This window comes from Sminthopsis crassicaudata, chromosome 3, assembly GCF_048593235.1.
Source record: "Sminthopsis crassicaudata isolate SCR6 chromosome 3, ASM4859323v1, whole genome shotgun sequence".
In the NCBI taxonomy this organism is placed as follows: domain Eukaryota; kingdom Metazoa; phylum Chordata; class Mammalia; order Dasyuromorphia; family Dasyuridae; genus Sminthopsis; species Sminthopsis crassicaudata.
Window position 1 is genome coordinate 648,501,524 of NC_133619.1, and position 55,789 is coordinate 648,557,312.

General features: G+C 41.8%; 2 protein-coding genes across 3 annotated transcripts in view; both read left to right on the plus strand.

Moving 5' to 3' along the window:
- Positions 1-242, plus strand: part of LOC141565029 (uncharacterized) — a 10,469-nt gene extending 10,227 nt beyond the window's left edge. Inside the window, exon 4 of the mRNA XM_074308012.1 lies at positions 1-242. This exon is cut by the window's left edge and continues 2,970 nt beyond it. The gene's annotated coding sequence lies outside the window, so the exon portion shown is untranslated.
- Positions 243-18,065: 17,823 nt separating this feature from the next.
- On the plus strand, positions 18,066-39,702 carry LOC141565015 (zinc finger protein 713-like). Of its 2 annotated transcripts, none has more exons than XM_074307975.1 (5): positions 18,066-18,171; positions 19,024-19,149; positions 22,172-22,312; positions 22,775-22,901; positions 33,141-39,702. In XM_074307975.1, exons 2-5 carry the CDS (start codon positions 19,117-19,119, stop codon positions 35,963-35,965), a joined length of 3,126 nt encoding a protein of 1,041 aa, XP_074164076.1. In that variant the 5' UTR covers positions 18,066-18,171; positions 19,024-19,116; the 3' UTR covers positions 35,966-39,702. The 2 variants fall into 2 exon arrangements, with proteins under 2 accessions (XP_074164076.1, XP_074164077.1); XM_074307976.1 differs by lacking the exon at positions 33,141-39,702 and adding an exon at positions 26,834-33,105.
- The last annotated feature ends 16,087 nt before the right edge of the window (positions 39,703-55,789 follow it).

Consider the following 55,789-nt stretch of genomic DNA (forward strand, 5'->3'; position numbering starts at 1 on the left):
CAGGGAAACCTTATGCACATGACCAAGATGGTAATACCTTCCAGCACCAATCATCTCTTATTTCCCACCTCAGAGTACATGTAAGAGAAAAATCTGATCATTGTCATAAGGAAAGACACTCAAATGGAATTTTTCTCTATTGGAGAGATCACATTGAGCAGCAGATCTCTGGGCACTCAGTGGGGGAAGTCTTTCACCCAGAGATTATCTCTTACTTTATCTCTGAGGATTCATTGAAAAGTCTTAAAATAGGTCCATGTGACTGTGCTTTTCCCTGGAAGAGGAGGACCAGAAGACAACCTTATTCTAGTGGATGGAAGATGGATAAAGGCCTTCTCTTAGAGCTGATACTTGATTGGCCTCTGGAGAAATCCTGCTGGAGATGAAACTTGGGGTTCTCATTCACAAGAGAACGCCTCCTTCTGCAGCACAGCCTTCATTAGACTTTCAACAAAATGAAACATTCATGAAATAGCCCAAATTTCCATCCTGTTGAGAGGGAGGGAATCAATAAAGCAGTGTACAGGAGAAACTGAGGCAGAGTTCTGAGCCCAAACCTTATTAGAGGAGTCTGGTTCTCTCCTAACCAAGTACACCCCAGACCTGGCTCTCCCATCTGAGGTACTCCTTCTTTCAAGGCTCTGTTACAGGAATACAAGTATCTATCAATAGAACATCATATCATTGGTTACTGTAAAATGTCTTGGCTAAAATATGGATACCAGGGCCTAGAGTTTCAGGATGGCCAGTGCAGGAAATCTATCCACTGACTAGATGGTCATAAGCTGGATGATGTCCTTGGCTTGGGCCAGGGATGATGGGGCTTTCAGTGATCAGGAGATGGATGAGCCATTCCTGGGGTTGGGCAAGTGCAAGAACATTTCAGGGAGGACTTGGGGGCTTTCCACCGTGCCAGGTTGGCATGTGGGGAAACAGGATGGAGAGAGTTCTTGTCGTCATTCTCAGATACTGAAGTTATGGAAGTCGGCCTCGTGCTGTTATGGAAATTATACAAGCATGAAGTCTGCCCAAAGCCTCTAGCAGAAGGTACATTCCTATGTAGTTCCTACAATGGTAAATTATTTGTTCTTGCCCTTACTAGTAAATGACTATTAAATATTACCAAATGAAAAATCAGGAACGATCCTTGTCTACCATAAAATCATAATGGACTGGTTAATACTGATTCAAGGTTGAGGGGGAGTCCCCTGTAAGCTTTCTTATTGAGCATAAAAGTCCCTACATGTAATGGTTTTTGTCTCAAATCCCAATGTTGGTCAGTGCTCCTCAATCGTTCTTGAGGGTCACAGAGTATGATTCCTTCAGCCATTCCCCAATTACTTGGTGTTCTGTTTGTTTTCTGTGATTTCTGCCACAAAATATCCTTGTAATAATGCTTTGCTAAGCAGACATGAGTTTCTGTAATCTTTATGCTGCTTGGTGGCGCCCTGGATTAAATGTTGTGTTTGGAACCACAAGGCCTGAGTTCTAGTTCCTTCTCTGGCCCTTCCTGGCCTGTCATGTAACCTGATCCTGCCTGAGTTTCCCCATCTGTGGAATGGGGATAACAAGGGCATCTGCTTCCCAGGGTGGAGATGAGGATTATATTGAACAATAATTATGAAGCACTTTGCAAACATGAAATCACTGTGGAAATCCTGGCTTTTTTATTGTTATCTTTCCTTGGGTCCCTGGTCTCAGAGTAAAGTCAGTTGCTGGAACAAGAGGACATCTGTGTCTTAAATGATATTCTGAAGAGAGCCTTTACTTGAATGAACAGGGGACTAGATCAGGCAATACTTGAGGCCCCATCCTGGCTCCGGGGGTTCATACTCTGTAACACAGGGCAAGGAACAAGTCTGTCTCCATCACCTCCTCTCTGAAACGGGAAGGGAGGCTTCAGGGGCTTCCCTGTGCCCTTCCCCCTCTAAGTATATGTTCCCATCCAAAGCAGAGTCCTGTGGCCTTTACCCCCACACTCTTCCTGTATTCTGGGACTGAAATCCCAGGACCAGATCTCCAGTTGTAGCAGAACACTGAGGAAGAAAGGTCTTGGGAAGCTGAAGAAATTCAGTATGGGAAGGACCGAGGAGGATGGGTAGAGTAAGCTCAGATCACTTACTCCAAAGCCCTCCCTTAGGAGGCCAGTACATACTGAGAACTGCTCCATGTCAGAAACAGCAAAAAGCACCTGGCGGAGAACAGAAGCCGCTCCTGTGTGGATGGAGCGCTCTGGGGGCCCAGCTTAACTCCTGAGGAACAGGTGACCTTGGAAATAGATGAGGAATGAGAGGGAAGTCGACAAAACACATGGATGGATAGAAGAAGGGCTCATCTGGCAAGAAGGGTCACAGCAAAGTTTGTTCAAAGGGCACCGTTTATCCATACCAAGCAGTGTGTCTTAGAGGAAAACGGAAGCATTTAACTGGGAAACACATGATTGTGCATCCCTGTGACACAGCAGGGCTGCTGGAGTCCTGTTTGGGGGAGCCTGACTGGTCCCCCAGGCACTGAGCTCCCAGTTTTCCAGGAATTCAGCAGTCTCCTGTGATCCTCTATGCACTTGGAGGGAGGGGCTAGGATTCTGTGGCTTGACCCCCATTTGCCTCAGTTTCCTCCTGTGTAAAAAAAGTCCTGAGAGAAGCCCCTCCCCCTCTCCCTCCCAATGTGATCATTTCTTAAAAGTATTAAGTACAGGACCTGGTATACAGCAAGCACTCTCTACATGCAGCTCTTACTGTGATTTTGAACCCCATGTGGCTCATGACTCCAGAGCTTCCCCATCCCCCAGTGTGCAAGAAACCTTAGTATCCAGTGCTGGGGACCCATAGTTGAGATCTCTTTCCCTCTTTCTCTGAGCTGAGATCTCTCTTCCCCCTTCTTTCTGAGATGTCTCTATCTCTCTCAGCTTATATCACTTGGCCTCCTTCTCTTTGAGATCCCTCAGCCTCCTCTCTGAGGTCTCTCTGTCTCTATCTCTCTGAGCTGAGATCTCTCCATCTCCTTCTCTCTGAGATCTCTTGCCCTCCTCCTGGGGCGCAGACTCTCCCCACAATCCCTGCCCTGAGAGCTCTCTCATTGTGGGTAGGTCCATATTCAGCCTGAGCAGAAGAGCCTCAGACCCTGTCCCCTTCTTTGGGGTCCCTCTCCCTCTCCAGCCCGATGGGCAGAGGACCCAAGCCAGGAACCAGAGACATGGCCCCTGGCAGCCGGACGACCAGGTCCCAGGTGAGTGCAGGCCACCTCTTTAGAGGGCCGCCAAAACGGAAACGTTACAAGGGAGCATCAGACTTCCATTCAAGGTCTCCAGAATGAGAGGTCCACCATGACACTCCCAAAGCACATTGTGCATTGCAGGCCAGTGTCCAAAAGAATTTGTTGGCCCAAACTTGCTCATCTAGGAGTCCAGAGGCCATTCTGCTGCTGAAGGCAGGTCTGCCCAGAGCTGGCTAGTGAATGCCCAGTGGCCTTTCTCTTTGGCCAAAGGCCAGATGGCCACAATTATCAACGTGAAATCGTCTCAGCCAGCGCCAGTTAGCAAGGTAGGGGCTTGGACCAAATACTGCTGGAAAGTGCGGGGCTCCTCGAAGAGTCCCAAGGAAGCAGCAAAGAGAGAGGATGATGGGCCCTGGACTGGCCCAGAAGGCTCAACGGGATGTTGTCCCCAACCAAGAGTCACTTGGGACCAGGATAAAGACACCAGGAACTTGAGGTGGGGACGCGACCAGGATGGCCTGGGCCCGGGCAGATTTATAAGGTACACGTGACCTCCAGGTTTGACAGAACTGGGATTGCTGTGCTCAGGGCTGGCCCCCCAGGATCTGCATGGGGGCTAGCACTGAGCTGGAACTGATCCCCCTTAGGGCCCTTCCCTGAGTGCCTCAGGGAGAATTCCAGCTCTCAGGGTTCCTGCTCTCTCTGCTTCTGTCAGTCTGTGTGCCTTGGGGTGTCTCTGTGGAGCTGGGGCACTGAGCCCCCCAAAGTGTGCAGGTCTTGGAGGACGGGCCCTCCCCCCAAGGTGGGGAAGAGGGAACTTGGGAGAAGCAGAAGAAAAGGCTCTTAAGGACCAGGGAGGGACACGCTCGGGGACGCTATCTCGGCCACAGGCCAGCTCTCTCCCTGCGGTTTCTGTATCGCACAGGTCCCCACGGGAAAGTGGATGGGCATTTGGGGGCGGGGGTTTGTGGAGACCATTCAGGACGGCCAGTACAAGGCAGGGAGCTTATGGCCAGATCCTTGAGCTCTGTTTTACAGGAATGGGCAGTATTTGTCCAGAGAAAAGGAGCAATCTCCGACTTCTCTGGTGGGAAAGGGGGGCCACAAATGAGAGAGAGAGCAGGAGAGCTGCTGTTCTTACTTCTGGGTTGTGGGAGGAACCAGAAAAGACAGGCCTTCCTAGAGGTAAGGTTTGTAGTGTAAATAAACGCAGCGCAGTGAAGAACACTGATGAAAGGAATCTGGGGAAAATGGAAAATTTTGATTCTTGGGAATCAAAATGAAAAGAAAATAGTCACAAATTATTTAATTGCTCAAAAAGTCAATAATACCAATAAAGGAAACCAAAAAATGAAATGTCGATGAAAATAAAGCATAAATCAGATGTTTTAACAAGAAATCATAACATGATTTTTTAAAAAGAGAACAGAGATTTTGATCTGTAAGAATGAGAATTGCTCTAAAATAATGGAACTCCTGAAAAAGTGCATTTGTTCTCTCCTCAGTGATCACTGTTAAGGTTCCTCCTCCCTACTCCCACCCCAAATGCACAGGAATTACCGAACTCTTCCTAGAATCTTCTCAATAGGTCAATAGGAGCAATTTCACATGATCTGTTCTCTTTTTTTCCCCCACCTTTTATAGACACAAATGTTCTCCCTAATTCCACTGGGAGCAGCAGTCTAGTAAGACATTTTCCCAGCTTTTTTTATTTCAACATAATAATCACTTGCAATAGAAAATGCTTTTCTCTATATTCCCCTGAGCTCTTCCTGACTTTTTTCAGCTCTTGGCTCTGACCCTCCTAAAGGTTCTCTGAGTTTTAGGCAAATCCCATCCCTTCCTAAGTTTCCTCCTCTATGGTGATGAGGGTTGGACAAGAGGAATTGTCCTTTTTGCCTCTAAATCAAGTGACCTTTTTTAATTTTTAAAGTTTTTATTTTTAAAACATATGCATGGATAATTAGACAATATTGACTGTTGTACAGCCTTGTGTTTCAGATTTTCTTCTCCAGAGAAAATCATCCCTAGATGGCAAGCAATCCAATATGTTATACATGTTAAAATATATGTTAAGTCCAATATGTTTAAACATAGTTATACAGTTCTCTGGCTGCAGAAGGAAAATAAGATTTTAAAAAATGTAAATGAGTAAGAAAACAAAATGCAAATGAACAAGACAAAGAGTGAGAATGTTATGTTGTGATCCACACTCAGTTCCCACAGTCCTCTTTCTGGGTGTAGTGGGTTCTCTTTGTCACAAGACCATTGGAACTGGTCTGAATCATCTCATTGTGGAAGGGAGCCATGTCCATCAGAATTCATATAATCTTGGTGTCTTGTTCAGTCATTCTCCAATTGATGAGCATCCATTCAGTTTCCAGTTTCTTGCCAGTATAATAAGGGCTGCCACAAACATTCTTGCACATGGGGGTCACTTTCCTTCCTTTAAGGTCACTTTGGGATATAAGCCCAGTTGAACCACTGTTAGATGAAAAAGTATGCACAGTTAAATCAAGTGACTTTTGATGGTTTAGGAATTGGTGATGTTCAGGGGAATTATCGTGGACTTCACTGAGGAGGAGTGGGGGCTCCTGGACTCGTCTCAGAAAGAGCTCTACAAGGAGTTCATGTTGGAGAGTGTCCAGAACCTACTGTCCCTGGGAAAGGACTGTTTCCTTTCTTTTCAAGTTAAATCAGTGGCCATCAGTCAGGGGGCTGACCTTGTTATCTTGTTCATCCTCAGGCCAAGTGTCTGACAACTCCACTGAAAACTTTATTCTAAAAATCTTGGAAGGGGATTCTGGTAAGATGGGAGAATAGGACAGGAAGTGCTTGGCTCTCCCAAAGTGCCAAAAAAAAATCTGAACATGACCTGAGAGCAGAGCTGGTTAAAAGTGGAGAATTTATGCTGCTGAAACACCTGGACAGGAACTTGGGGAGGCCCTGACCTCCCTTGGGTGGAGGTTCATCCCAAATGAAGGGCCAGCACCTGCAGGGAGATTCTACTCAGTCCAAGAAGAGCAGACACTGGGGGCAGCTACCCTGTCCTGTGGTCTCAGTTTCCATAGCTTTCACCTCTGGGACTGTGGGGGTGGGGAGGTGAGTGATGTGCTTGGACCTTGAAAGAGAAGGAAGGAAGGAAGGAAGGAAGGATTAATTAATTTATTTTTTAAATTTTTATTTAGAATTTTTTTCCACAATATATATGCATGAATAATTTTTTTATAATATTATCCCTTGTATTCATTTTTCCAAATTATCCTCCACACCCTCCCCCTGATGACAGGCAATCCCATACATTTTACGTGTGTTACAATATATCCTAGATACAATATATGTGTGTGCACATTAAGTATTAGATTCCGAAGTTATAAGTAACCTGGGTAGATAGACAGTAGTGCTAACAATTTACATTCACTTCCCAGTGTTCCTTCTCTGGGTGTAATTATTTCTGTCCATCATTGATCAGCTGGAAGTGGGTTTGATCTTCTTTATGTTGAAGATTTCCACTTCCATCAGAATCCATCCTCATACAGTATTGTTGTTGAACTGTACAGCGATCTCCTGGTTCTATTAATTTCACTCAGCATCAGTTGATGTAAGTCTCTCCAAGCCTCTGGACATTTCTTACAGAGCAATAATATTCCATAACCTTCATATACCATAATTTACCCAACCATTCTCCAACTGATGGACATCCATTCATCTTCCAGTTTCTAGCTACTACAAAAAGAGCTGCCACAAACATTTTGGCACATAAAGGTCCCTTTCCCCTCTTTAGTATTTCTTTGGGATATAAGCCCAATAACAGCAATGCTGGGTCAAAGGGTATGCACAGTTTGATAACTTTTTGGGCATAATTCCAGATTGTTCTCCAGAATGGCTGGATTCTTTCACAGCTCCACCAACAATGTATCAGTGTCCCAGTTTTCCCACAGCCCCTCCAACATTCATCGTTATTTGTTCCTGTCATTTTAGCCAATCTGACAGGTGTGTAGTGGTATCTCAGAGTTGTCTTAATTTGCATTTCTCTGATCAGTAGTGATTTGGAACACTCTTTCATGTGAGTGGATATAGTTTCAATTTCTTCCTCTGAGAATTGTCTGTTCATATCCTTTGACCATGTATCAATTGGAGAATGGTTTGATTTTTCTTATAAATTAGGGTCAGTTCTCTATATAATTTGGAAATGAGACCTTTGTCAGAACCTTTAACTTTAAAAAATTTCCCCAATTTGTTACTTCCCTTCTAATTTTGTTTGCATTAGTATTGTTTGTACAGAAACTTTTTAGTTTGATGTAATCAAAATCTTCTATTTTGTGGTCAATAATGATCTCTAGTTCTCCTCTGGTCATAAATTCCTTCCTCCTCCACAGGTCTGAGAGGTAGACTATTCTCTGTTCCTCTAATCTATTTATTATCTCATTCTTTATGCCTAAATCATGGACCCATTTTGATCTTATCTTGGTATATGGTGTTAAGTGTGGATCCATATCTAATTTCTGCCATACTAATTTCCAGTTTCCCCAACAGTTTTTTCCAAATAATGAATTTTATCCCTAATGTTGGTATCTTTGGGTTTGTCAAAGATCAGATTTCTATAGATGTACCCTTTTTTGTCCTTTGTATCTAATCTGTTCCACTGATCTACCTGTCTATTTCTTAGCCAATACCAAATGGTTTTGGTGACTGCTGCTATATAACATAGCTTTAGATCAGGTACACTTAGACCACCTTCCTCTGACTTTTTTTTCATTAGTTCCCTTGCAATTCTCAACCTTTTATTCTTCCATATGAATTTTGTTGTTATTTTTTTCTAGGTCATTGAAATAGTTTCTTGGGAGTCTGATTGGTATAGCACTAAATAAATAGATTAGTTTGGGGAGTATTGTCATCTTTATTATATTCGCTCGGCCTATCCAAGAGCACTGAATGTCTTTCCAATTATTTAAATCTGACTTTATTTTTGTGGCAAGTGTTTTGTAATTTTTCTCATATAATTCCTGACTATTCTTTGGTAGATGGATTCCCAAATACTTTATACTCTCAACATTTGTTTGGAATGGAATTTCTCTTTGTATCTCTTGCTGTTGCATTTTGTTGGTGATATATAAAAATGCTGAGGATTTATGTGGATTTATTTTGTATCCTGCCACTTTGCTAAAATTCTGAATTATTTCTAATAGCTTTTTAGCAGAGTCTTTGGGGTTCTCTAAGTATACCATCATGTCATCTGCAAAGAGTGATAGTTTGATTTCCTCATTTCCTACTCTAATTCCTTGAATCTCTTTCTCGGCTCTTATTGCCGAGGCTAGCGTTTCTAGTACTATAGTGAATAGTAATGGTGATAGTGGGCAACCTTGTTTCACTCCTGATCTTACTTGGAAAGGTTGCAGTTTAATCCCCATTACATATGATGCTTACTGACGGTCATAAATATATGCTCCTGATTATTCTAAGGAATAGTCCATTTATTCCTATACTCTCAAGAGTTTTTAGTAGGAATGGATGTTGGATTTTGTCAAATGCTTTTTCTGCATCTATTGAGATGATCATATGGTTTTTATTAATTTGATTATTAATATGGTCAATTATACTAATAGTTTTCCTAATATTAAACCAGCCCTGCATTCCTGGTATAAATCCTACTTGATCATAGTGTATTATCCTGGGGATGATTTTCTGAAGTCTTTTTGCTAATATCTTATTTAAGATTTTGGCATCAATATTCATTAAGGAAATTGGTTTATAATTTTCTTTATCAGTTTTCGATTGACCTGGTTTAGTATCAGTACCATGTCTGTGTCACAAAAGGAGTTTGGTAGGACTCCTTCATCCCCTATTTTTTCAAATAGTTTATATAGCATTGGGGCTAATTGTTCTTTAAATGTTTGGTAGAATTCACATGTAAATCCATCTGGTCCTGGGGATTTTTTCCTGGGGAGTTGATTAATAGCTTGTTCTATTTCTTTTTCTGAAATGGGACTATTTAAGCAATTTATTCCTCCTCTGTTAATCTAGGAAGCCTATATTTTTGGAGGAAGTCATCCATTTCACTTAAGTTATCAAATTTATTGGCATAAAGTTGGGCAAAGTAACTCATTATTTCTCTAATTTCCTCTTCATTGGTGGAAAGATCCCCCTTTTCATTTGTAAGACTAACAATTTGATTTTCCTCTTTCTTTTTTCTGATCAGATTTACCAAAGGCTTATCTATTTTATTGGCTTTTTCATAAAACCAACTCTTGGTTTTATTTATTAATTCAATAGTTTTTTTACTTTCAATATTATTGATTTCTCCTTTTAATTTTTGTATTTCAAGTTTAATTTTTGGTTGGGGGTTTTTAATTTGGTCTTTTTCTAGCTTTTTAAGTTGCAGGCCCAATTCGTAATCTCCTCTTTCTCTATTTTTTTCAAATAAGCCTCTAAAGATATAAAATTTCCCCTTATTACCGCTTTAGCTGCATCCCACAGATTTTGGTATGATGTCTCATCATTGTCATTATCTTGGGTGAAATTATTAATTGTTTCTATAATTTGCTATTTCACCCAGTCATTCTTTAAGATGAGATTATTCAGTTTCCAATTACTTTTTGGTCTATTTATCCCTAACTTCTTACTGAATGTAGCTTTTATTGCATTGTGATCTGAGAAGAAGGCATTTATTATTTCTGCCTTCCTATATTTAATTTTGAGATCTTTATGTCCTAATATATGGTCAATTTTTGTATAGGATCCATGAACTGCTGAGAAGAAAGCATATTCCTTTCTATTGACATTCAGTTTTTTCCAAAGGTCTATCATATTTAGTTTTTCTAATGTTCTATTTACTTTTTAAATTTCTTTCTTATTTGTTTTGTGGTTTGATTTGTCTAAATCTGAGCATGCAAGGTTGAGATCTCCCACTATTATTGTTTTACTGTCTATTTCTTCTTGCAGTTCTCTTAACTTTTCCTTTAGAAAGTTAGATGCTATACCACTTGGTGCATATATGTTTAGTATTGATATGGCTTCATTATTTATGCTACCTTTCAGCAGGATATAGTTTCCTTCCTTATCTCTTTTAATTAGATCAACTTCTGCTTTTGCTTGATCTGAGATAAGGATGGCTACCTCTGCTTTTTTGGCTTTACCTGAAGCATATTAGATTCTACTCCAACCTTTTACCTTTACTTTGTATGTATCTCCCTGCTTTAAGTGTGTTTCCTGTAAACAACATATTGTAGGGTTCTGACTTTTGATCCAGTCTGCTATCCCTCTCCATTTGATGGGAGTATTCATCCCATTCACATTTACAGTTAAAATTACTAATTCTGTATTTCCTGCCATCATATTATCCCCAGATTATGTTTTTTCCCTTGACCCCCCTGAACCCCTTCCCCAATATTTAATTTATAGACCCCACTTGTGACGCGCAGCCCTCCCTTTTTTTAGTATCCCTCTCTCCTCCCTCCAAGTCCCTTCCCTTATTCTCCTTTTCCTTTTCCCTTTTCCTCTCCCCCCTTTTAATGAGGTGAGAGAAAATTCTCTGAATAACAAATATGTTAATTATTTACTCTTTGAGCCTCTTCTGATGAGAGTAAGATTCACACAATGTTTCTCCCCCTCTCTAAATTCCCTCAGATATGGTATATTTTCTATGCCTCTTCCTGGGATGTAGTTTCCCTCTTTTTATCACTCCTTCCCCTTTTTCTGATACTACCCCCTTCCCTTTACTACACCCCCATTTTTTTATATCAGTAAAATCAAATTATCCATGCGTACTTTCTATATATCCACAACAGAAATACAGTTCTCAAGGGTTCTGTGTACCTTTTTCTGTTTCTCTTCAGTCTTGTGGATGTAGATCAAATTTTTTGTTTAAGTCTAGTTTTTTTCTTAGAAACATATGGAATTCCTCTATTTCATTGAATGACCATCTTCTTTCATGGAAAAAAAATGCTAAACTTAGCTGGGTGGTTTATTCTTGGTTGCAATCCTTGATCTTTTGCCTTTCGGAATATCAGGTTCCAGGCCGGAAGGATTAATTTATGACTAGATCAAAATTGATACATGATCAAAATGTAAAATTAGGCATAAGAAATTAAAGTAAATAGAATATATTTTCTTTGCCACTTATGTATAAGTAAAGAATCTATGAATAAACAAGTGATACACAGCATGGTGAGATATCAAATGGATAATTTCAATCTAAGATTAAAAATACTCAAGGGCAGCTAAATAGTGCTGAACTCCGAAGGACCTGAGATCAAATCTAGTCTCAGACACTTAACACTTCCTAGCTATGTGACCCTGGCCAAGTCATTTAACACTAACTGCCTCATAAAAAAAAAAAAAAAAAAAAAAAAAAAAAAAAAAAAAAAAAAAAAACTCAAGTTCAAAAGGAAGAAAGTAGAAAATTGAGAAACCATTTTTGAAGAGTTTTTCAGATAAAGATCTCATCTCGAATATATAAAGAACTTTGTTAAATATATCAGAATACAAGTCATTCTTCAATTGATAAATGATTAAAGGATAGGAATAGGGTGTTTTCCAATGAAAAAAATCCAACTAATTTATCATCATCTGAAAACAATGCTCTAAGTTTTTGGAACATTAGAATAGAGAATTACAAATTAAAACAAACTTAAGAGATCATTCTTGGAATACTAACTCACTATTGTTAGAATTGTAACGTGATTTTAGTCATTTTAGAGAACAAGCTGAAATTGTGCTAAGTTGTGGAACTGCAGGTATCACTTGATCCATCCCTGAAAAATTTAGGTCCTGTTCTCAAGATGAAGAAGGAAAAGGAAAAGAACTTTTATGTTGTCTAAATATTTATAGTAACTTTTTTTTTTGTAACAAAGGATTGTAAAGTGCAGGGATACCTATCAGTTGGGGAATGGCTAGAGAGGGATTGAGGACAACCAATGGCAAATGGCTACTGGCTTCTGTAGTGGTTGATGATAGTCTATTAACACTGCAAAAGTGTCCTTATTACTAATGAATGGTGCTCTTTCAGCCCTGAATAGTTGAGATGACCTTTGACCCCTAAATATCTTTCAGAGAGAATCATAAAAGTGCTCTGGATTAAATCACTATTAATTGGGGGCAGCTAGGTGGCGAAGTGGATAGAGTACCAGCCTTGAATTCAGAAGGACCGGAGTTCAAATCTGGACTCAGAACTTAACTCTCCCTAGCTGTGTGACCCTGGGCAAGTCACTTAACCCCAGCTTGGGGGGGGAATGAGGAGGGGATCACTATTAATCAGAGAAATGCAAATTTAGACAACTCTGAGATATCACTACACACCTGTCAGATTGGCTAAAATGACAATAAAAAATAATGATGAATGTTGGAGGGATGTGGGAAAACTGGGACACTGATGCCTTGTTGGTAGAGTTGTGAAAGAATCCAACCATTCTGGAGAGCAATCTGGAATTATGCCCAAATCTGTGCATCCCCTTTGATACAGCATTGCTGTTATTGGGCTTATATCCCAAAGAAATACTAAAGAAGGGAAAGGGACCTGTATGTGCCAAAATGTTTGTGGCAGCCCTTTTTGTAGTGGCTAGAAACTGGAAGATGAATGGATGTCCATCAATTGGAGAATGGTTGGGTAAATTATGGTATATGAAGGTTATGGAAGATTTCAGAGAGGCTTGGAGAGACTTACATGAACTAATGCTGAGTGAAATGAGCAGAACTAGGGGATTATTATACACTTCAACAACAATACTGTATGAAGATGTATTCTGATGGAAGTGGATATCTTCAACATAGAGAAGAGCTAATCCAATTCCAGTTGATCAATGATGGACAGAAACAGCTACACCCAGAGAAGGAACACTGGGAAATGAGTGTAAACAGTTTGCACTATTGTCTTTCTACCCAGGTTATTTTTATCTTCTGAATCCAATTCTTATGGTGCAAGAAGAAATTTGGTTTTACGCACACATATTGTATCTAGGATATACTGTTACACATTTAACATATATGGGATTGCCTGTCATCTAGGGAAGGGGGTAGAGGGAGTAGTAGCACTGCTGGATCAAAGGGGAAATGAAGTGAGTAAAAGGGATAATGTAAAAAAATTACCCATGCATATGTACTGTCAAAAATTATAATTATAAAATTAATTTAAAAAATAAAATAAAATTGGCCAGTCTGATGTAAATCAAAAAAGTGCTCTGGATTTATACTATCAGCAAAAACCAAACATCCAACCCCCAAAAGAACTAATTTCATGTGTGTGGTTAGTCCAGCATCCTGGCCCAGCAGGGCTCTGGGTTTTGCTTTACCTAACTTTTGGTGGGGGGGTGCACAGCCTTCTTAGAGATGGGTGCAGTAATTTACTCGTAGGCTCTAGAGAGGCCTCAAATTTTGTTTAGCATCTTTGATTCATGATCCAGGGGAAGATATGAAGCATGAGGCATGGGAGGAGGGGGAAGGAGGGGGTGGTGGAGAGGACAGCTCCAGATTCACATATGGTCCAGGGGAAGAAATTGAGGCACAATAGGGGAGGGGACTGCTCAAGGGTCATTTGTGGTCCAGGGGAGGATATTGAAGCATGGGACCATCCCTCACTGCAAATCTACTTTTTATTGGAACTCAGATTGTTGTAAACTAAATCATGTGGGTCTCATTGAAAATCCAACCTGTTCTCCTCTTAGGCTACTGTGATATGTGACTTCTATAGATGAATCATCCCTTTATGAAAAATATTCTAAAATTAGGTATTAATTTAGACAATTGATTAAGACAATTAAGTTTGACAACATGAAGATAATGGCTGGATCCCTTCACAATTCCACGAACAATGCACTAGTTTCCCAGTTTTCCCACGTCCCGCCCAACATTCATCATTATCTTTTTTTTTTTAATTTTATAATTATAAATTTTTTTGACAGCATATATGCATGAGTAATTTTTTAATAACATTATCCCTTGTATTCATTTTTCCAAATTTTCCTCTCCCTCCCTCTAACTCCCTCCCCTAGATGACAGGAAATTCCATACATTTTACATGTGTTACAACCTAGATACAATATATGTGTGTAAATCCAATTTTCTTGTTGCACGTTAAATATTGGATTCAGAAGATATAAATAACCTGGGTAGATAGACAGTAGTGCTAACAATTTACATTCACTTCCCAGTGTTCCTTCTCTGGTTGTAGTTGTTTCTGTCCATCATTGATCAACTGGAAGTGAGTTGGATCTTCTTTATGTTGAAGATATTCACTTCCATCAGAATATATCTTCATACAGCATTGAAGTGTACAGCGGTCTTCTGGTTCTGCACATTTCACTCAGCATCAGTTGATGTAAGTCTCTCCAAGCCTCTCTGTATTCCTCCTGTTGGTCATTTCTTACAGAGCAATAATATTCCATAACCTTCATATACCATAATTTACCCAACCATTCTCCAATTGAGGGACATCCATTCACCTTCCAGTTTCTAGCTACTACAAAAAGAGCTGCCACAAACATTGGCACATACAGGACCCTTTCCCCTCCTCAGTATTTCTTTGGGATATAAGCCCAGCAGTAGCACTGCTGGATCAAAGGGTATGCACAGTTTGATAACTTTTTGGGCATAATTCCAGATTGCTCTCCAGAATGGTTGGATTCTTTCACAACTCCATCAACAATGTATTAGTGTCCCAGTTTCCCCACATCCCCTCCAACATTCATCATTATTTGTTCCTGTTATCTTAGCCAATCTGACAGGTGTGTAGTGGTATCTCAAGAGTTGTCTTAATTTGCATTTCTCTGATCAGTAGTGATTTGGAACACTCTTTCATATGAGTGGATATAATTTCAATTTCATCATCATCATCTTTTATTTTTTTTTATAATTATAACTTTTTTTTTGACAGTACATATGCATGGGTAATTTTTTACAACATTATCCCTTGCACTTACTTCTATTCAGATTTTTTCCCTTCCTCCCCCAACCCCCTCCCCTAGATGGCAGGCAGTCTTACACATGTTAAATATATTACAGTATATTCTAGATACAATATATGTGTGTAGAACCGAATTTCTTGTTGCACAGGAAGAATTGGATTCAGAAGGTAAAAATAAGTTTACACTCATTTCCCACATCATTATCTTTTAAAGGTGAAATACCTTGTTAGAAAAATACATCCAAAGAGATGAATTACAAAGTATTGGTCTCTTATATCGAACTACTTGCTCTCTAGGGGAGAGGGAAGGGAGGAAGGGAAGGAGGGGGAAAATATGTAACAAGGTTTGCAAAGATAGATGTTGAAAACTATCTTTGCATATATTTTGAAAAATAAAAAGTTAGATAAAAATTTAAAAATAAAAATGACTGATAAAAATTATTGGTCGAAGTGAAAGAATCATGATTTAAAAAAGAGCCTGGACATCTTCTTTCAAGTTATCAAGGAAAACTGTCCTGATATTCTTGAACCAGAAGGTAAAATAGAAATTGAAAAAAATTCACGGGGCAGCTAGGTGGCGCAGTGGATAGAGCACCAGCCTTGAATTCAGGAGGACCCAGTTCAAATCTGATCTCAGACATTTAACATTTCTTAGCTGTGTGACCCTGGGCAAGTCACTTAACCCCAGCGGGGGAGGGGGGGGGAGTAGAATTCACTGATCACCTGAAAGAGCTCAAAAAGTGAAAACTCCTAGGAATGTTATTGACAAATTCTGGAATTCTCAGGGCAAAGAGAAAATACTGCAAGTATTCAGAAAGAAGCAATTCAAGTAGAGTGGGGTCATGGTCAGAATAACAGATGATTTAGCGCTTCTACATTAAAGGACCAAAGGGCTTGAAATATGATATTTGGGAGAGCAGTGGAGCTAGAATCACAACCAAGAATCACCTTCCCATCACATATATAATCCCTAAAATATAATATACTATATCTTATATATAATCCTTAATAGGAAAAGGTGTACATTCAGTGAAATAGAGGATTTTCAAACATTCCTGATGAAAAGATAAGAGCTGAATGGAAAAGCTGATTTTCAAATATAGGACTTAAGAGAAGCCTAAGGAGGTAATCAGGAAAGTGACAACAGAAGGTATTTAATAAGATTTATCTGTTTAAATCCCTAAAGAGAATGATTCTTGTAGGTTATTAGAACTTTCTCATTATGGCAGTTTGAAGAAAATAGAGAGTGCCCGCCCAGATGAATATGAAGGAATGCTATTTAACAAAAAGATCAAATGAAGGGAGGAGAAAGGAAGGTACTGGGAAAGGGAAAGGGAGAAGAGGAGCAGTGCAAATTATCTGCCATCAAAAAAGGGGGAAGAAAAATTTTTCATTAGAAGGAAAGAGGGGAACACGAGTGAGTGGGTGAGTGAACCTTGCTCTTATCAGAATTGGCTAACAAAAAAAATAACACATACACACACTCAATAGGAATAGGAATCTATCTTATCTTGCAGGAAAATAAGAGGGAAAAGGTGATAAAAGAGAGTGATATTGGAAGCATTGGTCAGTAACAATACTTTTGAGGAGTGGCAGCTTGAAAGGAGATAGAGAATAGAATAAATGAGGAAAGATACAGTGAGGTAATTGTAAAAAAAAATTTAAAGTAAGTTACTCTAAGGCCTTATTTCTCTCTTTTTTAAAAATTAAAACTTTTAATTTTTAAAACATATACATAATTTTCTTTTTTTTTTCATAGATAATTTTCAGCATTCACCCTTGCAGAACCTTGTATTCCAAATTTTTGCCCTTCCTTCTCTTCACTCCCACCCCTAGATGGCAAGGAATTCAACATGTTAAACACGTGCAATTCTTCTATCCGTATTTCCAGAATTATATTGCACAAGAAAAGTCAGACCAAAAAGGGGGGGAAAGGTTGCTTTCTCTTTTTTTAACTTTATTTTTCCTCCAGGTTTTGTTTCGTTTTTTTAAATCGGGGGGATGATTTAGGTTTTCCTTCACAACATGATTTTTATGGAAATGTTTTGCTTAAGTTCACCCAGGCTTTCTTAGTGAAGGCTGGGATGTGTTAGGGAAGAGAATGTGGAACTGAAAAGTTTTGAAAGAATGGATGGAAAAAAGTTTTGATTGAACAGCGGACTGGATCAGGCCACACTTGCGGCCCGCCCTGGCTCCGGGGGTCCGTACTCTGTGACTCTGGGCCAGGAACAAGTCTGTCTCCCTCACCTCCTCTCTGGAAGGGGGAGGGGGGCTTCCCTGTGCCCTTCCCCCTCTAAGCGGGTGCTCCCCCCACAGCAGAGTCCCGTGGCCTTTACCCCCACACGCCTCCTGTATTCTGGGACAGATCCCAGGACCGGATCCCTGTCACGGCGCGGGAAGGAAGGTCTGGGGAAGCCGAAGAACTCTGTACGTGAAGGGCCGAGGGGGGGTAAGCTCGGGCCACTTCCTCCCTCCGGAGGCCGGGGCGTACAGAGAACGGCCCCTGGCGGAGACGGAAGCGGCCCCGGGGGAGGGAGCGCTCCGGGCCCAGCTTAACTCCCGGGGAACGGGGACTGAGACGGAGACGGCCCCGAAGGCGCGGGAGGGGCCCTCGTGAGAGCGGACTGAGAGTCCCTGAGGAGCAGCAGCGGAGCCTGCCCTCGGCCGGGCACAGACCCCCCGCCCTCCCCACGGGCTCGGAACCCGCGGGAAAGAAGGGGCGGGCGGAGCCAGGAATGAAAGGAGCCGAGGAAAGTCCTCTCGGGTCCTAGAAGGCCTCCAGGTGACGTCACGCCCCGCCTCGGGCTCTGGGCTGCCGAGCCGCAGGGCATGCCGGGAGTCCCCTGGGGCAGCGCTGCATCCCGGCTCCCGGGCTTCTTTCGGTTCTTCCTTGGGCGCTGGGGGCGGGGGCGGGGGGAGGAGGGCGTCTGGCCGGGCGCGGGCCGCGGCTTCCGCTTTCGTTCTTCAGGCTCCTTCCCTTCCGCGGCAGCTCCGGGCCGGTCTGCGGCGGAGTCTGGAGATCGGCTGCGCGGTTCGGGCTCCGAGTGCGGGGCGCGCGTGTAAGACAGGGTGCAAAAGGCAGAAGCGGCGCGTGGGGACGTGACCCGAGTGCGCGTGGGCGTGGCTGCCCCTGGGCCTCAGCCCCGAGTGATTTCACCCGCGTGGGCTGAGATGGGGGAGGGGCGCGCCTGTGCATCCCCGTGGCTTGGGGGGCATAGAGTCCGGAGTGTGGAGTTCCTTGGGGAACCCAACTGACCCCTCCCCCACGGGGCCCCAGGTTTGCGTGGTCCCTTCACAGGTGGCCCGTGAGACTTTGCGCACTTTGGGAGGGTTCGGTAGCTTTACACCGTTTGCCTCAGTTTCCTCCAGTGCACAAAGGGGAGCAGCCCCTCCCCTCCCCCACGAGATCCCTTCTGTGAAGTGCTCAGCACCAGACCTGGTATACAGGAAGCGCTCCCTACATGCAGCTCTTAGTGCGAATTCTGCCCAGTCCTTCTGTTTGTCTGGAGGAGGTTCCCTGGCCGAAGGGGGAGGGGGGCTCCCATCAGCCTCCTCTCCTTGACCTCTTTCCCTCCTGTGGCCTTGGGACATCCTCATCATTTCTGGGGCCTTGGGCCGGTGGGGGACCCATGTTACAGATGGAGAAACTGAGGCAGGGATCAAGGGCTTGGCCAGGGTCACACTGGCCTTCCAGGGATGCGGGTGAAGGCTTTGTGATCTTGACCCCAGGGGGCTCGGGCTCCTGCAGTGAGCAGGAGGTCTTAGTGTCCAGAGGTGCTGGGAGGCTCTCCCCGCCCCCACAGGTGACAGCTCTGCCTCCTCTGAGCTAAGATGTCTCCTCTTCCTGCTGGGGTGCAGACTCTCCCACCGTCCCTGCCCTCAGAGCTCTCTCTCTCTCTCATTGTGGGCAGGTCCGCCTCCAGCCTCAGGCCCAGTGCTCCCTCTCTGAGCTCCCTCTCCCTCCCAACCCGGCAGGCCGGGAACCCAAGCCCAGAACCACAGAGATGGCCTTGGGCAGCCGGAGCCCCTCCTGCCAGGTGAGTGCAGTCCCTCCCCGGAGCTGAGCAGTGTCATTCCCTGCCCCCCCCAGGTCACAGCGGCTCCCAGGGCTCTCCGAGTCTCTCCTTTGCCAGGTCTCAGATCAAGCCAATAAATGTTTAGAAATTAGCTCCTCTGGGCCAAGCTCCTGCTAACCACTGAGGATGCAGAGGGAGGGGAAGAAAAAAAGTCAGCTCTGCCCTCAAGGAGCTCCCAGGAGAGAAAACATCTCATGAGCCTGTCCACACCTGCGCTGGACAGTGTAGACGGGAGCTACTCTCAGAGGGAAGGGTCAGCAGTTTGGGGACATGGAAAAGCTTTTCAGAAAGGGAGAATTTAGCTGAGATGTGAAGGAAGCAGGAGGGGAGGGAGGAGGCCGTTGCAAACAGGAGAAAGCCCGGAAAAGGCCCAGGGTCAGGGGACAGAGGATCCTGGTTAAGCCAGGAGGCCACTGTCCCTGGGGCAGAGAGGAAGAGGAAGGTGTGAGGAGGCTGGGGTGGGTGTCCGTGGTGTCTGCCATGTGCCAGGAGCCACATAAAGATCATCCCATTGATCCTGTGGTGGGAATGGTCAGGGTCCTTGGTAGGGAGAGTCAGGGAGCTCAGGGACCAGCCAGAGAGTAAACTGTGCTTTATTTATCCCCTGGGGCTGGGGCAGACTCCATGAATGGGGGGTTACATTTCCTCAGATGTCACAGACCTGTGCTTTGGGTTGCATTTGTTGGGTCTCCTAGCCAGTTATAAAGAAGTTAGGACCCAGGTATAAAAAGGTACATTTGCTTGTTTGTTTTAAATTCTTTTCAATTTAATGACATGACCATTTGTAGCATTCATGTTTACAAGATCTGGAGTTGTAAATTTTTCTCCATCCCTTTCTCTCCTTAAAACTGTGGGCAGCTTGGTATAGGAATATCCCTGCTATCATTTAAACCATATTTCCGTATTAATCTGAATTGTGAAAAATGAAAGATCAAAAGAGGAGAAGAAAGAATAAAGTAACTAAAAGATAAATTCTTCAATCACTTTCAGAGCCCATCGGTTCTTCAGTTAGGGTGTGGAAAGCCTTTTCCTTCTTGAGTCTTTTCTATTTGCCTTAGATCCTTGTGCTCCTGAGAAGTGAGAGTCCTTCACAGCTGATCACTCTGTTGCTGATTCTGTAGTCAGTCTTTTCCTGGCTCTGCTCATTTCACTTTCCATTAATTTGTTTTTTTAGTTCTTTCTGAAATCTGCCTGTTCACCATATCTTATTGTGCAATACTATTTCATTATATTCCTATACCACAGCTTGTTCAGCCATTCCCCAGTTGATGGGAATTCCCTCAATTTCCACAATGTTGCCTCCAGGAAAAGGAATGGCATAAATATTTGTGCTCATGTAGGCCCTTTCCCCCTTTTTGTAATCTCTGTGGAACATTACAGACCTAGTGGTGCTCTATTGGATCTAAAGATTTGCACAGTTTGGTTGCTTTTTTGTTCAGAGTGCAAGTTGCTCCCCAGAAAGCTTGGATCACTTCACATTTCCTCTTCAGTGCACTAGTATCCCAGTATTCCCACATTCTTTCCAGCCTTGATCATTTTTGTGTCACTAGTTAATCTAATAGACATGAAGTGATTCTTATGAGTTGTTTTTATTTCCATTTTGCTAATCAAAAATAATTTAGAGCACTTCATTGTCCTACATTATTTTTGATTTCATCATCTAAACTGTTTATTTTCTTTGATCGTTTCTCTATTGAGGAATGGTTTTTATTCTTATACATTTGACTCAGTTCTCCATATATTTGGGAAATGTGGCCTTCATCGGAGATACTTGCAATGAAGCTCATTTCCCATCTTCCTGCTTTCCTTGAAAAGTACCACCTTCACCAAAAGAAGAAACTATGAATTGAGAGTTCAAGTGTGAAGTCTCTGGTACAGCTACTTATGTCAGAGCAAGAGAACACAGGAACAAAGAAATAAGTGCTCCAGTTAACCTGCTAGTTGGCAACATTTGCTAAGTCCTTTGTGCCTTCTTAGACAGGACTGGATGTGAGTGCTCTGAGTTTTCTCCAAGGATTGGGGGAGGAGAGATAATGAAGGGGATGTCTGGTATATTGATAAAAGAGGAGCAGCACAGCATCAAGTGAAGGAAGTGATGCTTTCTCCAAAATTCTACTAGATGTGTAAAAGTCTGGGCTATAGGATTTGGAAGACATGATTGTATTTCCCACAGTTAGAGAAGGAAAGAGATTGGCATTGGGTGGCAAAAAATAATGAGCAGGAAGCAGTCACAGAATAAGGATTGGGCCGGTTCAAAGGTCTCCCCAGCCAGGAGAGCCTGATCTCTGGATGGGCTCTAGAGTTCTGAGTGAAGCAGGATTCAGAGCCAGAATGTGGCATCAGAGGTCACAGCATTGGCTTTCCAGGAGACAGATAGTGTCCCAGCTAATTATCTGTCACAGAACACATTTCATTAAGAAGCTCACTTTGCGAAGAGATAAAGCTTCATCACTTGTCTGGAAAGAGTCTCATACCGGCTACTTGAGGCCAGATTCTCTTTAAAATTCTTTTCCTACTTCCATCTAGGTTAGATTTCATTTTAGACTCATAGGAAATTTACTAGATAATTTCTTTGTTCTCTCCTCAGTGATCACTGCGAATGGTTTCTTCCCCAGAATACACATTATTTATGTTTTCACAATCTCTTCATAGATTTATATATATATATATATATATATATATATATATATATATATATATATATATATTTATATATAATATATGTTTTATATATATTATATTATTATATATATACATACACACACACACAGACACACACAGACACACACACACACATATATATATAAAATCACTTAAGACCCTTCTTGTGAGGATGGATGTCACATCATTTTCTGTCTTTCATTTCTACAAGTTCTATGGAATTCATTTATTATCTCTGAGCTGAGATGTCTCCTCCTCCTCCTGGAGAGCAGCCTCTCCCCACTGTCCCTGCCCTCAGAGCTCTTTCTTCCATTGTGAGCAGGTGAGCATGCAGCCTGGGCACAGGAGGCTCAGACCCTGTCCTCCCTCTCTGGGATCCCTCTCCCTCCCCAGCCCAGCGGGCAGAGGATCCAAGCCTGGAACCAGAGACATGGCCCCTGGCAGCCAGAGCCCCTCGTCCCAGGTGAGTGCGTTCTCTGCCCAGAACTGAGCAGCCTCAACCCAGGGGGAATCCAGGAAGCTTCTTCCTGTCAGAGGGCGGGCCTGGCAGGGCAGGAAGCAGAGCAGGAAGCAGAGCAGGAATCATGCTCCTGGCCCTGTCCATTTCCTGCTCCCTCAAAGCACATGGCTGCTCCCATTGGGAGAAATCCCAATCCATTGGGAAAACCATTTGATAGTAATCCATTTGTCCAATTTTTATTATCCAGCATGACTCTAATTTGAAATGAAAAATGTTTTTCTCAATATTCCACTGGGCTCTTAATGCCTGGTTCCAACTGTGGGCTCTGACACTCCTAAAGGTTCTCTGCCTTTTAGGCAAATTCCCATCTCTGCTTCACTTTCCTCCTCTAAGTTGATGGGGGTTGGAGTAGATGAATTCTGGAGGATCTCTCAGCTCTAAATCAAGTGCCTTTTCATGGCTTAGGAGTTGGTGACATTCAAGGATATGTTGGTGGACTTCACTGAGGAAGAGTGGGAGATCCTGGACCCTTCTCAGAAAGAGCTGTACATGGAGGTCATGCTGGAGAGTGTCCAGAACCTGCTGTCCCTGAGTAAGTACCATTTCCTCTCTTTTCTTGGTGTTCATCGTCAGTTTAAAATGAGCACAAACAGCACAGAAGTGATCCAAACTCTGTTGTATCCCGGAAATTGGACTGAGCACTCAGTCATCTGAGGGCACCAAGTCTCCATCCATTTTGGTCTTGGCTGCACCTTTATTGTCACATCTGTTAGGTAAACTCCCTGAAAACCTGCTGAAAAGCATGTGAGAGGGTTCTGGCACAACAGGACAGGAAATACTTAGCCCCCTAAGAATCTCCCCTAAAACAAAAAATAAATCCCCCCAAATTCATTTTGAGCAGCAAAAGTGACCCAAACTCCAGAAGTTGTCCAGGCCTTAACAGGGTCATAGGAAAGACCTCATCTCCCTAGGTAGGGATTTGGCCCAAATGAAGGATTAGGCACTCTAGGCAGACTCTGCTAAGTTAGCCAGGAGAAAGCCTTGGGGGCTTCTGCATTGGCCTGGGGTCTCAGCCTCCTCAACTTTCACCTCTGGCACAGAGAGGGGCAGGGTCATGTACCTAACGGAGAACAAAGGGCCCTGTTCTAGAGAAAACTTCTCAGCTGAAGATCTCATGTCTCAAATACTAAAAGGGACAAGAATAGGTAATTTCTGATGAAGAAATCAAAATTATTTATAGCCTTATGAGAAATGTTCGACCTTATTATTGATTAGGGACAAAAACACCATTTTGATATCAAGTGGAAGACACGAATATATGTAAAATACCGTTGCATTATTGAAGTACCCAAGCAAGAGGAAACACAGGGCAACCAAAATAATGAAGTTTTCAGAGTGTTTATTACCGGCCAGGACTGATCCCCCAATACCAAACTGGAGGGTTCAGTAATGAGAGTTCTCAGGGCCACATATTTATAGAAAGAAGAGAGAGACATCAAAATGTTTCTTGATACATTTGTCATAATAAAAGGAATGTCTATTCTAAACAGGAGGCAAAAGTTATCGCTCTAAGGGTCTCATTCCCAGAGAGCAATAAAACAATATTTCTTTTTTTTTTTTAATTAGTTAATTAATTAATTTTTACAAAAATTTTATGCATGGGTAATTTTCCAGCATTGCCAGTTGCAAAACCTTTTGTTTCAACTTTTCCCCCTCTTTCCCCCCACCCCTTTCCTCAGATGGCAGGTTGACCAATACATGTTACATATGTTAACGTATAAGTTACATACAATATATGTATACATGTCCAAACAGTTGTTTTGCTGTACAAAAAGAATCAGACTTTCAAACAGTGTACAATTAGCCTGTGAAGGAAATTAAAAAATGCGGGCAGACAAAAATAGAGGGATTGTGAATTCAATGTAGTGGTTCACAGTCATCTCCCAGAGTTCTTTCACTGGGTGTAGCTGGTTCAGTTCATTAAGCAGTATTTCCTTAAGTTTATCCAGTTGTGAAGGTGTTCGGTTTTTCAGCACAGCACATCTGGCGGTATAAAAATACCATCTGCATTAGGGTATGAAGAAGTAGTAATAAGCTGCTAACTACAAAGATTGAAGATCATGTTTCTCGAGGGCCCATTTGGGGTGCATTTCCACTTCACTCCCCCCTTTTCTTGAGACCATTAGAGACTGGACTCATCAGAGGCCAGGGGAGAGTAAGTGACCCTGGCAACAAGCAACTTAACTGCCTGCATCCTCTTCATGATATGTGTGGTTAAACAATCAGGCAAGGACAATCAGTAGAGTCAGCAGAAATAGGGTAAGGGGGCCTATCAGGGAGGTCACAAGAGAAGTTACCAGGGGGAGCAATTGAAAATTGACTGGGACCAGGGCATTGATTGGTGTTAAGCTTTTTCCCGGTTCTTGATCTAGGTCTAACTGCAGAAAGGGATTCTTTTTTTTTTTTTTTAATTTTTTTTTATTATTAATTTTATAATTATACATTTTTGACAGTATATATGCATGAGTAATTTTTTTATAACATTATCCTTTGTATTAATTTTTCCAGATTTTCCCCTCCCTCCCTCTACTCCCTCCCCTAGATGACAGGCAAAACCATACATTTTACATGTGTTACAGTATATCCTAGATACAATATATGTGTGTAAATCCAATTTTCTTGTTGCACGGTAAGAATTGGATTCCGAAGGTATAAGTAACCTGGGTAGATAGACAGTAGTGCTAACAATTTACACTCACTTCCCTGTGTTCCTTCTCTGGGTGTAGTTGTTTCTGTCCATCACTGATCAGCTGGAAGTGAGTTGGATCTTCTTTATGTTGAAGATTTCCACTTCCATCAGAATATTTCTTCATACAGCATTGAAAGTAAAGCGATCTTCTGGTTCTGCTCATTTCACTGAGCCTCAGTTCATGCTATTTTCTCCAAGCCTTTCTGAATTCATCCTGCTGGTCATTTCTTACAGAGCAATAATATTCCATAGCCTTCATATACCATAATTTACCCAACCATTCTCCAATTGATGGACATCCATTCATCTTCCAGTTTCTAGCCACTACAAAAAGAGCTGCCACAGACGTTTTGGCACATACAGGTCCCTTTCCCCTCCTCAGTATTTCTTTGGGATATAAGCCCAGTAGTAGCACTGCTGGATCAAAGGGTATGCACAGTTTGATAACTTTTTGGGCATAATTCCAGATTGCTTTCCAGAATGGCTGGATTCTTCACAACTCCACCAACAATGTATCAGTGTTCCAGTTTTCCCACATCCCCTCCAACATTCATCATTATTTGTTCCTGTCATCTTAGCCAATTTGACAGGTGTGTAGTGATATCTCAGAGTTGTCTTAATTTGCATTTCTCTGATCAAATTTGTAGTGATTTGGAACACTCTTTCATATTAGTGGATATAGTTTCAATTTCATCATCTGAGAATTGTCTGTTCATATAGAAAGGAATTCTTTTATTACCCCCAGTTGTTAGCATAGAAACTGCAAGCTGCCCCGAGGGCCATATGCACCCTTCCTTGCTTAAGATAGAGTAAATCTGGGCTCCGGCAATTCTGTGGGACTGCCTCTGCCAAGGAGTTCAGGGAGTTCTCCAAGAAGGATATGTGATTTTCCTATTCCTTCAAGTCCTGGTCCACCTGGGAACCCAGAGCTAACAATTGGCTGTCACCATGGATGAAGGAAGCAGTCCCAACAGCTGTGGAGCCTGGTATTCCTAGTCCCACCAGAAGGGGGCCAAGAGTAGGAGCAGCCCTCCTTGCCCTAACAGACCAAAATGTCCTTCGGCCCCTTCCTCAGAATTCAGATAGACCTGAGGGAGCCAGTAAACAAGCAGGCAAAGCTCGGGAGAGTCTTTCAAGGTTAAAGCGAATTCACTGATACAAGGGGTTAATCCCATAGTGCATGCAAAATAGGACCCTTCAGGGGCGTATTACAGAGTTGCAGTATCCTTGTGGGGGAACCGGCAACAATTTCCACTCAGTGCTTCTTGTTTGGGAGCGCTCCAAATCGTAGCCCTCTGAGTGATGTACCGTGCCTCTCCCTCCACCCCTCCCAATGTTAACCTGGGAACATGAGTGGTGCATTCTGGGGCAGGTTCTCCCTGAGAGTGAAAGATTCTGGATGGAGGGGGCCTCTGTCCCCCAGGTGGCATTTACGCCTATGCCCACAATGTAGGGGGGGGCCTGCATCCAGGCAGAGCTTGTAGCAAGGGTGGGGCTGGTCAGGTTTATCAACCAGTATACTTCATCAAAGGCTGACATAAAGGTTTTATAGGGAGACAACAGTCCTCTGGGGAGTGGAGGCTGAGGGGGTCAGGGACAACTGTCTTGGCTCCCCCTTTCAGTTGAGAGGTGGCTGTGGCTGATTTTTAGAGGCGAACAAGGGGGATTAATAACCTCATTAGGGCCTATGGGGACGCTTTCCTTCGGAAGGGTCCTCCTTCTCTGGATTGTGAACAGGGTCCCCAAATCTTTTCTTTCTTTTTTCTTTTCCTGAGGCTGGGGTTAAGTGACTTGCCCAGGGTCACACAGCTGTTAAGTGTTAAGTGTCTGAGACCAGACTTGGAACTCGGGTCCTCCTGAATTCAGGGCTGTTGCTCTATCCACTGTGCCACTTAGCTGCCCCCACCCAAATGTTTTTGTGATGCATAAAACCTGATACCCCAGCACCTCCCCCATCCCCAGGCCTCATTATGCCATTCTTGCATTGTAACTGCAGTAGGATGGCAAATGGCTTCCTTCTGACATTGTTGTGTTATGTGGTGTTAACCACCTTCATGTAGGATCCTTGCCTCCGTCAGTGAGCCAGTCTGCTCTGGTCTCACAGACCCGTGATCCACAGTGATACTGGCCCGACCCTTGACACTTCAACGGACCACCTTCTGGCACATACAGCGTGGTCTTCTTAACCCTTTCTCCATGTTCCAGGCCCAGCCCCATATGAGGGGAGGGCTGTGTTCCCACACTCCCTCCCTTCAGTGTGGAGAGATCGGTTTTTCATGTGTTGTAAAACAATGTCAGGGCGGGGGGGAATTCCAAGAGGTCCTCAATAGCTGATATAGATGTGGATAAAACCATGGGTGCCCGTAAGTCTCTTTCTGGGTCGACACCTCCCCCCCAGTAGTCTGTATCAGAGTCCACATATATCTATGGGGGGAATAGCGGCTGGGCTTTCCCAACAGGGTGGGAGAAGCCTGAGGGAGGAACACACTGCAAAAGGGGAGGAGACAGAAAACCATCCTCTCCTCGAATCAGATCATGTGACATTCTCCTCACCAGGAGTGTCCTAACTGACCTATTAAGAAGATTCTAGAAAGAGTTTGGTAAGTCCTGTGCATTTGGGGTGGGAGTAGGGAGGATCCCAGAGAGGGAAGACAGGGTCTAAGGTTTCTCTACCCAGACTGCATGCTGACCTGCCCACAAGGAGAGAGCTCTTGGGGCAGGGACAGTGGTTGAGTCTGCACCCCAGGCGGAGGCCCAGAGATCTCAGAGAGAAGGAGACGGAGAGATCTCGGCTCAGAGATAGACACAGAGAGATCTCAGAGAGGAGGCTGAGAGATCTCAGAGATCTTGGCAGAGAAAGGATATTGGGTTTCGGGGGAAAAGGCGCAGCTCTGTTGCCAGAAAATCACACACATGGGTTTTGTTCTCAAGGAAAGGTTTTGCTTCCTCCCCTTCCTGCATCTCCAGGATTCTGAACCCCCACTACCAAGCGTCAGTTGAGGGTATTTCTGGGAGCCGCTGGGTACTGCAGACTCTGGGTTCTCAGCTTTGCCGAGATTGCCAGCCCTTATATGCCTCCCTCGCTGGCCCCGGGGAATCCCTTGGGTGGCCCTGCTAGACCTCTCTAAACCTTTTCATCTTTTTGTTGCTGAAAAAACAGGGCTGGCTAAGGGAGTCCCAACCCAGAGACTTGGTCATTAAGGAGAATTTCTCCAACTGATGTCCACTTGGCTTGTTGTTTCCCTCCTTAGCTTCAGCCACTTACTGACTGTACTTTCTGTTCTGACTGTTGTAACCTAACTTTCTCTCCTTTATCTGTCTCGCCCTGTAATTCAATCTGGAATTCTATTAACTCTTTTTTAACTGTTCTTCCTCCAACTCAACTTTTGACTGTTTTATTTTATGCTTTATACTCTCAATCATCTCTCTCTATTAGCTGTAGAGCTGTATAGCCAAGAGAGGTAAGGAGCCTGATAGTGAACAGGTGGGTCTATCACAGACCAGGTGTTCATCTGGGAGTTAAGGTCAGGGCATTATGTGAGCAAGTATAATAAAGACTTTAAGTTTGCACATAGCTGTTCTTGAGCACGCTATTGGTTATTAGACTGCGATTCAAGAAATCAGGGCCAGAGATCTCTGAAGGCCTCAGAGGAGGAAGTCAGGTAGAATTAGTTGACACTCTGAAGGTCAGTGCCAAGAGTGTAAGGAGGCACAAGGTGAGCCGGAAACATTGGTCTTTATCTGGGGCAGCCAGCAGCAGATCATCAACATATTGTAACAGGACAGCTCCAGGGTTAGCAGCTCTAAAGTCCTGCAAATCGCTCTCCAATGTATCTCCAAAGACTGGGGGAATTCTTAAACCCCTGGAGGTGCCTGGTCCAGGTTAATTGCTGAGAGTTCCAAGGAATGGAATCCTCCCGAATAAAGGCAAAAATAGGTTGGCTAACGGGTGCCAAGGGGACTGAGAAGAACGCATCTTTAAGCTCCAGTACTGTATACCCGGTCAGAGCAGGGTTCAGGTAGGACAAAAGAGTATAAGTGATGGGAGTTAGGGAAGGGGAACCCCCCTTTTGGGTCGGCGCAAAGATAGTTGCGTGATGGCGCAGAGTCCCTGTAAATGAATTTACAGGCCCGAAAACCTAGATTGATAAAGGTTTATTGTAGGAGTAAAGTTTAGTTAGTAAAGTTGAGGGTGGAGATAAAAGGGCACCGGATTAGGTCCGGTGGGCAGAAACCCTTGGCATGACCGACATAAGGATGCCATGCTTAGGACTTCTGCAAACGTGGACTCCAAAGTAGCCCCTTTTATAATGATCTTGAAGGTAGGTGGAGTCCCAGGCTCCTGGCGGGCTTTCAGCCAGAGTCAGCATTGAATAGAATTCAGTGGGTTTAAACTGTGGGGGCTGGGAAAACTCAAGTTTAGCTCAGATGTGGGGGATAGGGAAAGCCCACTGACCAGGATTTGTAAACCAAAGGTCAGCCATAGGGAGAGTTTCTTAAAGGGACCTCAACCCCCATCATAAGGATTAGACATAGTCGGGTGTATGGTCTCGACCCGCTTATTCACCTCCCTAAGGTCCTGAACGGGGCAGAAATCTCCTAATCCCCAGGTTTCCTGACTGGCAAGAGCAGAATATTCCATGTGCTCTGGCAAGGGCAAAATATTCCTGCTTTTAAGAGTCTATCAATGTGAGGCTTAATCCCCAACAAAAAATTGCTGAAGGATAAAATATTGTTTTACCTGTACAAGAACAGCAGTCGCCTTGAGTTGGACTATCACATGGGGGTGGTGAGCAGCATGTTCAAATGGGAAGTCTTCAGCCCAGACGGCGGGAACTAGGGATTTTAAAGTAGGCAAAAGTATACTCATGGGCTCTTGAAATTGAGGTACCAGAGCCAAGGAGCCTGGATTCCTCTGAGAGAGGGCAAGAAACAAGCAGTTGTGGGGCAAAGGAAACATGGGGATCATCTGAGTCCTTGAAGGAAATAGTTGCCTGCAGTTTGTGTAAAAGATCCCTCCCAAGGAGGGGGTAAAAAGAATGGTTTACCACCCCTCGGCCCAGGTCGACTATACATGAGGGTGGATAAGGGACCTTCTTTATTTTTCCGGTAGCTCCCTGTATATAGATAGTGTCCTTTGACAGGGGTCCCAAGGGGGTTTGGAGAACAGATTTTGTAGCTCCTGTATCCGCTAAGAAGTGGATAGAGCAACCCGCCCACACACATTCCAAGTGACTCTCGGCTTCTGGGGGTCTGTGAAGTGACACGGGAGCCCAGGCATCCCTATTCAGTTTGCGCAGTGGCCATAACTGGTTCCCCTCCCCTGCTCTCTGGTCATTCGTTTTTCCAATGTCCATGTTTCTTGCAGTGTGGACATTGATCAGATCCCAGCAATTGCCTGTTCCCTTTCAGGGGCCCCAATCTATTTGGCATCCGTCACTCCCCCCCTTTCTCCACCAGCCGCCTCTTTTAGTCCTTTCTAGGGCTGCTAGAACTGCTTTAGCCATTTTCTTATTTTGTTAGTACTGGGGTTCCTCCTGGTTATTAAAAAAACCTGTGCAATTTCAATTAGCTCCAAGACTGAGCAACAAAATCAACAACAATTGCCCTTCAGGTATTTGAATCCTCTGAGTCAATAGGTGTGTAAGTATGATAGGCTTCCAACAACCTTTCCAAAAAAATAGCTGGCACCTCATCTTTTCCCTGCTGTACCTCAGTAACCTTAGACAAATTGGCAGGCTTCCCCTTGGCCCCCCTAAGCCCTGCTAAGAGCAACTGGCGGTTCCAGTCCCCAATTGGGACATCTATCAGGGACCACCCCAGGCAAATTCAAGGAGTCAAGCGTTGGGTGGCTGTCTGAACCTCTGACCACTGACCTTTGCAGTGCCAACTAATTCTAGCCGGCTGCCTCCTCTGAGGCTTTCAGAGGTCTCTGGCTACGATTTCTTGAATCACAGTTTAATAACCAATAGCGCGCTCAAGAACAGCCATGTTCAAACTTAAAAGTCTTTATTATACTTGCTCACATAATGCCCTGACCTGTTAACTCCCAGATGAACACCTGGTCTGTGAGAGATCCATGTGTTCACTATCAGGCTCCTTACCTCTCTTGGCTATATAGCTAGCAAGGGAACAATGTAGAGCTAATAGAGAGAGAGATGATTGAGAGTATAAAGCATAAAATACAACAGTTAAAAATTTGAGTTGGAGGTAGAATGACAAACAGTTAAAAAAGAGTTAATAGAATTACAGGTTGAATTTCAGGGTGAGATAGAGAAAGGAGAGAAAGTTAGGTTACAACAGTCAGAACAGAAAGAGTTCAGTCCAGTGGATGAAGCTAAGAAGGGAAACGAACAAGCCACGTGGACGTCACTTGGAGAAATTCTCCTTAGTGTTCTGTTGGTTTACCTCAGATATTATTGTCTTAAGAAATTTATTGACTACCCTGCCATTGAGAAGAATTCAGTTCTTTTATGTGCAAATTTTAATTTGGCCTAATGCTGAGCATGCACTTTTGGGGAATTTTCCAATTCCTGACCCTCTTTGGGAGTTAACAGGTCAGGTCATTATATGAGCAAGAATAATAAAGACTTTTAAGTTTGAATATCGCTGTTCTTGAGCGCGCTATTGGTTATTAAACTGTGATTCAAGAAATCGTAGCCAGAGACCTCTGAAGGCCTCAGAGGAGGCAGCTGGGTAGAATTAGTTGACACTTTGAAGGTCAGTGGCCAGAGGTTCTCTGCCACCCTGGGAATTAGGAGAGACTGGCAATGTAAAATACCAGGTAACGTTAGGGCATTGGCAAATGATTTGGCTGCTCAGGGCTAAGTAATAAACAGTATTTTATAAATAAATTGTTGCTGAAATTATGAACTGATCCCTTCTATTTGGAGAATACTCTGGAGTTATGATGAAAGAGTTATAAAATTGTATGCCCTTTGACTCCAAAATACCACTAGAAGATCTGTTGGCTAAGATAATTAGGAAAAAGAAGCAAATTTGTTCATTTTAAAAGATTGATAGCACCTCTCTTTTTGAGTGACAAAAAGCTAGTGACTTTGGGGATGCCATCAATTCGTGAATGGCTAAAGAGGAATGGAATATGACCTAAGATCAATGGTTAATAGCTTCAACAGTCATTGATGATGATATATTGAGAACTTTATTAAACAGTTCAGCCCATCTCTTCTATCATCACATCCTTATCACTAATCCATGTAGCTCTATCAGCATTGGGCAGCTTAGATAGCCCTTTGGTCCATAAATACTCTTTAGGGCATTATAAAAGAGTTTCAAATTGTAAAAATGAACTTTATCTGCCTTTATGTACTGGGCAATCCAACATGTCTGTAATCTTTGCTTAAACTTTTGAGAGAGTTTAAACACTGCCTTCCTAGAGATGGATGATCTAAAGTTCTTGTAAACCTTGTAGAGTTCTCATTTTTCATTTAATGCCTTCTGAATTTCCCCATCATTTTCATCAAACCAATTGAATGTTTACTTTTTTTTCCCAGATGAGTAAATGTGGTACTATCCAACAAATCTCTGAAAGCTGTCTACTCCTTATCTGCGCTAAAATTTTCAATTGTGCATTTGCTCAGTTTTCCCTCTAAATTAGTGAACACTGTTCCAGCACAAAGAAGACTCTAATTTACTGTCATTAAATATTTGATAGCCATCTTGGCCTTGGGCCCCTGCCATTACAGAATGTGTGTATTTTTCTTTGGGAGAGGATAAATCTCTGATTGGTCCAGTACTTTGAGATGCACATCTGATGAGGCATTTGGGGTTAAGTGACTTGCCCAGGGTCACACAGCTAGGAAGTGTTAAATGTCAGAGGTCAGATTTCAACTCAGGTTTTCCTTATTTCTAAGCTGCTGGTGCTCTATACACTTCACCACCTGGCTGTCTTTTCTTAAAAATAACTTGGAGTATTAAAAGCCATTTTTTTACACTGAGTGAACTTATAAAGTTTGGTATATTTAGTTTGGTGACAAGCTGCAATGACTCTTATATAACATTGCTATTTTGTTTATATATGTGTATATGTCTTTTTTGTGTATTTATGTTTGTCTTTTTCAGATGTAGAAACTGGGTTCACAGTAAATGAGATGAATAAAAAGCTGGGAATCTTTGTAGAAGAACATGACCTGCAAAGATTCATGGATGATGGTCCCTGTGACTTCAATTTTAAGGAATTGCATGATTTTATTCTCAAAATAGATAGATATGTAAAGAATGATTCTGAATTGCATGAAATTGGAAAGAGATTCAGATGGACTTCTGTCCTAAATCACTGTAAGAAAATGACCTCAGGAAGTGATTATGTTCAAGGTAGTGAATGCAAGACATGCTTCTCTGAAGAGGTAGGGCCGTTTGTTCCAGGTAATCAATGGGATGTAGCTGTGAAGTGCACTTCAGATCTCAGTGGCCATCAGAAAAGTGATACTGAAGAAATGCTTTCCATAAGTAACAAAAGTGAGAGGTCTGTCAGTCAGAACTCTAATCTCCTTACTCATCAGCAGACACATATTAGAAAAGAACTTTATGAACACGATGTATGTGAAGCAGCCTCATCCTGCCTCTCATCTCTACCTTACCGTGCTGGAATGAAAAGATCTGGATGTGATCAGTGTGGGAAAGCCTTTAGTTGTAATCCAGCTCTCATTATTAGCCCTCAGAAGGCTCATACTGGAGAGGTGTCTCATAAATGTACTGAATGTGGGAGAACTTTCTATTACAGATCAATATTGATTGACCATCAAAGAATCCACACCAGAGGGAAGCCTTATTCATGTCTTCAGTGTGGAAATCCTTCCATATGCAATCAAGGTGGAGAAAATTGTACAGATATCTCTAGTCCAGGAAAACACAAGAAAAGCCACATTGGAGAGAAGGCTTATGAATGTAATCAATGTGGAAAGACTTTTAGATCAAGCTCCCACCTTGCTAGACATAAGAAAATCCACACTGGAGAGAAACCTTTTAAATGTAATCAGTGTGGCAAGGCTTTCATAAGCAATTACAGCCTTGCACAACATCAGAGAATCCACACTGCAGAGAAGCCTTTTACATGTAATCAATGTGGAAAGGCTTTCACACGCAATGACAATCTTGTTGCCCATCAGAGAATCCACACTGGAGAAAAACTATTAAAATGTACTCATTGTGGAAAGGCTTTCAAATGGAGTGCCCATCTTGCTTTACATGAGAGAAAGCACACTGGAGAGAAACCTTTCCAATGTAATCAGTGTGGAAAAGTTTTCACACAGAGATCCAGTCTTGTTTTACATCAGATAAAGCACACAAGAAAGAACCCTTTTAAATGTAATCAATGTGGAAAGGCTTTCACACGAAGTGGCAGTCTTGCTAAACATCAGAGAGTCCACACTGGAGAGAAACCTTTTAAATGTAGTCAATGTGGAAAGGCTTTCATATATAATTACAAGCTTGCAGAACATCAGAGAGTCCACACTGGAGAGAAACCTTTTAAATGTAGTCAGTGTGGAAAGGCTTTTATAAGAAAGTACCAGCTTGCAGAACATTATAGAATCCACACTGGAGAGACACCTTTTAAATGTAGTCAGTGTGGAAAGGCTTTCATAAGAAAGTATAAGCTTGTAGAACATCAGAGAATCCACACTGGAGAAAAACCTTTTAAATGTAATCAGTGTGGAAAGGCTTGCAGACAGAGTTCCGAACTTGCTTTACATCAAAGAATCCACACTGGAGAAAAACCTTTTAAATGTAATCATTGTGGAAAGACTTTTAGACAGCGTGTTCATCTTGCTTTACATCTGAGAAAGCACACAGGAGAGAAACCTTTTAAATGTAATCAGTGTGGAAAGGCTTTCAGTTGCAATGCAAACCTTACTAGACATCAGAAAATCCACTCTGAAGAGAAACCTTTTAAATGTAATCAGTGTGGAAAGGCTTTCAGACAGAACTGCAATCTTGCTTTACATCAGAGAGTCCACACTGAAGAGAAACCTTTTAAGTGTAGTCAATGTGGACAGTCTTTCAAATTTTCCTGCAGTCTTGTTACACATCAAAGAATCCACACTGGAGAAAAGCCTTTCAAATGTAATCAGTGTGGAAAGGCTTTCAGACAGAGTTCCAGACTTGCTTTACATCGGAGAGTCCACACTGAAGAGAAACCTTTTAAGTGTAGTCAATGTGGAAAGGCTTTCAAATTTTCCTCCAGTCTTTCTACACATCAAAGAATCCACACTGGAGAAAAGTCTTTTAAATGTAATCATTGTGGAAAGGCTTTCATATTCAAGAGAGGTCTTAGTCAACATCAGAAAATCCACACTGGAGAGAAACCTTTTAAATGTAATCACTGTGGAAAAGCTTTTACATCCAGCTCCCATCTTGTTACACATCAGAGAATCCACACTGGAGAGAAACCTTTTAAATGTAATCAATGTGGAAAGGCTTTCAAATTCTCCTCCAATTTTTTTACACATCAAAGAATCCACACTGGAGAAAAGTCTTTTAAATGTAATCATTGTGGAAAGGCTTTTACCCGCAAGGGAGATCTTAGCAAACATCAGAAAATCCACACTGGAGAGAAACCTTTTAAATGTAATCAATGTGGAAAAGCTTTTATATCCAGCTCCCATCTTATTACACATCAGAGAATCCACACTGGAGAGAAACCTTTTGAATGTAATCAATGTGGAAAGGCTTTCATAAAGCGAGACACTCTTGCTTTGCACCAAGGAATCCATACGGGAGAAAAGCCTTATAAATGTATTCAATGTGGAATGGCTTTCACTCGCAAGGGAGGTCTTAGCAGACATCAGAAAATCCACACTGGAGAGAAACCTTTTAAATGTAATCATTGTGGAAAGGCTTTCATAAGAAAGTACAAGCTTACAGAACATCAGAGAATCCACACTTGAGAAGTCTTTTAATTGTAATCATTGTGGAGAGGCTTTCACATTCAAGGGAGGTCTTAGCAAACATCAGGAAATCCACATTGGAGAGAAACCTTTTGAATGTAATTAATGTGGAAAGACTTTCATAAAGAGAGCCAGTCTTGCTTTGCACCAAGGAATCCACACAGGAGAAAAGGCTTATTAATGTAATTGATGTGGAAAGGTTTTCACGTACAAGAGAGATCTTAGCAGACAACAGAAAATCCACCTTGGAGATAAACATTTTAATGTATTCAATATGGGAAGGCTTTTACAAACAAGTCCCTCCTTGCTATACATCAGAGAAACCACACTGGAATGAAACCTTTTGAATGTGATCAATGTGGACAGGCTCTTACACTCAGTGCTTGTCTTGATAAACACCAGAGAACTCACAGTAGAAAGAAACATTTTGAAGGTATTCATTGTGGAAAGGCTTTTGCCAGAAATGAAACCTTGTTGAACATCAAAGAACCCACACTAGAGAGAAACATTTTGAATGTAGTCAGTGAGGAAAGGATTTCACACAGAGGTTCTTTTCAGCTGCACATCAAAGAATCCACCCTGGAGAGAAACCTTATAAATGAAGTTAATGTGCAAAGACATTCAGCTACAAATCCAAGATTGGTAAACATCAGAGAATGCTCACTAAGGAGAAGCATTATGATAATTATAAACGTGAGACTATTCCATAAAGAGTTCCCATCTGGCTGTATACGAGACAGTCCACCCTGGAGAGAAACCTTATCAATGAATTCAATGAGGAAAGGGTTTCAGACAAATAATCCTGCTCAACATCACAGTAGCCACACTGGAGAGAAGTATTTTCAATGTAATCAATGTGAAAAGATTTCATTCTGAGCTCCAATCTTTCTAAATATTAGACAATCCACACTGGAGCCAAACCTCATGAGTGTGGTGAATGTAGCACAGCTTTGACTTATCATTCTGAGTCTGTTTAAGAGAAGAGGGTCCCCACTTCAGGGAAACGTTATGCACATGACCAAGATGGTAATACCTTCCAGCACCAATCATCTCTTATTTCCCACCTCAGAGTACATGTAAGAGAAAAATCTGATCATTGTCATGAATAAGGAAAGACACTCAAATGGAATTTTTCTCTATTGGAGAGATCATATTGAGCAGCAGATCTCTGGGCACTCAGTGGGGGAAGTCTTTCACCCAGAGATTATCTCTTACTTTATCTCTGAGGATTCATTGAAAAGTCTTAGAAATAGGTCCATGTGACTGTGCTTTTCCCTAGAGGAGGAGGATCAGAAGACAGCCTTATTCTAGTGGATGGAAGATAGATAAAGGCCGTGCTTGGAGGAAGGGCTTCTCCTAGACCTGATATTTGATTGTCCTCTGGAGAAATCCTGCTGGAGATGAAACTTGGGGTTCTCATTCACAAGAGAACGCCTCCTTCTGCAGCACAGCCTTCATTAGACTTTCAACAAAATGTAACATTCATGAAATAGCCCAAATTTCCATCCTGTTGAGAGGGAGGGAATCAATAAAGCAGTGTACAGGAGAAACTGAGGCAGAATTCTAAGCCCAAACCCTTTATTAGAGGAGTCTGGTTCTCTCCTACCCAAGTACAGCCCAGACCTGGCTCTCCCATCTGAGGTATTCCTTCTTTCAAGGCTCTGTTACAGGAATACAAGTATCCTATCAATAGAACATCATATCATTGGTTACTGTAAAATGTCTTGGCTAAAATATGGATACCAGGGCCATAGGGTTTCAGGATGGCCAGTGCAAGAAATCTATCCACTGACTAGATGGTCATAAGCTGGATGATGGCCTTGGCTTGGGCCAGGGATGATGGGGCTTTCAGTGATCAGGAGATGGATGAGCCATTCCTGGGGTTGGGCAAGTGCAAGAACATTTCAGGGAGGACTTGGGGGCTTTCCACCGTGCCAGGTTGGCATGTGGGGAAACAGGATGGAGAGAGTTCTTGTCGTCATTCTCAGATACTGAAGTTATGGAAGTCGGCCTCGTGCTGTTATGGAAATTATACAAGCATGAAATCTGCCCAAAGCCTCTAGCAGAAGGTACATTCCTATGTAGTTCCTACAATGGTAAATTATTTGTTCTTGCCCTTACTAGTAAATGACTATTAAATATTACTAAATGAAAAATCAGGAACGATCCTTGTCTACCATAATGGACTGGTTAATACTGATTCAAGGTTGAGGGGGAGTCCCCTGTAAGCTTCCTTACTGAGCATAAAAGTCCCTACATGTAATGGTTTTTGTCTCAAATCCCAATGTTGGTCAGTGCTCCTCAATCGTTCTTGACGGTCACAGAGTATGATTCCTTCAGCCATTCCCCAATTACTTGGTATTCTGTTTGTTTTCTGTGATTTCTGCCACAAAATATACTTGTAATAATGCTTTGCTAAGCAGACATGAGTTTCTGTAATCTTTATGCTGCTTGGTGGCGCCCTGGATTAAATGTTGTGTTTGGAACCACAAGGCCTGAGTTCTAGTTCCTTCTCTGGCCCTTCCTGGCCTGTCACGTAACCTGATCCTGCCTGAGTTTCCCCATCTGTGGAATGGGGATAACAAGGGCATCTGCTTCCCAGGGTGGAGATGAGGATTATATTGAACAATAATTATGAAGCACTTTGCAAACATGAAATCACTATGGAAATCCTGGCTTTTTTTATTGTTATCTTTCCTTGGGTCCCTGGTCTCAGAGTAAAGTCAGTTGCTGGAACAAGAGGACATCTGCGTCTTAAGTGATATTCTGAAGAGAGCCTTTACTTGAATGAACAGGGGACTGGATCAGGCAATACTTGAGGCCCCATCCTGGCTCCGGGGGTTCATACTCTGTAACACAGGGCAAGGAACAAGTCTGTCTCCCTCACCTCCTCTCTGAAACGGGAAGGGAGGCTTCAAGGGCTTCCCTGTACCCTTCCCCCTCTAAGTATATGTTCCCATCCAAAGCAGAGTCCTGTGGCCTTTACCCCCACACTCTTCCTGTATTCTGGGACTGAAATCCCAGGACCAGATCTCCAGTTGTAGCAGAACACTGAGGAAGAAAGGTCTTGGGAAGCTGAAGAAATCTGGTATGGGAAGGATCGAGGAGGATGGGTAGAGTAAGCTCAGATCACTTACTCCAAAGCCCTCCCTTAGGAGGCCAGTACATACTGAGAACTGCTCCATGTCAGAAACAGCAAAAAGCACCTGGCGGAGAACAGAAGCCGCCCCTGTGTGGATGGAGAGCTCTGGGGGCCCAGCTTAACTCCTGAGGAACAGGTGACCTTGGAAATAGATGAGGAATGAGAGGGAAGTCGACAAAACACATGGATGGATAGAAGAAGGGCTCATCTGGCAAGAAAGGGTCACAGCAAAGTTCAAAGGGCAATATTTAACCCCTCCAAGCAGTGTGTCTTAGAGGAAAACGGAAGCATTTAACTGGGAAACACATGATTGTGCATCCCTGTGACACACCAGGGCTGCTGGAGTCCTGTTTGGGGGACCCTGACTGGTCCCCCAGGCACTGAGCTCCCAGTTTTCCAGGAATTCCTCTATGTACTTGGAGGGAGGGGCTAGAATTCTGTGGCTTGACCCCCATTTGCCTCTGTTTCCTCCTATTGAAAAAAGTCCTGAGAGGAATTATATGAGAAAAATTACAAAACACTTGCCACAAAAATAAAATCAGATTTAAATAATTGGAAAGACATTCAGTGCTCTTGGATAGGCCGAGCGAATATAATAAAGATGACAATACTCCCCAAACTAATCTATTTATTTAGTGCTATACCAATCAGACTCCCAAGAAACTATTTTAATGACCTAGAAAAAATAACAACAAAATTCATATGGAAGAATAAAAGGTCAAGAATTGCAAGGGAACTAATGAAAAAAAACTCAGAGGAAGGTGGTCTAAGTGTACCTGATCTAAAGCTATATTATATAGCAGCAGTCACCAAAACCATTTGGTATTGGCTAAGAAATAGACCGGTAGATCAGTGGAACAGATTAGATACAAAGAACAAAAAAGGGTACATCTATAGCAATCTAATCTTTGACAAACCCAAAGATTCCAACATTAGGGATAAAAATTCATTATTTGGAAAAAACTGTTGGGAAAACTGGAAATTAGTATGGCAGAAATTAGATATGGATCCACACTTAACACCATATACCAAGATAAGATCAAAATGGGTCCATGATTTAGGCATAAAGAGGGAGATAATAAATAGATTAGAGGAACAGAGGATAATCTACCTCTCAGACTTGTGGAGGAGGAAGGAATTTATGACCAGAGGAGAACTAGAGATCATTATTGATCACAAAATAGAAGATTTTGATTACATCAAACTAAAAAGTTTCTGTACAAATAATACTAATGCAAACAAGATTAGAAGGGAAGTAACAAATTGGGAAAATATTTTTAAAAACAAAGGTTCTGACAAAGGTCTCATTTCCAAAATATATAGAGAACTGACCATAATTTATAAGAAACCAAACCATTCTCCAATTGATAAATGGTCAAAGGATATGAACAGACAATTCTCAGAGGAAGAAATTGAAACTATATCCACTCACATGAAAGAGTGTTCCAAATCACTACTGATCAGAGAAATGCAAATTAAGACCACTCTGAGATACCACTACACACCTGTCAGATTGGCTAAGATGACAGGAACAAATAATGACAAATGTTGGAGGGGATGTGGGGAAATTGGGACACTAATACATTGCTGGTGGAGTTGTGAAAGAATCCAGCCATTCTGGAGAGCGATCTGGAATTATGCCCAAAAAGTTGTCAAACTGTGCATACCCTTTGACCCAGCAGCGCTACTACTGGGATTATATCCCAAAGAAATACTAAAGAGCGGAAAGAGACATATATGTGCCAAAATGTTTGTGGCAGCTCTTTTTGTTGTAGCTAGAAACTGGAAGATGAATGGATGTCCATCAGTTGGAGAATGGTTGGGTAAATTGTGGTATATGAAAGTTATGGAATATTATTGCTCAGTAAGAAATGACCAGCAGGAGGAATACAGAGAGGGTTGGAGAGACTTAAATCAACTGATGCTGAGTGAAATGAGCAGAACCAGAAGATCACTGTACACTTCAACAACAATACTGTATGAGGATGTATTCTGATGGAAGTGGATATCTTCAACATAAAGAAGATCCAACTCACTTCCAGTTGATCAATGATGGACAGAGGTAGATACACCCAGAGAAGAAACACTGGGAGGGGAATGTAAATTGTTAGCACTAATATCTGTCTGCCCAGGTTGCATGTACCTTCGGATTCTAATGTTTATTGTGCAACAAGAAAATGATATTCACACACATGTATTGCACTTAGACTATATTGTAACACATGTAAAATGTATGGTATTGCCTGTCGTCGGGGGGAGGGAATAAGGGAGGGGGGGTAATTTGGAAAAATGAATACAAGGGATAATATTATAAAATATATATATATATATATATAATAAAAAAAAAATTAAAAATAAAAAAAAAATAAAAAAAAAAAAAGAAAAAAGTCCTGAGAGAAGCCCCTCCCCCTCTCCCTCCCAGTGTGATCATTTCTTAAAAGTATTAAGTACAGGATCTGGTATACAGCAAGCACTCTCTACATGCAGCTCTTACTGTAAATTACACTGGCCCCTCCCTCTCCCATTTGACTGGAGGATAGTGAGGGTGGAAGAGAGACAGCACATGGTCTGGTCTAGTTTTGCCCCTTGGCCTCTTTCTGTCCCTGTATTCCTGGGGCATTAGTCTGGGTTCCTCCTGCCGCTTTGGGAGGTGGGGGAAACTGAGGCAGCCAAAGATAAAGTGCCGCACCAGCCTTCCAGGAATTTGGGTGAAGGCCCTGTGATTTTGAACACATGACCCCAGGGCTTCCCCATCCCCTAGTGTGCAAGAAACCTTAGTGTCCAGTGCTTGGGACCCATAGTTGAGATCTCTTTCCCTCATGGTTTACCTCTCAGACTTGTGGAGGAGGAAGGAGTTTGTGTCCAAGGGAGAACTAGAGACCATTATTGATCACAAAATAGAAAATTTTGATTACGCCAAATTAAAAAGTTTCTGCACAAACAAAACTAATGCAAACAAGATTAGAAGGGAAGTAACAAATTGGGAAAACATTTTTACAGTTAAAGGTTCTGATAAAGGCCTCATCTCCTAAATATACAGAGAATTGACTTTAATTCATAAGAAATCAAGCCATTCTCCAATTGATAAATGGTCAAAGGATATGAACAGACAATTTTCAGATGATGAAATTAAAACTATTTCCACTCATATGAAAGAGTGTTCCAAATCACTATTAATCAGAGAAATGCAAATTAAGACAACTCTGAGATACCACTACACACCTGTCAGATTGGCTAAGATGACAGGAACTAATAACGATGAATGTTGGAGGGGATGTGGGGAAACTGGGATACTGATGCATTGTTGGTGGAGTTGTGAAAGACTCCAACCATTCTGGAGAGCAGTTTGGAACTATGCCCAAAAAGTTATCAAACTGTGCATACCCTTTGATCCAGCAGTGCTACTACTGGGCTTATATCCCAAGGAAATACTAAAGAAGGGAAAGGGACCTGTATGTGCCAAAATGTTTGTGGCAGCCCTCTTTGTAGTGGCTAGAAACTGGAAAATGAATGGGTGTCCATCAATTGGAGAATGGTTGGGTAAATTATGGTATATGAATGTTATGGAATATTATTGTTCTGTAAGAAATGACCAGCAGGAGGAATACAGAGAGGCTTGGAGAGACTTACATCAACTGATGCTGAGTGAAATGAGCAGAACTAGGGAATCATTATACACTTCAACAATGATACTGTACGAGGATGTATGCTGATGGAAGTGGATATCTTCAACATAGAGAAGAGCTAATCCAATTCCAATTGATCAATGATGGACAGAATCAGCTACACCCAAGAAAAGGAACACTGGGAAATGAGTGCAAACTGAGAGCATTGGTTTTTTGTTTTGTTTTGTTTTGTTTTATTTCTCTTCCCAGATTATTTTTACCTTGCAAATACAATCCTTCCTTTGCAACAACAACAACAACAAAATTCGGTTCTGCACATATATATTGTACCTAGGATATACTATAAGATATTTAATATGTATGGGAATGCCTGCCATCTAGGGGAGGGGGTGGAGGGAAGGAGGGGAAAAACTCGGAACAGAAGGGAGTACAAGGGATAATGTTGTAAAACAAAAAAATTACCTATGCATATGTACTGTCAAAGAAAATGTTATAATTATAAAAATTAATAAAAAAATAACAAAAAAAAAGAAACACTAAAATAAAAAAATAATAAAAAAAAAGAGAAGGGGGAAAATGTTATCTGAATTCATTCAGTTAGAAAATTATAGACTTCCGGCCAAGATGGCGGCGTGGAGGCAGACAGCTGCTTGAGCTCCTCGTTTTCTCTCAGAACTTACTTCATGACAAGCCTCTGACTTAATGCTTGACCAAGAAAGAAATCCACAAATTATCACCAAGAGAAGACATCCTTGAAAGTCGCCAGAAAAGGTCTGTGTTTGTTCGGGGGAGGGTCAATCAGACTGGGCGCAGACTGAGGGCAGACAGCCAGAGCAAGACAGGCAGCTCACACAGCTCAGACCGGAGGGGGAGGGGTGTGATCTCTGCAGTTTCTGCGAAAGGGCTTTTGCCCCAGTGTGGATGCTCCGTCTTGGCAGCAAGCCAGGAGCAGCAGAGAGGGTGTAAACCGGAGGTGAAGATTAAAACCCCAGAAAGCCAGCGTCTCTCAGAGCCCGGCCACCCCCAACCCCCACCTGGACTGACTCGGTGCGTTCTCAGAGCCTCAGAGCGCAGACTCTGTACAGTCATTGCTGTTCTGTTAGTGGCTCTCTGCTGCCCTACCCCCAGTCTGTAGAGGAAGCCCATTAATACCATCCAACCCCATCCCCCGCAAAACAGACCAATTGTTTCTCTTGTCAGTTTGTTTTCTTTGATTCCTACTCTGAAAAAATGAACAAAAAATTCAAAAGGGCTCTAACCATTGACAGCTTCTGTGTGGAGAGGGAGCAGACTTCAAATGCTGAGGAGACTAGGAACAGACTGTCCCCAGATGTATCCCCTGGGAGGGATGTAGGCTGCTCCTCAATACAAAAGAACCTCATAGAGGAAATCAAAAAGGCTCTCACAAGAGAGCTGGAAGAGAAATGGGAAAAGGAAAGGGAAGCTTGGCAAGAGAGCCTGGAGAAGTCATCCCATGCATTCAAAGACAGAATGGATAAAGAAATCAAATCATTGAGAAACAAGATTAGTGAGCTGGAAAAGGTAAACAACTCCAAGGAAAACAGGATTAGTGAGCTGGAAAAGGTAAACAACTCCAAGGAAAACAGGATTAGAGAGCTGGAAAAAGAAATCAGCTCTCTAAAAAATAAAATGGATAAAATGGAAAAAAATTCCATAGAAGATAAAAACTCAATTGGACAATTACAAAGAGATATAAAAAAAGTGAGTGAAGAAAATACATCATTGAAAATTAGACTGGAACAAGTAGAAATGAATGACTCAAGGAGAAACCAAGAGGGAGTCAAGCAAAACCAGAGAAATGAAACAATTGAAAAGACTGTCAAGTACCTTACCAGAAAGACAACAGACCTGGAAAACAGATCCAGGAGAGACAATTTGAGAATAATCGGACTCCCTGAAAAATGGGAGGAAAAAAAGAGCCTGGACACTATTTTCAAGGAAATTATCAAAGAGAACTGCCCAGACATTCTGGAAACAGAGGGTAAAATAGACATTGAAAAAATTCATCGATCACCTACTGAAAGGGACCCTAAAATCAAAACGCCAAGAAATATAGTGGCCAAGTTCAAGAACCATCGGACAAAGGAAAAGATATTGGAAGCTGCTAGAAAAAAACAATTCAGATATGGAGGATCCACAATAAGGATAACACAGGATCTAGCAGCATCCACATTAAAAGAACGCAGGGCCTGGAACATGATATTCCGAAAGGCTAAGGAACTTGGTATGCAGCCAAGAATAACTTACCCAGCAAGAATGAGCATCGTTTTCCAGGGAAGAAGATGGACATTTAACGAAATAAATGAATTCCATCTATTTTTGATGAAAAAACCAGACCTACATAAGAGGTTTGATCTTCAAATACAGAACTCAAGAGACTTCTAAAAAAGGTAAAAAGAAATCTTGAGAACTATACTTCTGTCAAAAAAATATGTAAAAAACATATGTACAATTTGTCTTAGAAAATAGAGGTGGAAAGGAGATTATATCATAAAAAAGTATAAAGTGGTGGTACTACATCTCATGAAGAGGCAAAGGTAACCTATTATATCTGAGAGAAAGAAAGGAGGGAGATGAACATAGCGTGTATCAATAGACATATTCGATTTATGGTGAAACTTCTTCCACTTCATTGAAAAGTGAAAGGGAAGGAGTAAGCTAAGGGGAAGGGAATACAGTAATTTCGAGGAAAAGGGGTAAAATAAGGGGAGGATCTTTAAGGTGGGGGAGGGATCCTAAAAAGGGAGGGCTGTGAAAAGCAAGTGGTGTTTACCAGTTTAATACTGGATAGGAGGGTAAAAGGGAAGGAAAGGGGAAAAGCATAAGCAGGGGTTAATAGGATGGCAAGCAATATAGAATTAGTCCTTCTAACCATAAATGTGAATGGGGCAAACTGCCTCATAAAGAGGAAGCAGTTAGCAGACTGGATTAAAAGTCAGAATCCTACTATATGTTGTTTACAGGAAACACACCTGAAACAGGATGAGACATTCAAACTAAAAGTAAAAGGGTGGAGCAGAATCTATTATGCTTCAGGCAAAACCAAAAAAGCAGGAGTAGCCATCCTCATCTCAGATCAAGCAAAAACAAAAATTGATCTAATTAAAAGAGATAAGGAAGGGCATTATATCCTGCTAAAGGGAAGCATCAATAGTGAAACAGTATCAATATTAAACATGTATGCACCAAGTGGTGCAGCATCTAAATTCTTAAAAGAGAAATTAAGAGAGCTGCAAGAGGAAATAGATAGCAAAACTATAATAGCGGGAGATCTCAACCTTGCACTCTCAGAATTAGATAAATCAAACCACAAAATAAATAAGAAAGAAGTCAAAGAGGTAAATAGAATACTAGAAAAGTTTGATATGATAGATCTTTGGCGAAAGCTAAATGGAGACAGAAAGGAATATACTTTCTTCTCAGCAGTTCATGGAACCTATACAAAAATTGATCATATACTAGGGCATAAAAACCTCAAAATCAAATGCAGTAAGGCAGAAATAGTAAATGCATCCTTTTCAGACCATAATGCAATCAAAATAACATTTAATAAAAAGCCAGGGGAAAATAGACCAAAAAATAATTGGAAACTAAATAATCTTATACTAAAGAATGATTGGGTAAAACAGCAAATCATAGACATAATTAATAACTTCACCCAAGAAAATAACAATAATGAGACATCATACCAAAATGTGTGGGATACAGCCAAAGCAGTAATTAGGGGAAGTTTTATATCTCTACAGGCCTACCTGCATAAAATAGAGAAAGAGAGGGCCAACGAATTGGGTTTACAACTAAAATTGCTAGAAAAGGAACAAATTAAAAACCCCCAGACAAACACAAAACTTGAAATTCAAAAAATAAAAGGTGAGATTAATAAAATTGAAAGTAAAAAAACTATTGAATTAATTAATAAAACTAAGAGTTGGTTTTATGAAAAAACCAACAAAATAGACAAACCCTTAGTAAACCTGATTAAAAAAAGGAAAGAGAAAAAGCAAATTGATAGTCTTGAAAATGAAAAGGGTGAACTCACCACTAATGAAGAGGAAATTAGAACAATAGTTAGGAGCTACTTTGCTCAACTTTATGCCGATAAATTCGATAACTTAAATGAAATGGAAGAATACCTTCAAAAATATAGCTTGCCCAGATTAACAGAGGAAGAAGTAAGTAGTCTAAATAGTCCCATCTCAGAAAAAGAAATAGACCAAGCTATTAACCAACTTCCTAAGAAAAAGTCCCCAGGACCAGATGGATTTACAGGTGAATTCTACCAAACATTTAAAGAACAACTAACTCCAATGCTATGTAAACTATTTGAAAAAATAGGGATCGAAGGAGTCCTACCAAATTCCTTCTATGACACAGACATGGTACTGATACCTAAACCAGGTAGATTGAAAACTGAGAAAGAAAACTATAGACCAATTTCCTTAATGAATATTGATGCTAAAATCTTAAATAAGATATTAGCAAATAGACTTCAGAAAATCATCCCCAGGATAATACACTATGACCAAGTGGGATTTATACCAGGAATGCAGGGCTGGTTTAATATTAGGAAAACTATTAGTATAATTGACCATATTAATAATCAAATTAATAAAAACCATATGATCATCTCAATAGATGCAGAAAAGGCATTTGATAAAATCCAACATCCATTCCTACTAAAAACGCTTGAGAGTATAGGAATAAATGGACTATTCCTTAAAATAATAAGGAGCATATATTTAAAACCTTCAGTAAACATCATATGTAATGGTGATAAACTAGAACCTTTTCCTGTAAGATCAGGAGTGAAACAAGGTTGCCCACTATCACCATTACTATTCAATATAGTACTAGAAACTCTAGCCTTGGCAATAAGAGCCGAGAAAGAGATCCAAGGAATTAGAGTAGGAAATGAAGAAATCAAATTGTCACTTTTCGCAGATGACATGATGGTATACTTAGAGAACCCCAAAGACTCTGCTAAAAAGCTATTAGAAATAATTCAGAATTTTAGCAAAGTCGCAGGATACAAAATAAATCCACATAAATCCTCAGGATTTTTATACATTACCAACACAATCCAACAGCAAAAGATACAAAGAGAAATTCCATTCAAAATAACAGTCGATAGTATCAAATATTTGGGAATATATCTACCAAAGGAGAGTCAGGAATTATATGAGCAAAATTACAAAACACTTGCCACAAAAATAAAGTCAGATTTAAATAATTGGAAAAACATTCAATGTTCTTGGATAGGCCGAGCGAATATAATAAAGATGACAATACTCCCCAAACTAATCTATTTATTTAGTGCTATACCAATCAGACTCCCAAGAAACTATTTTAATGACCTAGAAAAAATAACAACAAAATTCATATGGAAGAATAAAAGGTCGAGAATTGCAAGGGAACTAATGAAAAAAAAGTCAGAGGAAGGTGGTCTAAGTGTACCTGATTTAAAGCTATATTATAAAGCAACAGTCACCAAAACCATTTGGTATTGGCTAAGAAATAGACTAGTTGATCAGTGGCATAGGTTAGGTTCACAGGACAAGATAGTGAATAAAAATAGCAATCTAATCTTTGACAAACCCAAAGATCCCAAATTTTGGGATAAGAATTCATTATTTGACAAAAACTGCTGGGAAAACTGGAAATTAGTATGGCAGAAACTAGGCAGGGACCCACATTTAACACCACATACTAAGATTAGATCAAAATGGGTCCAAGATTTAGGCATAAAGAACGAAATCATAAATAAATTGGAGGAACATGGGATAGTTTACCTCTCAGACTTGTGGAGGAGGAAGGAGTTTGTGTCCAAGGGAGAACTAGAGACCATTATTGATCACAAAATAGAACATTTTGATTACACCAAATTAAAAAGTTTCTGCACAAACAAAACTAATGCAAACAAGATTAGAAGGGAAGTAACAAATTGGGAAAAAATTTTTACAGTTAAAGGTTCTGATAAAGGCCTCATCTCCAAAATATACAGAGAATTGACTTTAATTTATAAGAAATCAAACCATTCTCCAATTGATAAATGGTCAAAGGATATGAACAGACAATTTTCAGATGATGAAATTAAAACTATTTCCACTCATATGAAAGAGTGTTCCAAATCACTATTGATCAGAGAAATGCAAATTAAGACAACTCTGAGGTATCATTACACACCTGTCAGATTGGCTAAGATGACAGGAACAAATAACGATGAATGTTGGAGGGGCTGTGGGAAAACTGGGACACTGATGCATTGTTGGTGGAGTTGTGAAAGAATCCAACCATTCTGGAGAGCAATCTGGAATTATGCCCAAAAAGTTATCAAAATGTGCATACCCTTTGACCCAGCCATACTAATACTGGGCTTATACCCCAAGGAACTACTAGAGAAGGGAAAGGGTCCTGTATGTGCCAAAATGTTTGTGGCAGCCCTTTTCATAGTGGCTAGAAGTTGGAAGATGAATGGATGTCCATCAATTGGAGAATGGTTGGGTAAACTATGGTATATGAATGTTATGGAATATTATTGTTCTATAAGAAATGACCAACAGGAGAAATACAGAGAGGCTTGGAGAGACTTACATCAACTGATGCTGAGTGAAACGAGCAGAACCAGAAGATCATTATACACTTCAACAATGATACTGTACGAGGATGTATGCTGATGGAAGTGGATTTCTTCAACATAGAGAAGAGCTAATCCAATTCCAATTGATTAATGATGGACAGAACCAGCTACATCCAGAAAAGGAACACTGGGAAATGAATGTAAACTGTTATTTTTACCTTCTGAATCCAATTCTTCCTGTGCAACAAAAAAAATTCGGTTCTACAAACACATATTGTATCTAAATTATACTGTAATATATTTAACATATATAAGACTGCTTGCCATCTGGGGGAGGGGGTTGTGGGAGGAAGGGAAAAAATCTGAATAGAAGTAAGTGCAAGGGATAATGTTGTAAAAAATTACCCATGCATATGTACTGTCAAAAAATGTTATAATTATAAAATAAAATAAAAAATTAAAAAAAAAAAAAAAAAAAAAAGAAAATTATAGAGATTCAAGTCCCATTCCTGTGACAGCAGGAATGGTGGTCTTCCTTAGTAATTTTGCTGAATTATTAGGTAAACTAATAAAATAAATTTAAAAAAAAAGAGAGATCTCTTTCCCTCTTTCTCTGAGCTGAGATCTCTCTTCCCCCTTCTTTCTGAGATGTCTCTATCTCTCTCAGCTTATATCACTTGGCCTCCTTCTCTTTGAGATCCCTCAGCCTCCTCTCTGAGGTCTCTCTGTCTCTCTCTCTCTGAGCTGAGATCTCTCCATCTCCTTCTCTCTGAGATCTCTTGCCCTCCTCCTGGGGCGCAGACTCTCCCCACAATCCCTGCCCTGAGAGCTCTCTCATTGTGGGTAGGTCCATATTCAGCCTGAGCAGAGGAGCCTCAGACCCTGTCCCCCTCTCTGGGGTCCCTCTCCCTCTCCAGCCCGATGGGCAGAGGACCCAAGCCAGGAACCAGAGACATGGCCCCTGGCAGCGGGAGGACCAGGTCCCAGGTGAGTGCAGGCCACCTCTGTAGAGGGACGCCAAAACAGAAACGTTACAAGGGAGCATCAGACTTCCATTCAAGGTCTCCAGAATGAGAGGTCCACCATGACACCCCCAAAGCACATTGTGCATTGCAGGCCAGTGTCCAAAAGAATTTGTTGGCCCAAACTTGCTCATCCAGGAGTCCAGAGGCCATTCTGCTGCTGAAGGCAGGTCTGCCCAGAGCTGGCTAGTGAATGCCCAGTGGCCTTTCTCTTTGGCCAAAGGCCAGATGGCCACAATTATCAACGTGAAATCGTCTCAGCCAGTGCCAGTTGGCAAGGTAGGGGCTTGGACCAAATACTGCTGGAAAGTGCGGGGCTCCTCGAAGAGTCCCAAGGAAGCAGCAAAGAGAGAGGATGGGCCCTGGACTGGCCCAGAAGGCTCAATGGGATGTTGTCCCCAACCAAGAGTCACTTGGGACCAGGACAAAGACACCAGGAACTTGAGGTGGGGACGCGACCAGGATGGCCTGGGCCCCGGGCAGATTTATAGGGTACATGTGACCTCCAGGTTTGACAGAACTGGGATTGCTGTGCTCAGGGCTGGCCCCCCAGGATCTGCATGGGGGCTAGCACTGAGCTGGAACTGATCCCCCTTAGGGCCCTTCCCTGAGTGCCTCAGGAAGAATTCCGGCTCTCAGGGTTCCTGCTCTCTCTGCTTCTGTCAGTCTGTGTGCCTTGGGGTGTCCCTGTGGAGCTGGGGCACTGAGTCCCCCAAAGTGTGCAGGTCTTGGAGGACGGGCCCTCCCCCCAAGGTGGGGAAGAGGGAACTTGGGAGAAGCAGAAGAAAAGCCTCTTAAGGACCAGGGAGGGACACGCTCGAGGACGCTATCTCGGCCACAGGCCAGCTCTCTCCCTGCAGCTTCTGTATCACACAGGTCCCCACGGGAAAGTGGATGGGCATTTGGGGGCGGGGGTTTGTGGAGACCATTCAGGACGGCCAGTACAAGGCAGGGAGCTTATGGCCAGATCCTTGAGCTCCATTTTACAGGAATGGGCAGTATTCGTCCAGAGAAAAGGAGCAATCTCTGACTTCTCTGGTGGGAAAGGGGGGCCACAAATGAGAGAGAGAGCAGGAAAGCTGCTATTCTTACCTCTGTGATGTGGGAGGAACCAGAAAAGACAGGCCTTCCTAGAGGGATGATTTGCACTGTGAATAAATGCAGCTCAGTGAAGAATACTGATGAAAGGAATCAGGGGAAAATGGAATTGCTCCAAAATAATGGAACTCCTAAAAAAATGCATCTTTGTTCTCTCTTCAGTGATCACTGTTAAGGTTCTTCATGCCTATTCCCACCCTAAATACATAGGTCTTACCAAACTCTTCCTAGAATTTTCCTAACAAGTCACTTAGGACATCCTGTTGAGGAACAATCTCACATGATCTGCTCTCTCCTTCCTCCACACCTTCTATAGACACAAATGTTCTCCCTAATTCCACTGGGAGCAGCAGTCTAGTAAGACATTTTCCCAGCTTTTTTTATTCCAACATAATAATCACTTCAAATAGAAAATGCTTTTCTTGATATTCCCCTGAGTTGTTACTGACTTTTTTCAGCACTTGGCTCTGACCCTCCTAAAGGTTTTCTGAGTTTTAGGCAAATCCCATCCCTTCTTCAGTTTCTTCCTCTAAGGTGATGAAGGTTAAACAAGATGAAATGTCCCTTTTGTTTCTCAATCAAGTGACCTTTTTTTTTTAAATTTTAAAGTTTTTATTTTCAAAACATATGCATGGATAATTAGACAATATTGACTGTTGTACAGCCTTGTGTTTCAGATTTTCTTCTCCAGAGAAAATCATCCCTAGATGGCAAGCAATCCAATATGTTATACATGTTAAAATATATGTTAAGTCCAATATGTTTAAACATAGTTATACAGTTCTCTGGCTGCAGAAGGAAAATAAGATTTAAAAAAATGTAAATGAGTAAGAAAACAAAATGCAAACGAACAACAAGAAAAAGAGTGAGAATGTTATGTTGTGATCTACACTCAGTTCCCACAGTTCTCTCTCTGGGTGTAGTGGGTTTTCTTTGTCACAAGACCATTGGAACTGGTCTGAATCATCTCATTGTGGAAGGGAGCCATGTCCATCAGAATTCATATAATCTTCTTGTTCTGTACAATGATCTGGTTCTGCTCATTTCATTTAGCATAACTTCATGTAAGTCTCTCCAGGATTCTCTGAAATCATCCTGCTGGTCGTTTCTTGCAGAACAATAATATTCCATCACATTCATATAGCAGAATATATTCAGCCATTCTCCAACTGATGGGCATCCATTCAGTTTGCAGTTTCTTGCCACTACAAAAAAGGGCTGCCACAAACACTTTTGCACATGGGGGTCCCTTTCCTTTCTTTAAGGTCACTTTAGGATATAAGCCTAGTTGAAACACTGCTGGATCAAAAAATATGCACAGTTAATTCAAGTGACTTTTTTTTAATTATAGCTTTTTATTTACCAGATATATGCATGGGTAATTTTACAGCATTGACAATTACCAAACCTATTACAATTTTTCGCCTTCTTCCCCTCACCCCCTCCCTCTGATGGCAGGTTGGCCAATACATGTTAAATATGTTAAAGTATAAATTAAATACAATCTATGTATACATGTCCAAACAGTTATTTTGCTGTACAAAAAGAGTTGAACTTTGAAATAGTGTACAATTAGCCTGTGAAGGGAATAAAAAATGCAGGCAGACAAAAATAGAGGGATTGGGAATTCTATGTAGTGGTTCATAGTCATCTCCCAGAGTTCTTTTGTTGGGTGTAGCTGGTTCAATGCATTATTGCTCCATTGGAACTGATTTGGTTCATTTCATTGTTGAAGAGGGCCACATGCATCAGAATTGATCATCATACAGTATCGTTGTTGAGGTATATAATGATCTCCTGGTCCTGCTCATTTCACTCAGCATCAGTTCATGTCAGTCTCTCCAGGCCTTTCTGAAATCATCCTGTTGGTCATTTCTTACAGAACAATAATATTCCATAATATTCATATACTACAATTTATTCAGCCATTCTCCAATTGATGGGCATCCACTCAGTTTCTAGTTTCTGGCCACTACAAAGAGGACTGCCACAAACATTTTGGCACATACAGGTCCCTTCCCTTCTTTAGTATTTCTTTGGGATATAAGCCCAGTAGTAGCACTGCTGGGTCAAAGGATATGTGTCTTACTAAATGCTAATGAGATAATGAGATGTTAGGTTCTTACTAAGTGCTAAGTCGGTACTTAACAATTCTCTAGTTCACACCTTTTGGTTCTGGCCTTTATGGGGAAGTTTACCCCTTTGAACTTCTGAGGAGGAGTTTACATATGAAAAGGAGTTTACACAACCTTTAAAAGGAGCAAGTTCATTGGTTGAAGTAATTTTCCCACAAGCCCTTGAGTTATCCCACCCCCATTCTTTGGGAGCATAAAAGAAACAACATTGGGCATGGAGAAATAGAGTCTGGGCCAGAGTGGGGACAGCGGCCTGGAGGAGGAGTTCTGGATTGAGTCAAGGAGAAGATGTCCTGTGGATTCAGTGGATTCGCAAGTCCAGCAATCCCATACTTTTGGAGGGGAAAGAAGAGGAGAGAGAAAAAGATTCACAGAGAAAAGAAACCTCCTCTCAGAGAAGGATTAATTGAGAGACAACAGGACCTTTACAGGTATGCACATTTTGGTAACTTTTTGAGATAGTTCCAAATTGTTCTCCAGAATGGCCGGATTCTTTCACAACTCCACCAACAATGTATCAGTGTCCCTGTTTTCCCACATCCCCTCCAACATTGCACATTATCTTTTCCCTCTCATTCTAGCCAATCTGACAAGTGTGTAGTGGTATCTCAGAGTTGTCTTAATTTGCATTTCTCTGATTAATAATGACTTGGAGCATTTTTTCATATGGCTAGAAATGGTTTCAATATCTGCATTTGAGAATTGCATGAGAATCATATCCTTTGCATTTATCAATTGGAGAATGGCTTAAATCAAGTGACTTTTGATGGTTTAGGAATTGTTGGTGTTCAGGACATTATTGTGGATTTCACCAAGGAGGAGTGGGGGCTTCTGGACCCTTCTCAGAAAGAGCTCTACAAGGAGTTCATGTTGGAGAGTGTCCAGAACCTGCTGTCCCTGAGTAAGGACAGTTTCCTTTCTTTTCAAATTAAATCAGTGGCCATCAATCAGGGGGCTGACCTTGCTATTTTGTTCATCTTCAGGTCAGGTGTCTGACAACTTCACTGAAAACTTTATTCTAAAAACCTTGGAAGGATGTTAGGATTCTTACAAGGTACTTATGTACTTATGCACTTAGTTCACACCTTTAAAGGAGTTCATACCTTTAAAGGACTTCACTCATTGTTTCACACATTAGACTTTACACCTTTAGAGAGCCTTAAAAAGGACAAGCTCACTGGGAGAAGGTGCAGAGTCAGGATTCAGTCAAGGGGAGAACTTTGGGGACTTTGGGAGATCCACAAGGCAGAAACCCACAAGCCCATACTCTGGGAGGAAGATTTAAGATTCATTCCCACTTCAACCTTCATGCTGGCTGGAGACACTCCGACAAGAGCTCTTGGGAACCAAAAAGAGAGACAGGCCTTTAAGAAAGCTAGCCGGGTACAGAAAAAAGATTCAGAATTTTGAAAGACACAATGATCTGGATTTTAACTCCTGACTGCATTTTGGGATGAAACTGAACTGAAACTAAGGCTACCTCCAGAAGGTCCCCAAGAAACCTGTCCCCAAGAGACAATTAAAATTTAGAGAAGAGAACATTACAGATGGGGATTCTGGTAAGATGGGAGAATAGGACTGGAAGTGCTTGGCTCTCCCAGAGTGCCAAAAAAAAAAAAAAAAAAAAAAAAAAAAATCTGAACTTGACCTGAGATCAGCAGAGCTGGTTAAAAGTCTAGAATTTATGCTGCTGAAACACCTGGGTAGGAACTTGGGGAGGCCCTAATCTCCCTTGGGTGGAGGTTCATCCCACATGAAGGGCCAGCACTTGCAGGGAGATTCTGCTCAGCCCAAGAAGAGCAGATCCTGGGAGCAGCCCCTGTCCTGTGCTCTCAGGTTTCAGAGCTTTCACCTTTGGGACTGTGGGGATGGGGAGGTGAGTGATGGGCTTGGACCTTGGAAGGGGAAGAAGGAAGGAACGAAGGATTAGTTTAAGGTAATTATTTGGTAAAAAGTATGAAAAAAGCTGGAAAAGTCTAGCAAAAACTTGGCATAGACCAATATCTTACACCATTGGCTTATAATAAAATCAAAATTGATATACATGATCAAAATGTAAAAATAGACATCATAAGAAATTAAAGTACATAGAACATATTCCTTTGCCACTTATAGATAAAGAATCTATGAATATACAAGTGATACACAGCATGGTGAGATATCAAATGGATAATTTCAAACTAAATTTCAAAAGAAGTTTTTT

Bases quoted from the DNA above. Each gene is read 5' to 3' on its own strand.
- LOC141565015 (XM_074307975.1), top strand. From the start codon at position 19,117: ATGGCCTTGGGCAGCCGGAGCCCCTCCTGCCAG. The intron at 19,150-22,171 runs GTGAGTGCAGTC...CATTGTGAGCAG, and splicing joins GCCGGAGCCCCTCCTGCCAG to GTGAGCATGCAGCCTGGGCA. The intron at 22,902-33,140 runs GTAAGTACCATT...TGTCTTTTTCAG, and splicing joins CCAGAACCTGCTGTCCCTGA to ATGTAGAAACTGGGTTCACA.